The sequence below is a fragment of the Rhinoraja longicauda genome, chromosome 40, assembly GCF_053455715.1.
Source record: "Rhinoraja longicauda isolate Sanriku21f chromosome 40, sRhiLon1.1, whole genome shotgun sequence".
NCBI classification, from domain to species: domain Eukaryota; kingdom Metazoa; phylum Chordata; class Chondrichthyes; order Rajiformes; family Arhynchobatidae; genus Rhinoraja; species Rhinoraja longicauda.
In genome coordinates this window covers 6,183,630-6,254,789 of record NC_135992.1, presented here as the reverse complement: position 1 = coordinate 6,254,789, position 71,160 = coordinate 6,183,630, and the positions used below count along the sequence as shown (strand labels likewise).

General features: G+C 51.4%; 3 protein-coding genes across 4 annotated transcripts in view; 1 reads left to right on the top strand and 2 right to left on the bottom strand.

The window, feature by feature from the left end:
* Positions 1 to 4,897, top strand: part of LOC144611600 (synaptogyrin-1-like) — a 30,621-nt gene extending 25,724 nt beyond the window's left edge. The window contains 1 exon segment of the mRNA XM_078430800.1: positions 4,551 to 4,897. Coding sequence (XP_078286926.1) covers positions 4,551 to 4,757 — 207 coding nt within the window. The 3' untranslated portion in view covers positions 4,758 to 4,897.
* An 8,685-nt stretch (positions 4,898 to 13,582) lies between these two features.
* eif3d (eukaryotic translation initiation factor 3, subunit D) lies at positions 13,583 to 42,430 on the bottom strand. Of its 2 annotated transcripts, none has more exons than XM_078430834.1 (15): positions 41,877 to 42,430; positions 37,517 to 37,653; positions 35,227 to 35,272; positions 33,756 to 33,892; positions 32,299 to 32,387; positions 29,675 to 29,747; positions 28,646 to 28,761; positions 28,062 to 28,194; positions 26,979 to 27,126; positions 26,066 to 26,220; positions 23,151 to 23,236; positions 22,295 to 22,424; positions 19,814 to 19,956; positions 16,582 to 16,774; positions 13,583 to 13,839 (listed from the first exon to the last, which is right to left on the bottom strand). In XM_078430834.1, the coding sequence occupies exons 1-15, from the start codon at positions 42,034 to 42,036 to the stop codon at positions 13,735 to 13,737; spliced, it is 1,851 nt and encodes a 616-aa protein (XP_078286960.1). In that variant the 5' UTR covers positions 42,037 to 42,430; the 3' UTR covers positions 13,583 to 13,734. The 2 variants fall into 2 exon arrangements, with proteins under 2 accessions (XP_078286960.1, XP_078286961.1); XM_078430835.1 differs by having other exon boundaries at positions 37,517 to 37,650.
* Positions 42,431 to 49,523: 7,093 nt separating this feature from the next.
* LOC144611389 (uncharacterized) lies at positions 49,524 to 59,289 on the bottom strand. The gene is made up of 5 exons (XM_078430459.1): positions 59,212 to 59,289; positions 58,199 to 58,366; positions 55,016 to 55,137; positions 50,449 to 51,177; positions 49,524 to 49,611 (listed from the first exon to the last, which is right to left on the bottom strand). Exons 1-5 carry the CDS (start codon positions 59,287 to 59,289, stop codon positions 49,524 to 49,526), a joined length of 1,185 nt encoding a protein of 394 aa, XP_078286585.1.
* Positions 59,290 to 71,160: the final 11,871 nt, after the last annotated feature.

The following is a 71,160-nucleotide window of genomic DNA, read 5'->3' as shown; positions in this document are numbered from 1 at the left end:
TCCCGCGGCCTGCACGTTTCTCTCAGTCGACGTGCAGGTTCTGGTCTGGCGCCTGTGCGGCACTGAGGGAGCGAAGGGTTGTTGGAGAAACTATCTCTGGGATGAGACGTTGAATCTCCCCAGGCTGGGTATAAAAGATCCAATGGCCGCAGGCCCCAGCGCCCCGGTGACAACGTTCAGTTTAGAGATACAGCACGGACACAGGCCCTTCGGCCCACCGAGTCCGCGCCGACCAGCGATCCCCGCACACTAGCGCTATCCCACACACACGCTAGGGACAATTTACACACACACACCAAGCCAATTAACCTACACACCTGTACGTTTTTGAAGCGTGGGAGGAAACTCGGAGAAAGATCTCGGAGAAAATCCACGGGGAGAACGTACAAACTCCGTACAGACGGCGCCCGTAGTCGGGATGGAACCCGGGTCTCCGGCGCTGCAAGCGCTGTGAGGCAGCAACTCTACCGCCGCGCCACCGCGCCCGCCCATTTGTTCTAAAACAAAATCTAGAACGGCAACTGTCTGGCTTTGTCACCGTGCTGTCAGGGGGAACTTGCTGCCCACAAACTGGCTGCCATGTTTCATGCCATCCAGTGGTGGTGGCACCTCGATAACCGTGGAGATTTTTGGTTTTGCCCAAGAGGTGTGTGAGTGTGAGAGAGAGAGAGAGAGAGAGAGAGAGAGAGAGAGACGCTACAGAAATGCAATGCTGCCTTGTTGCCGCCATGAGGCTCTGAGCGCAGATTGCCCAAAACATCGCCTCAGGCAGACTGGGGGGAGAACCCCAGAGGTTTCTCCACCATCTTACCTCCGCCCCATTACCATCTGTCCCCTTTCTCCTTGGGAACAGCACAGGGAATTGTCATCTCCAAGGCAGAGGTGTGGCTGGAAGTTCAGCAGCTTGGAGATAGATGACACTGGTTATAGAGTCATACAGCGTGGAAGCAGGCCCTTCGGCCCAACCTGTCCACTCCGACCAACATGCCCCCATCTACGCTGGACCCACCTGCCTGCGTTTGGCACGTATCCCTCTAAACCAAGGGTTCCCAACCTGGGGTAAATTTTGCCTACCATTATTGTTATTTGAACTTAAAATAATAATGTTTAAAACAGTATTTTAAAATTTCCCCTTTGTCGGTTGCTTTGTTATGGTAGAAGTGTAAACTCAAATCACTGAACGAAACAGGGTGGGGGTTAAATTTACTATCGAAAAGTTGCCTGGGGTAAACGGAACGTAAAAGGTTGGGAACCCCTGCTCTAAACTTGAGACTTTAGAGATACAGTGCGGAAACTGTATTTCGGACCACCCGAGACTGCCCCCACCAGCGGTCTCCCTTACATTCGCACTGTACCAACACACTGCGGACAATCCGCAATCGTACTGAAGCCAATTTACCAATTTACATCTTGTGGTACATCGGTGTGGAATTCTCTGCCTCAGAGGGCAGTGGAGGCCAATTCTCTGAATGCATTCAAGTGAGAGCTAGATAGAGCTCATAAGGATAGCGGAGTCAGGGGGTATGGGGAGAAGGCAGGAACGGGGTACTGATTGAGAATGATCAGCCATGATCACATTGAATGGCGGTGCTGGCTCGAAGGGCCGAATGGCCTTCCTCCTGCACCTATTGTCTATTGTCTTTGGAGAGTGGGAGGAAACCGGAGCACCCGGAGAAAACCCAGGCGGTCACGGGGAGAACGTGCAAACTCCGTACAGACAGCACCCACAATCAGGATCTCCACTGTTGTAGGGCAGCAACTCTACCACTGTGCTGTCCCAAAACCTAACCCTAGGTTGAGGCAGACCACACCCCACCTCTGGGACTATGGATTTAAATTCCCGAATTAAGGGCTGGAATGTATTTATTTTTCAGGCGAGTCTCAGTGACATTGACCATGGTGTCTGGGGATGGGAATCTGCCCTGTTGTGTTGTATGCGATGGGTTAACCACAGTGAGGTTGACTCCAGACTTGCCTCCTCTGATCACGGGCAGCGAGAGCCTGGCATTAACTTCCGGCACTGCCACCGTCATCCGCTGCCGCCCAGAGGGAGCAGGCTGCCGAACGAGTTCTTAGAAACATAGAAACATAGAAAATAGGTGCAGGAGTAGGCCATTCGGCCCTTCGAACCTGTACGCAATGCCATTCAATATGATCATGGCTGATCATCCAGCTCAGTAACCTGTACCTGCCTTCTCTCCATACCCCCTGATCCCTTTAGCCACAAGGGCCACATCTAACTCCCTCTTAAATATAGCCAATGAACTGGCCTCAACTACCTTCTGTGGCAGAGAATTCCACAGATTCACCACTTGCTCCCTTCAAGTGCCTCTTTCAATCCTCCTGCACCTTTTTAACATCCTCTGTGGTTACACCACTCCCGTTAACATGCCAACAAGACACCACGTTTTTTTTTTAAAAGCCGAGGGGTTTCGGTGGAGGAAGGAACTGCAGATGCTGATTTAAACTGAAGGTAGAGACAAAATGCTGGAGTATCTCAGCGGGACAATCGGCATCTCTGGAGAGAAGGAATGGATGATGTTTCGGGTCAATAGGTGCAGGAGGAGGCCATTCGGCCCTTCGAGCCAGCACTGCCATTCAATGTGATCATGGCTGATCATTCTCAATCAGTACCCCGTTCCTGCCTTCTCCCCATACCCCCTGACTCCGCTATCCTAAAGAGCTCTATCTAGCTCTCTCTTGAATGCATTCAGAGAATTGGCCTCCACTGCCTTCTGAGGCAGAGAATTCCACAGATTCACAACTCTCTGACTGAAAAGGTTTTACCTCATCTCCGTTCTAAATGGCCTACCCCTTATTCTTAAACTGTGGCCCCTGGTTCTGGACTCCCGCAACATTGGGAACATGTTTCCTGCCTCTAACGTGTCCAACCCCTTAATAATCTTATATAAGATCCCCTCTCATCCTTCTAAATTCCAGTGTATACAAGCCTAGTCGCTCCAGTCTTGCAACCTACGACAGTTCCGCCATTCCGGGAATTAACCTAGTAAACCTACGCTGCACGCCCTCAATAGCTAGAAGGGTCGAGACCCTTCTTCAGAGTGACGTCTCGGGTCGAGAGTCTGAAGAAGGGTCTCGGCCCGAAACGTCACCCATCCCTTCTCTCCAGAGATGCCGCCTGTCCCGCTGAGTTGCTCCAGCTTTTTGTGCCCATCTGAGGGGTTTAGGGCTGGAACAAGAGCTTGAGGATCCGGCAACCGATACACAGATTATGAAAGGGAATGAGGGGGTTGAATGAATTTGAGGGTGATGAAGAGGCCAAGTTTGGAGGTGTACAGATGGCTTACACTGAGACAAGATGGTGGTGTGATTTGAAAACAGCTGTGTTAGCTTTATCACTACGGGGCGGCACGGTGGCGCAGCGGCAGAGTTGCTGCCTTACAGCACCAGAGATACGGCTTCGAGCCCGACTACGGGCGCCGTCTGTACGGAGTTTGTACGTTCTCCCCGTGACCTGCGTGGGCTTTCTCTGGGATCTCTGGTTTCCTCCCACACTCCAAAGACGTGCGGGTTTGTAGGCCGATTGGCTTTGGTTAATCTGTCTCTCGTGTGTACTGGATGGGGGTTAGTGTGATCCCTGGCCGGTGTGGACTGGGTGGTCCGGAGGGCCTGTTTCCACGCTATATCTCCAAACTAAACGACATCAGTTTGCAATGCTCATTTAGAAAATACTTGTGGACACAGTTTGCAAAGACAACACAAACGTGACCCACATCACACCATCTCCCTCACCTCTCTGCCCCATTGTACAGCGGGTGCATGTTCTGTGTCCTAGTGAGTTGAGACTGTTTTGAGGAGGGTTTAGTAACGTTTGCCAGGTTAATCTCCCTGATGCAGTTACCAGCTGAGGCCCTGCATAAATAACCTCTCTGCCCCTGTGTGTGATCTTCACAGCAAATGCCATAAGACCTCTTGCTGGAGTCTACTGCAACACCTCGTAGCCTGACTTCCCAAATGCTTTTAATATGTTAACTACAAGCTCTGGTCTAACTTGCAATATGCTTTGCTCGCGAGTTATGTTTTAACATTTTGTGCAAATTAACATCACTAACAGCAGTGTCCTCTCTGTCGCACGATCTATCATTCCTGCAATCTCCCCTCTCCGCCCATCCCGTCCTCTCCCCCCCTTCCCCACCACTGTCTCAACCCTCCCCTCCATTCCCCCCTCCCCCCTGTCCTTCTCCCTCCATCTCCCCCCCTGTTCTTCCCCTCTCTTCCCTCCACCGCCTCCCCATTGTTCTCCATCCCTCCACCCCTCCCTGTCTTTCCCCCTCCCTCCATCCCTCCCTCCATCCCTCCCCTCTACCCCTCTGTCCTCCCTCCACCCCTCTCTGTCCCTCCCTCCCTCCCACCCTCCCTCCACCCCTCTCTGTCCCTCCCTCTACCCCCTCCTCTCTATCCAATCCCGCCACCGTCCCTTCTCCCCCATCCCCCCTGCACCTTGCCAACTCTTCTCTTCTCTGCTTCCTCCTCCCTGTCTCCCCCTCCCATCTCTGTCTCTCTCCCCCCCCCCCCCCCTGGCTGAGCAGGCAGGCCAGGCGTTCCTGGGCTACCAGCGGTACCGCCTCGGTGCCGACTCTGCGCTGTTCTCCCAGGACTACACCGACCCGAGCGAGGACACCTCGGTGCCCTACGTCCCCGGCGAGGAGATGGAGCCGCCCGGGTCCTATCAACAGCCGCTGTCGGGCGGCACCTACAGCAGCGGAGCCGATGGCTACCAGTCGCAAGGCTACTGAGCAGGACGGGGGGGGGGCGGAGGCTGAACCCCCCCTCCATCCCCCCAGCGGGGCAGCTACACACTTTACTGGGCAACTCTGCATCCCAGCCTGTGGCCATCAGTGTGTCTCCAGTAGACCCAGGCAGGTAGTCCTCATCTCCATGTGGATCAGTCTTGGACCTCAGAGAGCCAACAACAACAAACCCCTGGCCTCTCGGCCGCCTGATTGTACCTGGGTCCACTGATCGGCAGTGGGTGGGAGACAGATTATATTTATATGTATGTATGAATATGTACACATACATGAACGCATACATACACATATACACGCACACGCACACACATATACATACATATGAATATATATATATACACACACATATATACATACACACACACATACACATACACAAATACATATGAATATATATATATATATACACACACACATATATATACACATATATATATATATATATATACACACACACATATACATATATATATATATACACACACACATATACATATATATATATATACACACACACATATACATATATATATATATATATACACACACACATATACATATATATATATATATACACACACACACATATACATATATATATATATACACACACACACATATACATAAACATATATATATATATATACACACACACACATATACACATGTGTAGGAAGGAACTGCAGATGCTGGTTTAAACCGAAGATAGACACAAAAAGCTGGAGTAACTCAGGGGGACAGGCAGCATCTTTGGAGTAGGAATGGGTGACGTTTCGGGTTGAGTCCCAACTTCGGAAGACAGTAGGAATAAGGGTCTCGACCCGAAACGTCACCCATTCCTTCTCTCCAGAGATGCTGCCCGTCTCACTGAGTTACTCCAGCTTTTTGTGTCTATACACATATACATATATGTATGTGTGTGTATATATTATATATATGTGTGTGTGTGTGTTTGTATATTATATATGTGTGTGTGTATGTATGTGTGTGTGTATATATATTATATGTGTGTGTATATATATATTATATATGTGTGTGTGTGTATATATTATATGTGTGTGTGTGTGTGTATATATATGTGTGTGTGTGTGTATATATATTATATATGTGTGTGTGTGTGTGTGTGCGCGCCGGAAGGAACTGCAGATGCTCCAGTATGTTGTGTTTATCTTATTTGTACGTGTGTTGCTTTGAGCCAGTTAAAGTGGTCCTTCTTTCTCACCTCCCCTCAGTAACTCCCCCGCGACACAGTTTGTCCATCCCCTCTACTTGAGATCCCACATTTCCCCCACTCCCCCCCCCCCCACCCCACACACACACACACACACATACACGCCCACCCACCCACCCATTGCACAGGGCCTGTGTATGTGAAGGGGGTTTCAATTCCTCCTCATTCCTTGCTGCCAGGGGAGATGGGAGTGGGGTTGGTCGGGTGGATCTTCAGGCGGGCGGGAAGATAAATTGGGTTCTAACTACTCGTTAAAATCACAATGAAGCAGTGGGGCGGGGGGGGGGGGGATGGGGAGGGATTGTGGGGGTGGGGGGTGGGGAGGGATTGTGTGGGAGGGGAAAGAGAGACAGATATGGGAGGGGGAGACAGAGGAGGAAGCAGAGAGGGAGCGGAAAGGAAGGAGAATGGGAGGAGGAAGGAGAGAGGGGAGGGGAGGGGAAGGGGGGGAGGATGGAGAGGGGAAGGGGGGGGAGGAGGACTGCCCCCTCAGGGCTTCGTACCCCAAGCCCTGACCTCCCCTAACTCCATCAAGCCTAGGGAACTGGCTAGGCAGGGTGAGGGGTGGGGTGGGTAGAGTTGCCCCCCATGTGGGATTGGGCCCTTGGGATGTGTTGAGAGGGGAGGGAGCTTGGAGTCATTGAAGGAGGAGGTTCTTGGGTTTTGGGGCAAAAGGTCTCCAAGGGGTTAGCACACTCTGACACACGCCCCCCCACACCCCACCCTCGTGACTCAGTCCCACATCATGGAAGGTGGGCTATGGGGGGGGGGCTTTACAGGAACAGTAGCCCCTCTGTAGGTTCTTGATTGGGGGAAGCTCAGAGCTTCATGTCTGCCGGGGGTGGGTTGTGTCAAAGGGGCCGCCCAGACGTTACCTGGGCCGTGTGTGAGGGAGGGTGACCTAGGAACTGCAGGTGCTGGAATCTTGAGGGGAAAAATGCAGTGCTGGAGGAACTCAGCGGGTCGAGCAGCATCTGTGGAGGGAATGGGAAGGCGACGTTTTTAGTTGCGACCCTTCTCCTAAACGTCGTCCGTTCATTCCCTCCACAGATGCTGCCTGACCTGCTGAGTTCCTCGAGCACTGTGTGTTGACACAGATTGGAGGTGGGTTGTAAAGGGTTTGGTCTTGCCACCACATAGAAGCCGCCCTGGCCTTGGGTTTAGTCACAGCTCGGCTCCTCACCATACCCAGGGATGAACTGTTATCTCTCTCCCCTCTCCCCCCCCCCCCCCTCTAAATCCTCCCCAGATCCACCCAACACTTGGCCACTATCTCGATACCTCCTGCGTTGCCATGCAAGGTCAGAGTCCAGCACAGATCTGAGAGTCCACAAGTTCCAGGAGCAGAGCGAGGCCATTCGGCCCGTCACATTGCTCCACCATTCAATCATGGCTGATCTATCTCTCCCTCTCAACACCATTCTCCTGCCTTCTCCCCATAACCGCTGACACCCGTACTAATCAAGAAGACTTCATTTCTTGTCTGTGCTGGAATAAAATTGACCCGCAGATGCCGCCTGACCCTTATTCCATTTCTATTGGAGTTCCTTCAATTGTTTGGTTTTTTTCCATTATTTCGACCCAGACAGTAGAGGCCTTTAGAAGCTCTGGGCTGGAGAGGAAATGGGCCGGGGGTACCGGTCATTCATTGGCACCCGGGACATGGCACCAACGAGCCGGTGGATGGAACCTCACGCCCAGTATCAGGTGGAGAGCAAGATCCCAAGACATCCAGGTTCCGCCACCCTCACCGTGAAAGGGGCCAAGTCACAGTCAGTGAACCAACTAGTCAGCAGTCAGTCACAAAATGCTGGAGTAACTCAGCAGGTCAGGCAGCATCTCGGGAGAGAAGGAATGGGCGACGTTTCGGGTCGAGACCCTCCTTCAGATTGAAGAAGGGTCTCGACCCGAAACGTCGCCCATTCCTTCTCTCCCGAGATGCTGCCTGACCCGCTGACTTACTCCAGCATTTTGTGATACCTTCCATTTGTACCAGCATCTGCAGTTATTCTCCTACACTAGTCAGCAGTCAATGGTACAAGGCAGAGAACCAACTGATGGGTAACTGACAGGCACTGGGACGGTTTGTAGGAAGGAATGCTGGTGTAACTCCAGTGGATCAGGCAGCATCACTGGAGGGAAGGAACGGGCGACGTTTCGGATCGAATCCCCAGTCTGAAGAAGGGTCTCGGCCCGAAACATCGCCTACTCCTTTTCTCCAGAGAGGCTGATTGACCGGCTGGTTACTCCAGCATTCTGTGTCTATCTCCGGTTGGTTTGTTGGGACTTCCGCGGCACACGAGACCGACAGTGGAAGACCATGGCTCGATGACAAGGTCTGAACTGGTTGGGGGGTGGCGGGACTGCCTGTCTACATATGATGTCTTATCAAACCTTGTTCTACGGATTGCCTAGTATTCTGTGTACAGACCGGGAAACAATTGCAACTTTAAACAACAGATCCTTAAAAGTTTAAAAGTGTATAAATCTGTATTTCATATAGTATTTTACTGTTGTATTTAAAAGAAAAGACATTTTTTTGTGTTACTATGTATCCGGGCTAGGCCCAGGCTCTCTGAGGTAACGATGGTGAGTGAGGGCATCATGTTCTGTATATAAAAGGCAACCTATTGAAAACCAGTGCAGATGTAGATGCATCTGACTTAATCCATTGTAGAGACAAAGCTGAGGGGAGATAAGGGGCATCTTGCGGTAGGACTTGGGATCAGTGCTGACGGTGTGGGTGTCAAGTGGGTTTGGAGAGGGGGAAGATTCTTTGTGGTTGGGTCCTCTCTATCGCCAGCCACTGGGGAGTATTGGGGTGAGGTTCTGGGAGTGTGGAGATTGGACAAGAGTGAGAGGCCTTTACTCCAAGGAGGGCAGTTGGTGGAAGATCTTCGGTCTCCCCTTTGCGTCTTCTTATTCCATTTCTATTTAACCTGCACGAACGACAGCGTAGTCTTCTGGCAGTGACCCAGTTCCGTCTCACTCCCATCCCGTCCTCTCCCGAGTGCCAGCTTCCCAGAAGGGAGAGCTGTGGTCGTGGGATGTCACCTGTTGATCCCAGGTCCACCTTCCCTCTTGTCAGGTGTAGAGATGGGCATTTACCTTGAGCAGAAGCAAGTAGCTTCTCCCCAGGTGCAGGGAGGAACTGCAGGTGCTGGTTTAAACTGCAGATACAACATGCTGGAGTAACTCAGCGGGACAGGCAGCATCACTGGAGAGAAGGAGTGGGTGACGTTTCGGGTCGAGACCCTTCTTCGGTCTGAAGGGTCTCGACCCGAAACGTCACCCATTCCTTCCCTCCAGAGATGCTGCCTGTCCCGCTGAGTTACCCCAGCATTTTGTGTCCATCTGAGGTTCTCCCCAGGGCTCTGCTCAACCTCTCTGTTGCCACACACCACCATGGGATGGCGTCCAATCCTTATCTGCCCATCAAGCCCGTGGGAGCTTGCTGTGTGTGGACGGGCTCCTCGGATCCCGACGACACTGAACGCTCTCGATCCCTGCACAGTGTGGGGATGTTCTGAGAGGGAGGTGCTTTTGGAAACGAGTCTGTTTCTTCCAAGAACCAACATGGAGAATTGACCACTGCCATTGCCTGCGGTTACATCAGCCAGCCGGGGGGGGGGGGGGATGGAGGGAGCAGTGGTGGGTATCTAACTCTGTGTGTGTATGTGTGTGTGTCACGCCTTGTCCGTGTGGAATATACCAGTGAGATGTAAAACCTGCCCTTCACCTCAACGCACCCACATCACCCCTGCCAACACCTGGCGCAGAGATCGGAATCTTTTCCGGATGATGCCAGACTTGCCAGCCCTCAGAGAGCGCACTGCACTAGCCACTGACTTATTGCCGAACAAGTGTAGCATTCTGTGTATAGACTTCATGGTGTGTGTGTATATGGGGCCCTCGTGGCTTTAAGTGTCGTTTCCGCCGTCTGCTCCCCTCACGGCGCGGCCTGTGTTTGTGGTACGTTGAGACGATAGCAAATATTTAACTGTAAAATTGTGATTCTCAATAAAGATGTTTGAAGTAGTAAAACTGCTTTCAGTATCACTTTGAACAAAAAATCAATGCAAAGTTTAGTTTAGTTTAGTTCAGATTATGCAGCACAGAAACAGGCCCTTCGGCCCAGAGTCTCTGCCGACCAGCGATCGCCACACACTGGAACAATCCTGCAGACTACGGACAATTTACGATCACACCAAGCCAATTAACCTGCATGTATGTCCTTTGGAGTGTGGGAGGAAACCGGAGCACCTGGAGAAAACCCACAGGGAGAACGTACAAACTCCATACAGACTAGCACCAACGCTCAGGGTGCTGGAATTTAGAAGGATGAGAGGGGATCTTATCGAAACGTATAAAATTATTAAGGGGTTGGACACGTTAGAGGCAGGAAACATGTTCCCAATGTTGGGGGAGTCCAGAACAAGGGGCCACAGTTTAAGAATAAGGGGGTAAGCCATTTGGAACTGAGATGAGGAAAAACTTTTTCAGTCAGAGAGTTGTGAATCTGTGGAATTCTCTGCCTCAGAAGGCAGTGGAGGCCAATTCTCTGAATGCATTCAAGAGAGAGCTGGATAGAGCTCTTAAGGATAGCGGAGTCAGGGGGTATGGGGAGAAGGCAGGAACGGGGTACTGATTGAGAATGATCAGCCATGATCACATTGAATGGTGGTGCTGGCTCGAAGGGCCGAATGGCCTCCTCCTGCACCTATTGTCTCCGGCGATATAAGGCAGCAAATCGACCGCTGTGCCGCTCACAAACGTCTGAGCAGGTGTGAGGTCGAACGTGAAGGGAAAATGTACCTTTAATGGCAAGACCCTTAACAACATTGATGGATCTTGTGGTCCAAGTACAGAACTCCCAGGAAGTGGCAATGCAAATAGATGGGAGTGGTAAAGAAGGACATATGGTGTGTAGACACAAGGAACTGCAGATGCTGGTTTACCAAGTCTAAGGAAAGGTCCCAAACTCGAAACATCACCTGTCCATATTCTCCAGGGATGCTGCCTGACCCGTTGAGTTACTCCAGCATTTTGTCTTTACAAGGGACATGGTATACTTGCCTTCATTGGTCAAATATAAGAGTTAGGAAGTCACGATGCAGCTTTATAGGACATTGGTTGGGCTGCATTTGGAGTATTGTGTGCAGTTCTGGTCACCCCAATACAGGAAAGATGAGAAGACGCAAATAGCCAGAACATTCAGTGCTCATTTATTCACTGAATTCTTGTTCTGGTCAATGTTACATCCTGAAGAATTTCATTCAGACCCATTCCAATTGAAAGTCTGCAAGAATTCGGAACACGCAGTGACTGAGACAGCACTTACCGAGCAGCCAGGAGTTTAAGGGGCCAGAACTGACAAAACCGATCTAATGATGGTGGGAGCAGAATCAACACATTCTGCAAGGAGGTTTTATTTATACTTAAAGTATAATTTAATGTCCTTGCAGAATACATCAGAACACATATCAGTATGTTGGGGAGCTTGTTAAAAGAGCCAGCATGGGTGCAATGTGTTAAATGGCTAACCCGTATTTTTTAATATATGTAACAATGTATGACTAAAACTGAATGTCTTGTGATCTTATGCACATGACAACAAACTTGACTTGTCGGCCATATTAGTTTAGTTTAGAGATACAGCGCGGAAACAGGCCCTTTCGGCCCACCGGGTCCGCGCCGACCAGCGATCCCCGCACACTAACACTATCCTATACCCACTAGGGACAATTTTTACATTCTACCAAGCCAATTAACTTACGTACGTCTTTGGAGTGTGGGAGGAAACTGAAGATCTCGTAGAAAATCCACGCAGGTCACGGGGAGAACGTGCAAACTCCGCACAGATAGCAGCCGTAGTCGGGATCGAACCCGGGTCTCTTGCACTGCATTCGCTGTAAGGCATCAACTCTACCGCTGCGCCACCTTTTGGTTTTTACGTTTAGAGATACACCATGGAAACAGGCCCTCAGTCCACAGAGTCCATGCTGACCCGTTCACATTACCTTTATGTTATCGCACTTTCTCATCCACACCCTGCCCACCAGGGGGCAATTTACAGAGGGCCAATTAACCTACAAATCCGCACGTCTTTGACTTTGGGAACGTGGGAGGAAACCCACACGGTCAAAGGGAGAACGTGCAAACTCCGCACAGTTCCCTCGAGCTCGGGATGGAATGCAGGTCTCTGGTGCTGTGAGGCAGCAGCTCTACCAGATGCACCAGCTGTGCCACCCGTACTTTTATATTGGACACCCATTTATTTCTACCTGGAAGCAGCAAAGCGCAACTGAAGGTCAGTCCACTGGGGGGAGCCAGAAGCCAATTCCCAAATGAACAATGTGATTCGGTCCTTCGATGGTGCCAGTCTCTCATGCGCGTGTCTGCATTACCCGGCTATTTTGGTGTCCATTTTGATGACGCACTAATTTTTACCTAATTCTGATGACTAAAAAAACAGGTATGAATTGAGAGCTGGGCAGCATGGTTCCAATTCACAGCTTTGAATCAAGGTCCTGGGTTAAACCCCTGTTGTTAATGAGGGGCCGCGTGTGGGGGGGGGGGGGGGGGTAGTGGATGGAGGCCAGAGAGTAGAGAGTGGAGATCAGGAGACATTTTACACAGGGGGTTGTGCTCAGGAAGACGGCAGCAACGATCGTACGGTATTCGCCTCTTAGTGCCTAGTTTGAGGGTTTAAGACTATCCTGGGCGTTGTTCAGTTTAATTTAAAGATACAGCACTAGGGAGTTTACAATTTTTTTACAGAAGCCAATAAACCTACACGTCTTTGGAGGGTGGGAGAAAAAAACCAGAGCACCCGGAAAAATGCAGGTCACAGGGAGAACGAACAAACCCCCTGCAGACAGCACCCGTGGTCAGGATCGAACCTGGGTCTCTGGAGCTGTGAGGCAGCCACTCTACCGCCCTGCCACCCTGAACCACCTCCCCGCCACCGGGCAGCGACAGGCCCCGTGCACGGAGACCGTCCTCGCAGCGCCGCCCACCGGAGAATCCCCCCGCCCCGCGAGAAAACCCAGGAACTCGCTGAACTGGCACCTGCTGCTCCTCTCCATCAACGTGACATCTGGGACTACCCTGTGCACTGCCTGGAGCATCGTGGAGTGTGTGTGTACACCGTGGAGTGTGTGTGTGTACACCGTGGAGTGTATACGTGCACCGTGGAATGTGTGTGTACACTGTGGAGTGTGTGTACACCTTGGAGTGTGTGTGTACACCGAGGAGTGTGTGTACACTGTGGATTGTATATGTACACAGTGGAGTGTGTGTACACCGTGGAGTGTATACGTGCAGTGGAGTGTGTGTGTGTACACGGTGGTGTGTAGAGCTACCACGCTCGGGGAAGGGACACAAAGTAACTCCACCCTGGGGAGAAGGCAGGTGAGTGGGGTTAGGAGGGAGAGATATATCAGCCATGGTTGAATGGCAGAGTAGACTCGATGGGCCGAAAGGCCTAATTCTACTCCTATCTCTCATGATGTAGCCGTGGACTGATACATGAACACAGGGCCGTCGGCCACCAATATCAAGAGAAACTCCGTCGTGGAAACTGTAGTTTTATTTGGAGTGAGGGTACACTGAGCATTATTGCTGTCTCCCCGTGTTGGGGGCTGTGTTACCCGTGTGGTCCCGGGGGGAGGGGGGTCCGGCCTCGAGCCCCCTGCAGCAGCCAGGTGCGTGGGCACGCGGCCGAGCCCCTCACTGGGCCCCGTCCTCCTCCTCATCGTCATCGTCATCATCGTCATCGTCGTCCTCCTCGGAGCTGAAGGTGCCGTCGGGGAGGCTGTACACACGGATGACTTGCTGCGGAACGGGAGAGAGAGAGAGAGAGAGAGAGAGAGGGTGAGCCGGGCAGCGAGTGGGCAGCGTGCCCGCCGGAGAGACCCCGAACCAGGAAGCACCCGCGAGAGCGAGGGGAGGTGGTCAGCACGGGGCACAGATTAGAGATACAGCGCGGAAACAGGCCCTTCGGCCCACCGGGTCCGCGCCGACCAGCGATCCCCGCGCGTTAACACCATCCTACACCCACTGGGGACAATTTTTACATTTACCCAGCCAATAAACCTATAAACCTGCACGTCTTTGGAGTGTGGGAGGAAACCAGAGATCCCGGAGAAAACCCACGCAGTTCACGGGGGGAACGTACAAACTCCGTACAGACGGCGCCCGTAGTCGGGATCGAACACGGGTCTCCGGCGCTGCACTCGCTGTAAGGCAGCAACTCTACCGCTGCGCCGCCGTGCCGCCCTTTGATGCCGGTTCGATCCCGACCACGGGCGTTGCCTTTGAGGAGTTTGCACGTTCTCCCTGTGGCCCCCCCCCCCCGGGCTCCGGTTTCCCCCCACGTTCCAAAGACGTGCCCACGCAGTCTTGTGGGTCGATAGGCCCTCTGTAAATTGCCCCCAGTGTGCAGGGAGCGAGTGTGAATGTGAGATAACGTAGTGTGAACAGGGTGATCGATGGTCGGCGTGAGCTCGGGTGGGCCAAAGGGCCCGTTTCCACGCTGTATCTCTAAACTGCTCCAGAAATCTCTGAGAGTTTTTAACACCTCCCTCTGGAATATCTCACCCTGCCCCGTACAAATACACCTCACCTCATCTCTCCCATATATCAATACAAGCACAACTTGCATTTAATCTCCCACATTTGTTTGATATATAGCTCAGTAAATGAAGTCCTGACCCTCCTGGGAATGCAGCTGTCGATTCCCGGCACAGTTTACAGAATTCCCGTGCAAATCCTTAGGGAGTGTAGAAGACAAGGAAGGGCACTGAGAGCTGACAGCAAGTAGGCTACTGATACCACAGGGTGGCGAGTCTGTGGGATTCATCGCCACACCTGTGGAGGCCAAGTCAGTGGATATTTGTACGGCAGAGCTGGATAGATTCTTGATTAGTACGGGTGTCAGGGGTTATGGGGAGAAGGCAGGAGAGAGATAGATCAGCCATGATTGAATGGCGGAGTAGAACTGATGGGCCAAATGGCCTAATTCTGCTCCTATCTCTTATGATGTAGCCATGGAGTGGTACATAGATACAGGGCCTTTGGTCACGTCTGCACCGACCATTCACACTAATCCCACTGTTAATCTCATTTAATTCTCCCCATATTCCCATCAACCCCGATTCAAACACTCCTCCACACACCAGGGGCAATTAACAATTAACATGAAAGCTTTTCACTGTACCTCGGTACACGTGACAATAACCTAAACAGTGGCCAGTTAACCTACCAATCCTCATGCCTTTGGTAAGTGGGATGAAACCGGATTATCCCCGTAGAGGTCAGAGGGAGAACGTGCAAACTCCGCATGGACAGCACCCATAGTCAGGATTGATCCCGGGTCTCTAGCACTGTGAGCAACAGCTCTACTCACTACACCACCGTGACAACCCTACAGACAATCCTGTCCGAATCCCACACAAATGTTTGGTCCTCAAACGCGCAGGTTGTCTAAATCAGATACTGTGAAATATTCAGCAACTTATTGTTATTAATCCAGGGGATTGCACTACAGCAGAGTAACAGGCCATTCGGCCCAACTGCCTCATGCTTCTGTTTAGGAAAGAACTGCAGGCGTTGGTTTAAATCGAAGGTGGACACAAAAAGCCGGAGCAACTCAGCGGGCCAGGCAGCGTCTCTGGAGAGAAGAATCGGGTGACGTTTCGGGTCGAGATCCTTCTTCGGGCGGATCAGTCTGAAGAAGGGCCTCGACCCGAAACGTCACCCGTTCCTTCTCTCCAGAGATGCTGCCTGTCCCGCGGAGTTACCTCAAGCTTCTCGCCAACTATCAGCTCGCAGGGTGCCAGGGGTTACGGGGAGAAGGCAGGAGAGTGGGGTTGGAGAGGGAAAGATAGGCCAGCCAGGATTGAATGGTGGAGCAGGCTCAATGGGGCAAATGGCCTAATTCTGCTCCTCGAACTTAAGAATTCTCTGCCTCAGAAGGCAGTGGAGGCCAATTCTCTGAATGCATTCAAGAGAGAGCTGGATAGAGCTCTTAAGGATAGCGGAGTCAGGGGGTATGGGGAGAAGGCAGGAACGGGGTACTGATTGAGAATGATCAGCCATGATCACATTGAATGGCGGTGCTGGCTCGAAGGGCCGAATGGCCTCCTCCTATTGTCTATTGTCTATAGTCCTTACCTTCCACCCCATCAGCCGTCTCATACAACACTTAATCCTCCGAAATTTCTGCCACCTCCAACGGGATCCCACCACTAGCCACATTTTCCCATCTCCACCTTTTTCCGCCTTCCGCAACTCCCTGGTTAACTCGTCCCTTCCCACCCCCTCCCCAGGTACCTTCCCCTGCAACCGCAGGAGATGCAACACCTGTCCCTATACCTGCGGTGCTGGCTCGAAGGGCCGAATGGCCTCCTCCTGCACCTATTGTCTATGGTCTAACCCAATCAATATTCCCCCCTTTGCCTAGTTCACTTGGTGCTTGAACGTGAAGCAGTGATCACCCCCCCACCCCCACCTCCCCCCGCTCTCACCTCTCCCCCACCCCCTCCTCTCTTCCCCCACCCCCTCACCGCTCCTCACCTTGTTGGGGTCTTTGAGGATGAGGTATTTGCCCTCCTCCAGCTTCATGCAGATGTCAATGACGCAGCGTAGGATGCCCCAGGCGTTCTCCATGCTCAGGTTAATCTGACTGGCAAACTCGTTGGGCTTGAACTGCTGGGTGCCCAGGACCACGTGGCGGGAGGAGTCCTTGATGTGGAATCGCGACACGTACCTTTAAACAGAGACAGTTGAGGCAGGGGATATCGCATCGTTTCAAGAAGCACAGTCAGCCAGGTGCATGGATAGTGGACACAAAATGCCGGAGTAACTCAGCGGGTCAGGCAGCATATCGGGAGAGAAGGAACGGGTGACGTTTCGGGTCTCCTGAAACATCACCCATTCCTTCTCTCCCGAGATGCTGCCTGACCCGCTGAGTTACTCCAGCATTTTGTGTCTACCTTCAATTTATACCAGCATCCGCAGTTTCTTTCCTACAGGTACATGGATAGGACAGGTTTGGAGGAACCTGGCAGGTGGGACTAGTATACATGGGGCACGTTGGCCAGTGTGGGCCGAAGGGCCTGTTTCCTGACTCCATGACACGGGGCAATGGGAGTACCGGGCACTTCACTGTAACAAGGGGCACAGCTACGGGGGCCACGTACGACAGAGGGGGGGGGGGGAAATAGACGAAGGGGGGGTGGCACGGCGACAGAGAGGGGCACAGCAACACGGGCAAGAGAAGTCGGGCTTCATCATGTGCTCAGGACTGCACTCCGGGGGTTTTAAGAGTCTCTGAATTGTATCAGTAAATGAGAACCTCAGAAAGACCAATCTACAACAGAAAGAAAGATAGATAGAGCTCTAGGGGCTAGTGGAGTCAAGGGATATGGGGAGAAGGCAGGCACGGGCAAAGATACTAGAGGAACCAGATGGACCACTCCGTTCAAATCGCCTATACTGAAGTGTAGTACGCAAAGGAGCCATTTTAGTAAGCAAAACCCGCCATTCGTTCTGCCTCTCGCAGTGTAATCAGTGTTTTGGGGGAACAGTATGTGTGATGATACCATTAAAATGCAGAATATATCTCATCTATCAATTCACAGATTTTTGTTATTTTTCTTTAAAAATGTTTCTGCCAGTTTCCGCCCACTAAAATGGCCGCTGTGGCGTACTACGGTTTTTAGGGTCGAGAGGTCCATCTTGCTCCTCTAGTATCTTTGGGCAAGGGGTTACTGATTGCGGATGATCAGCCATGATCGCAATGAATGGCGGTGCTGGCTCGAAGGGCCGAATGGCCTCCTCCTGCACCTATGTTTCTATGTTTCTAAAACCCTGAGGAAGGAAAGGGAGAGGTTGGAATCGGGCATTTGTAACTTAAAGGAAACAAGGAAGGTGAACCAAAACACAGAGCAAAAGGGAAGAGAAAGACAATTGGTGGAGAGGATAATCTAGTTTTAATAGATAAACAAGGAATGGCACTTGGTGGTTTACACAGAAACAATGACACGAAGTCAGGCAGTATCTCTGGAGATCGTGGATAATAATAATAATAATAATAATGCATTTTATTTATATAGCGCTTTTCATATACTCAAAGACGCTTTACAGAGATTTAGAGAACATAGGGAAATGAATAAATAGATAAATAAGTAAATAAATAAACGAACAGAGAAAGGAGACAGAAGGTGAGGTGACCTTCAGTGGTTGAAGGCAGTACTGAACAGGTGAGACTTCAGCGATGTTTTGAATGTGGTGAGTGTGGAGGAGTCTCTAACGGTTTGGGGTAGTGAGTTCCATAGGGTGGGAGCAGCGATGGAGAAAGCCCTGTCCCCCCAGGATCTGAGTTTGGTCCGGATGTGGGGGGATAGGAGATTGGCAGCGGCAGAGCGGAGGGTGCAGGTGGGAGTGTGCCTGTGGAGGAGGTCGGTCAGGTAGGATGGGGCCAGGTTATGGAGGGCTTTGTAGGTTATGAGGAGGATTTTGTACTGGATTCTCTGGGGGATGGGGAGCCAGTGGAGTTTATAAAGGACGGGGGTGATATGGTCACGGATCGGGGTGTGGGTGAGTAGACGGGCAGCGGAGTTTTGAATGTATTGAAGTTTATTCCAGCACTTTTGTGTCTTTTCTAGGATTGTGGAGAAATGTGGTGGTGGCAATTGTGGTGACCTTGCATTTGTGGGTCGTGCAAAACAATTTCTCTGTGCCGTGACAGCGGGCAATAATAGACCAGTTAGCCGTACATCGGTAGTGGGGAAGATGCTTGAGTCGATTGTTGAAGATGTTAAAGCAGTGCATTTGGAAAGCAGTGACAGGATCGGTCAAAGTCAGCATGGATTTATGATGAGGAAATCATGCTGGACTCATCTTTTGGAATTTTTTGAGGGTGTAACAAGTAGAATGGATAAGGGAGAGCCAGTGGATTTGGCGTAGCTGGACTTTCAAAAGGTCCCACACAAGAGATTAGTGTGCAAAATTAGAGCACACGGTATTGGGGGCAGGGTATAGACACGGAGAGAGAACTGGTTGGCAGACGGGAAGCAAAGAGTAGGAAGTAAGCACGCAGGTACAGCAGGCAGTGAAGAAAGCGAATGGCATGTTGGCCTTCATTGCGAGAGGATTTGAGTTTAGGAGCAAGGGGGTCCTACTGCAGTTGTACAGGGCCCTGGTGAGACCGCACCTGGAGTATTGTATGCAATTTTGGTCTCCCAATTTGAAGGACATTATTGCTATTGAGGGAGTGCAGCCTAGGTTCGCCAGGTTAATTCCCGGGATGGCGGGACTGACATATGATGAAAGAAAGGGTCGACCGGGATTGTATTCGCAAAATGTTCCCGATGTTGGGGGAGTCCAGAACCAGGGGACCACAGATTAAGAATAAGAGGTAGGCCATTTAGGACTGAGATGAGGAAAAACAACTTCACCCAGAGAGTTGTGCATCTGTGTGGAATTCTCTGCCACAGAAGGCAGTGGAGGCCAATTCGCTGGATGTTTTCAAGAGGGAGTTAGATTTAGCTCTTCAGGCTAAGGGAACCAAGGGATGTGGGGAGAAAGTAGGAAGTGGGGAACTGATTTTGGATGATCAGCCCTGATCATATTGAATGGTGGTACTGGCTCGAAGGGCCGAATGGCCTCCTCCTGCACCTATTTTCAATGTTGCTGTGTGACAATGACAAACCATTGAACACTCAGCTCCTTAAGATGCCGCAGACTCTCTCTCCCCTCAGATTCTCTCTCCCCTCTGAGTTTCCCCCTCGCCTGGCGTTCTTACCCGAGTTTGAGATACTCTGATCCAGCCAGCAGTGCACAGCAGGTCCACCGAGCCAGCTTGTAGCTGTTGTTCTTCAGCTCGGTGGCGAGCACGGCTCCTCTCTGCGAGTCCAGCTTCTGTCGCCAGTCCACGCCGTTGCAGAACTGTGTAGAGAAGGAAACGTTCAATACACACAGCAGTCCCTGTCTCCCCAATTTAACCCACCCCCAACAAAGCTCCCATCGAACTCAGTCAGGCTCCGAGATACGGCGCGGAGACAGGCCCATCAGCCCACCGAGTCCGCGCCACTATGCTACACACCAGGGACAATTTACAATCTTTTAAACTGAAGCCAATCAACCTACAAACCTGGACGTCTTTGGAGAAAACCCGCGTGGTCACAGGGAGAACATACAGGCGGAGCATTCTGGCCATTTCTTACCCTCCCCTCTACTTTCAGTCTGAAGAAGGGTCCCGACCCGAAACATCACCCATCCTTTTTCTCCAGAGATGCTGCCTGACCCGCTGAGTTACTCCAGCACGTCGTGTCTATGCTTGGTTCCTTTCTTCACAATGAGCACCCCCTTCCATTTCAATTCTAAGCTGCCTCAAACTCCACCGGATTACTGGAGTGGGGCTGGTGTTCATTACAATGTCAGACAGCACCCTGGGTCAGGATCGAACCTGGGTCTCTGGCGTTGCATGCAGTGGGCGGCACGGTGGCGCGGTGGTAGAGTTGCTGCCTTACAGCGAATGCAGCGCCGGAGACTCAGGTTCGATCCTGACTACGGGTGCTGTACTGTAAGGAGTTTGTACGCTCTCCCCGTGACCTGCGTGGGTTTTCTCCGAGATCTTCTGTTTCCTCCCACACTCCAAAGACGTACAGGTATGTAGGTTAATTGGCTGGGCAAATGTAAAAATTGTCCCTAGTGGGTGTAGGATAGTGTTAGTGTGCGGGGATCGCTGGGCGGCGCGGACCCGGTGGGTCGAAGGGCCTATTTCCGCGCTGTATCTCTAAATCTAAATCTAAATCTAAAAAACTCGACCGCTGCTCCACTGTTTCCTTCTATGTTGAGAGGAAGCATGAAATCCCCAGAGCAGATTCAGTCATGGCAGTGACAGGTGTACAGAGGCAGTCACCCAGAGTTACTGTACAGAGGCAGTCACCCAGAGTTACTGTACAGAGGCAGTCACCCAGAGTTACTGTACAGAGGCAGTCACCCAGAGTAACTGAGGGAAGAGAACCGGCACTGCGGCAGAGGGGGCAAAGGCTTGGACCTCTCAACCACTGGGGCCAGTTCCTGTCCGAAGAAAGGGTCCCGACCCAAAACGCCGCCAGTCCATTCCCTCCACAGATGCCGCCTGATCCTCTGAGTTCCTCCAGCTTTGTTTGCGTTTTGTCCGCTGCTGGGATCAGTTCCGACATCAGTCAGGGTCACGGTGGCGCAGCGGTAGAGTTGCTGCCTCACAGCGCCAGAGACTCGGGTTCAATCCTGACTACTGGCGCTGACTGCACCAGGTTTGTACAACCTCCCCACGACAGCATGGATTTCCACCGGGCGCTCCGGTTTCCTCCACACGCCAAAGACGTACAGGTTTGTAGGTTAATTGCCTTCTGCAGTATTGTCTCCGTGTGGGGATGGTGCTGGTTTAGGGGGCGATTGTTGGTCAACACGCACTCGGTGGGGCTCGATGGGCCGAAGGGCCTGTTTTCCACGCTGTATCTCTAAAGTCTAAAACTCCGTTCTGAGGCCCTCCCCGGGAGCCAGACTGATCACCGCGCCGGTCATAGACACAAAAAGCTGGAGTAACTCAGCGGGTCAGGCAGCATCTCGGGAGAGAAGGAATGGGTGACGTTTCGGGTCGAGACCCTTCTTCAGACTGATGTCAGGGGAGTGGGCGCTACAGAGATAAAAATGTAGTCGGAGACAGTAAGACCGGTCGGAGAACTGGGAAGGGGGAGGGGATGGAGAGAGGGAAAGCGAGGGCTACTTGAAGTTAAAGAAGTCAATGTTGTCAGGCTCGGCGATCGTTTCGCTGAACACCTCCGCTCACTCCGTCTCAACCAACCTGATCTCCCGGTGGCACAGCACTTCAACTCCCACTCCCACTCCCAATCTGACCTTTTTGTCCTGGGCCTCCTCCAGTGTCAGGGTGAGGCCCAGCGCAAATTGGAGGAACAGCACCTCGTATTTCGCTTGGGCAGCTTACACCCCAGCAGTATGAACATTGACGTCTCCCACTTCAGATAGTCTCTGCTTCCCCTCTCTATCCCCTCACCCTTCCCAGTTCTCCCACTAGTCTTCCTGTCTCCGTCTACATCCTATCTTTGTCCCGCCCCCTCCCCTGACATCAGTCTGAAGAGACGTCACCCATTCCCTCTCTCCTGAGATGCTGCCTGACCCGCTGAACTACTCCAGCATTTCATGTCAACCAATGTTCATACCGCTGGGGTGTAAGCTGCCCAAGCCAAATACCCAGTGTGGTTTATCGATGACTTACCCGCGAGTCCCACTCGTTCAGCGTCTTGATGTTGATGAAGGACACTTCACCGTTGGCCCCGGTCATGACGCCGTCGTGTTCGCAGCGTACGATCAGGTCGATGTCTTCCCCCAGCTTCCACCGCCGGTACCTGCAGGTTAAGTCGAAGCAACCCAGGGTGAGGCCGGGGGAGAGGGGAACAGAACCCGAAAACAACACGGTCTGTCTGAACACGTCTCGTGGGGAGGCAGCTCTGGACAGGGAGGTGTACTGATCACACACGGGACAAACTAGGTTAATTCCGGGAATGGCGGGACTGTCCTGGAATTCAATGTGATCATGGCTGATCATTCTCAATCAGTACCCTGACCCCCTGACTCCGCTATCCTTAAGAGCTCTATCTAGCTCCCTCTTGAATGCATTCAGAGAATTGGCCTCCACTGCCTTCTGAGGCAGAGAATTCCACAGATTCACAACTCTCTGACTGAAAAAGTTTTTCCTCATCTCAGTTCTAAATGGCCTACCCCTTATTCTTAAACTGTGGCCCCTGGTTCTGGACTCCCCCCCAACATTGGGAACATGTTTTCTGTCTCTAACGCGTCCAACCCCTTAATAATCTTATATGTTTCGATAACATCCTTCTCATCCGTCTAAATTCCAGTGTATACAAGCCTAGTCGCTCCAGTCCTTCAACATACGACAGTCTTAATGGGCCGAATGGCCTAATTCTGCTCCTATCGCATATGACCTTATAAAGCAGGACTTGTGAAGATGGGGAAAAAGGGGAGAGTATGGAGGTGGTCGGCCGAAGGGCCCGTTTCTGTGATTGTGATGGACAACCTGGTCTAGGCCTCCTCCTGGTCCTCGCGTCCCCTACCTGTATCCGACCGAGGCCACCTCATTCTTGTCCACGTCGTCCTCCACAAAGGGGTTTGGATTCGGGAACTTGTACTTCTCGATGCCCTGGAGCAAACGGAGAGAGGAGGGAAGCGTGAGATCTCCCGGCGCGGCACACACAGCAGCTGCAAGACAACCACCCACGGCACAGGGCGCCGACCAAACAACTCATCAGCTGGCTGCAGCGGGAGGGTGAGATCTCCCGGCGCGGCACACACAGCAGCTGCAAGACAACCACCCACGGCACAGGGCACCGACCAAACGACTCATCAGCTGGCTGCAGCGGGGACCAGCAATGCCGTTTATCTAATTAAACACATGGATTCCCCCGCCACCGCGGTGGGATTTAAACCCAGGGTCATGAATCCCGACTTTGTGCAGTACCTTAATTTAACTGCAGCGCAAGCATTTTCAGCGATATCCCTGCTTTTCCATGAAAGAAAGCACCAGCCAACAGGCACACAAACTAACTTGCCGAACACCCCACCTGGCCTCCCAAATAAGGCGGCTAGGCAGATGCTGAGGGGGGGGGGGGGGTGGTTCTGGGACGCCGTGCCTACTGGAGACGTCGTGGGCCCAGTCAGCGAAACGTCGATGAAAGTAGGTGCCCACTTGATAACCCCAGTGACGTGTCTGCCCAGCCTTTCTCAACATCGGAGGAGCACAGGTGAGCGCAGAGGCCTCCCATCACCGCCGGAGCAAGTTGACATTTGGCACTTTGGATTTTAACATCACGTCCTGCGTATTTGAAAACAGGATCATGAATCCCGACTTTGTGAAGGCCAACACCTTAGTTTAACTGCAGTGCGAGCATTTTCAACAATATCCCCGCTTTCCCATGAAAGAAAGCACCAGCCAACAGTCACACAAATTGACTCACCAAACAGAGGAATGAACACCGTTGATATTTACACATAAATATCAACGGCACGGTGGCGCAGCGGTAGAGTTGCCGCCTTACAGCGAATGCAGTGCCGGAGACTCTGGTTCGATCCTGACTAAGGGGGCTGTACTGTACGGAGTTTGTACGTTCTCCCCGTGACCTGCGTGGGTTTTCCCCGAGATCTTCGTTTTCCTCCCACACTCCAAAGACGTACAGGTTTGTAGGTTAATTGGCTGGGCAAATGTAAAAATTGTCCCTAGCGGGTGTAGTGTGTTAGTGTGTGCGGGGATCGCTGGGCGGCGCGGACCCGGTGAGCCGAAGGGCCTGTTTCTGCGCTGTATCTCTAAATCTAAAAAATCTAAATGCATCATGCATTACACGTTCAATTATTTTCGGCCAACTATGAGAGCAAAGTAGGCCTTACAGAGATATCCAAGGAGCACTGTCTTCAAAACGACAGGACCTCAGACAATACAGCACTCCATAAACAGACCATCAAGATTTGGAATAGTGCGTTCAGTTCTGGGCACCATGTTATAGAAAAGACGTTGTCAAGCTGGAAAGGGTGCAGAGAAGATTTACGAGAAAGTTGCCTGGACTCGAGGGCCTGAGCTATCAGGAGAGGTTGAGCAGGCTGGGACTGCTATCCTTGGAGTAGCCACCTATTGCCGGGAAACCAGTGGTAGGCCAGTATTGAATTGCTTTTGACAATTATTACTGAATCATAAGATTGAAGCAGAATTAGGCCATTCAGCCCATCGGGGCTGCTCCGCCATTCGATCATGGCTGATCTATTTTTCCCTCTCAACCCCATTCTCCTGCCTTCTCCCCTTATGCTTTGACAAGCTCACCAATCAAAAACCTACCATTCTCCGCTTTTAAAATACCCAATGACTTGGCCTCCGTGGCTATCTGTGGGAATGGATTCTGCAGATTCGCCACCTTCTGGCTAGCGAAATTCCTCCACATCTCCATTCTAAAGTACATCCTTTTATTCTGAGGCTGTGCCCTCTGGTCCTAGACTCTCCCACTTGTGGAAATATCCTCTCCACACCCACTCTATCTCGGCCTTTCATTATTCGGTCGGTTTCAATGAGATCCTCTCCTCATCCTGAATCTGCCTTCGACGCGATTTCAGTGTTGTTCCAGACCACAACTCAACATGTAAAAAGTTGCGACTGATTACCTTTATCCTCTTCTAGAGTATTACCAATTCTTCTGCAATTGGATATACTGTAGGTTTATATTGTACTCTCATAAGCATGACAGCTTAAAAACCCATATCAAATCTCCCCATCACCTACAAGTTCATAAACCATCGGAGCAGAAGCAGGTCATTCGGCCCATCGCGCCATTCAATCATGGATGATCTACCTTTCCCTCTCAGCCCCATTCTTCTGCCTTCTCCCCACAACCCGTGACACCGTTACTATTCAAGAATCTGTCAATCTACACCGACCAGCCAAAACATTACGACCACCTGCTGAATATGCTGTTGGTCCTCCGTGTGCCGCCAAAACCGCGCCGACCCGCCGACTGTACAAGACCCCTGAAGGTGGCCTGTGGTATCTGGCACCAAACCATTAGCAGCAGGTTCTTTAGCAGCAGCCCACAGGCCTTGCCGTTTCAGAGATGCTCTGACCCAGGCGTTTGGCCAGAACAATTTGGCCCTTGTCAAAGTCGCTCAGGTCTTTACTCCTGCCCATTTCTCCTGCGTCCAACACGTCAACTTCAAGAACTGACTGTTCACTTGCTGCCTAATATATCCCACCCCTTGACAGGTGCCATTGTAATGCCAAGATAATCAATGTTATTCACTTCACCTGTCAGTGGTTCCCCCACCCCATATAATTTGTCCCTCATTCCTGGAATAATTTTTTTTTTAATTCTGCAACCATTCCAAGGTCTCTGCACGGTTTCCAAGAATGGAACTGAAACACCACTGTCCAGCTGGGATCGGAACAGAGTTTTAGCGACTCTCTAAGTGAGTTTTAAGGGGGGAAGTCACTCACCTCGCTGGACGCGCCTTTCCTCGCCATCTTCAGGCACTGCTGGGAGAAGTTGTGGTTGATGTAGGTGGCCTCCATGGCCAGGTTCCGGGGAGAGTTGAAGGAGTTCCCTTCATCTTGTGGGGGCTCGTTGGCCGTCTCGCTGACCGTTAGCAGATCTGAATGATTGAAAGAGCAGATGTAGCCGGCAGCTTTAATTCTGACCATCGCATCCGATCAGCGCACAGCCCTCGTAAGGTGGTTTCTTTAGGTCAGAAGGAACTGCAGAGGCTGGTTTAAATCGAAGTTAGACACAAAATGCTGGAGTAACTCAGCGGGACAGGCAGCATCTCTGGAGTGAAGGTATGGGTGGCGTTTCGGGTCGAGACCCTTCTTCAGCCCGACCCGCAACGTCACCCATTCCTTCTCTCCAGAGATGCTGCCTGTCCCGCTGAGTTACTCCAGCATCTTCAGTCTGAAGAAGGGTCTCGACCCGAAACGTCACCCATTCCTTCTCTCCAGAGATGCTGCCTGTCCCGCTGAGTTACTCCAGCATTTTGTATCTACCAGGTGATTTATTTAGTTTAGTTTAGAGATACAGTGTGGAAACAGGCCCTTCCATTCACCGCGTCCGAACTGACCAGCGATCCCCGTACACAAGCACTACCCTACACACACTGGGGACGATTTACAATTTACTGAAGCCAAATAACCTGCATGCCTGTACGTTTTTGGAGTTGTGGGAGGAAACTGGAGCACCCGGAGAAAAATTACGCAGGTCACGGGGAGAACGTACAAACTCCATGCAGACAGCACCCGTGGTCAGGATCGAACCCGGGTCTCCGGCGCTGTGAGGCAGCCCAAGTATTGAGCAAAGGTTTTTCAGTGTGGGTCGCGGTGAGTGTGAGGGGTGCAATGCCTAGCGGGTAGGCCTTACCGAAGTCCGAGTGGTCCCGTTTGTCGAAGAAGAGCTTGGAGCCGACTCTCTGCACGATGATGTCCCAGGAATACACGGACCTGGTACAGCACATCAGCGTGGCCAGGATGGCATCCGTGGCAAACACGTTGCCCTGAGTCTTGGCCAGCTGCAATCATTGAGTTTAGATTTATGGTCACATGCACCGAGGTACAGTGAAAAGCCCTTGTCGCGCGCTAACCAGTCCGCGCAAAGACAATACAGGTGCTCCTCAACTTACAACGGGGCTACCTTCCGATAAACCCATCGTTAATCGAACATATCGCACGTCGAAATGCATTTAATAGACCTGGTCACGTGGCCGGAAGCCAGCTGCGGGTCGCTAACGTTGCCCAGTGTTTGCACCAGCGTAAAGACGAAATATCGGAAATCGAAGCATCGTTAGTCGGGGAGCACCTGTACATGATTACAATCAAGCCATTCACAGCGGACAGATACAGGATAAGATGATGAGGGAATCACATTATGTGCTGTGGGAGTAGAGGTTTTAGAGTGTGGAGTGATTACAGTGTGTGGTTGCAGACACTTTTGTGGCAAGCACACAAATAGTCGCCTGTGTTGCCCCCCTCCCTCCCTCCCTCCCTCCCTATGCTGCAAACTAGGGACAATTTACAGGCGGGATATTCTCAAAACTACAGCAGACTCTCGTAACCAAACTTGCAGCAATCACAGTGGGCAAGGTTGTGGAAGAGACACTGGGTATACCCATCCATTTGCATTCTGTCCGACACCTAGCAACCTAGCAATTTGTACCCTTCATCTCACAAACGTGTTAGATTATGTGGGGAAAAAACGACAGATGCTGGTTAAAATCGAAGGTAGACTCAAAATGAGGGAGTAACCCAGCGGGTCAGGCAGCATCTCGGGAGAGAAGGAATGGGTCTCGAAGGAGAGTCTCGACCCGAAAAGTCACCCATTCCTTCTCTCCAGAGGTGCTGCCTGAGCCGCTGAGTTACTCCAGCATTTTGTGTCTCCATGTGTTAAGTTTGTGGCACGTTCCTGCCCCCCCAGAAATAGTGAGCAACGTTTGATGTGCGCGCCCACCTTGCGAATCACAGGGTCATCAGTGGTGGTAACGGTGTGGAAAATCCTCTTGATACTCCTCAGCTGCTTCTCATTCCTCGTGGTGATTCGGTCGAAAGCCTTGTCATAGTACTCCAGTGTGCCACAGCACTCTCTGGGGGAGGCAAAGGAACCATACAAGTTTAGAGATATAGTATGGAAGCAGGCCCTTCGGCCCACCGAGTCCACGACCAACCGTTCACACTAGTCCTACGATATCCCACTTCCCCCATCCACTCCCTCCCCACTCGGGGGGGAAATTTACAGAGGGCCAATTAATCGACCTACAAACCTGCACGTCCGGAATGTGGGAGGAAACCAGAGCACCAGGAGGAAACCCACGCGGTCAAATGGAGAACGTACGGACAGCACCCGCAGTCAGGATTGAACCCGGGTCTCTGGCGCTGTGAGGCGGCAACTCTATCGCTGCGCCCCATACTCTCAGCAGTAAGAGGTTACAATGGCAATGGATGTTACCCGGCGGCTTTGTTTAATCAGGGCCGAGGTGGAGTGGGCAATTCTGGAGGGGTTCGGAAGGGGACAATATTTATGTTGAACGCACTCACATGTCTCCGGGATCGGCCACTTCCATGTATCGCATCTTGATCAGCCGCGGGAAGTCCATCTCCTCCTTCACCTCCCAATCACTCCGCACTTCCACTGATGAGTCTCTTGGCTTCAGCTACGTCGGTGGCAAACAAGGAATGTGTTAACAAACCCAGGCAACAATATCCATGGATCCGTTACAGTGACAGAAGTGTCACACGGTTCAAGGAATATTGGCAAATACTCAAAGAATAAACTGACCCATTGGGCCGGGTGACTGAAGATTTAGACACGGGTATCACAAAATGCTGGAGTAACTCAGCGGGTCAGGCAGCATCTCTGGAGAGAAGGATTGGGTGACGTTTCGGGTCTCGACCCAAAACGTCACCCATTCCTTCTCTCCAGAGATGTTGCCTGACCCGCTGAGTTACTCCAGCGTTTTGTGATACCTTCGATTTGTACAAGCATCTGCAGTTAATTTCCTAAGATTTAGTCACAGGTCGGCTTTAAGGATTGTTTGAAAGGGGGAAAGATTATATGAGGGGATCATGGAGGAAGTTTAAGAGCCGGTGAGTTGCAGCCTGGGAAGTGGGGGAGCCATCAAGCCCGGTCCCTGCTCCCCACCCCCGGAGACCGGAGAACATGAGAGGGAGGGGGGAAGGCTGATTGGAAAGTGAACTGGGGTTCACGCGCCTCCCGCGCCCTCAAGGTTGGCAGTGGGAAGAGGTGCACCCGGGGCACAAAGGTGGCTGGGCGAGGGAAATCAGTTCACTGAACGATCCAGGGGGAGGTGACGCTTGGAGGCCCTGCAGTAGCCTGGGGCTCGCCTGGATCGGGCTCTGCTCCGGAAGACAGAACACGGACTTTGGTAAACGGCGCCAAATCGGGCCACTCGGAAAAGAATGTCAGTGTGTTTCGCACCGAGTGACAACAAAGCTCCATTGAACTATTGAACGGAGGATCGTCACAGCAGTGGGGCGGTGATTACTTTTGGCAATGAGCAAAGCACCAAGCTTTACGAAACGTTGCGCCTGCAGTTTGAATCTGACCTGGTTTCTCTGGTCCCACTTTTGCCGCACACCAAACTGCTTCTGGAATTTCTTCTGCAGTCGCAAGCGATCTCTGCAAAGACATCAGGGCGGGAAATGCATTGAGACGTTTTTACATGACAAGGGAACGAGTCTGGTTGACTAAAAACTACATCCAAGGGCGTCACCACGCCATCAACCCTCTTGAATCGTGGAGCCCCCACGCGTCGAACGGCTGGCTACTCATCTCAGCAAGGCATCAAAGTCCTAGACAGAGTGGACATGGAAAGGACATTTCCACCAAGGGGAGAGTGCAGGACCAGAGGGCACAGCCTCAGAAATAAAAGGACGTACCTTCAAAATGGAGATGAGGAGGAATTTCTTTAGCTAGAGGGCGGCGAATCTGTGGAATTCATTGCCTCAGACGGTGGTGGAGGGCAAGTCATTGGGCATTTTTAAGGCAGAGATCGATAGATTCTTGATTCGTAAGGGCATCAAAGGTTACGGGGAGATGGCATAAGAATGGGATTGAGAGGGAAAAATGGATCAGGTGTGACTGAATGGCGGAGTAGACCCGATGGGCTGAATGGCCCACTTTCGCTCTTATGCCATGTGGCATCAAGAAGGGTCTCGACCTGGAGTACTGTGTACACCTGGAGTACTGTGCGCAGTTTTGGTCTCCAAATTTGAGGAAGGATATTCTTGCTATTGAGGGCGTGTAGCGTAGGTTCACTAGGCGGGACTGTCATATGTTGAAAGACTGGAGCGGCTAGGCTTGTATACACTGGAATTTAGAAGGATGAGAGGGGATCTTATCGAAACGTATAAGATTATTAAGGGGTTGGACACGTTAGAGGCAGGAAACATGTTCCCAATGTTGGGGGAGTCCAGAACCAGGGGCCACAGTTTAAGAATAAGGGGTAGGCCATTTAGAACGGAGAATAGGAAAAACTTTTTCAGTCAGAGAGTTGTGAATCAGTGGAATTCTCTGCCTCAGAAGGCAGTGGAGGCCAATTCTCTGAATGCATTCGAGAGAGAGCTAGATCGAGCTCTTAAGGATAGTGGAGTCAAGGGGTATGGGGAGAAGGCAGGAACGGGGCACTGATTGAGAATGTTCAGCCATGATCACATTGAATGGCGGTGCTGGCTCGAAGGGCCGAATGGCCTACTCCTGCACCTATTGTCTATTGACTCGAAACGTCACCCATTCCTTCTCTCCTGAGATGCTGCCTGACCCAGAGTTACTCCAGCATTTTGTGTCTACCTTCGATTTAAACCAGCATCTGCAGTTGTTTTCCCCTTCCATCGCAACCCAACCTTGCAGACGGCTGCCCTAGCTCCAGCACAGGGAGGGATAGCGTGGGACCACCAGAGCCGGTGAAAACCACAAACTAGCAAGCTTTAACGTCAGCAGGAAGGAGGCACCTTGAGCAAGATAACTTTACACCAAGAGCCAACTTCAAGCAGAAGGCCGTAATTATTTCCACCTCTATATCTTCCTCCGGCAGCTCATTGCAGAGGGAATACTCTGAGCAAAAAAAGATCCTTGTCACCAGATAAACCTCACATGCCAATGGTAATGGGAATTGGATTCCTTCTAACTGGAGAAAAGATTAATATTTTTATATGTTGGAAAAGACAGACCTCTCTTCTTGACCTGCACATGTGAAGTCCTACTTTATCACAATCTCTTTCTAATGAAACGGATGTAAATGTTGGACAGATCGAGTGGAATGAATTTAGTCCTCTATGTACCAGCTCTTTCCAAAATCAATCCTTTTTCTCCCCACTCCTGCCCCATATTCCTGTAGCCCATCCATTTATCTTGTTCCCTTCTGAACGCCAAGATTCAATTGGTTTTCACCACTGATTAGGCAACTCCAAATCCTGCCCTTTCATCACAGAAGCATCATCGCATCGAGTGACCAAAAAGGCTTTCGGCACAATGGCCTTCAGTCAGGCTATCGAATATAAAAGTTGGGATCACAAAATGCTGGAGTAACTCAGCGGGTCAGGAGGCATCTCTGGAGAGAAGGAATGGGTGACGTTTCGGGTTGAGACCTTTCCTCAGACTCTTCGATTTGTACCAACATATGCAGTTATTTTTCTAAATAAAGGTTGGGATGTTATGCTACAACTGTACAACACACGGGATGAGGCCGCATTTGGAGAATTGCGCCCAGTTTTGGTCACACTACTGCAAGAAGGAAGCAAGAACTAGAGGATGTAGGTTCAAGGTGGAAAGATTTAACAGGAACCTGAGGGGCAACTTTTTCCACACTGTGGGCAGTGGGCACATGGAAGGAGCTGCCCGAGGAGATAGTTGAGGCAGTTACAGTAACACCATTTAAAAAATATTTGAACAGGTACATGGATAGGAAAGGTTTACGATCTGGCCAAACGTGGGCAAGTGCGACTAGTGTAGATGGGGCATCTTGGTCAGCTTATGCAAGTTGGGCAAAAAAGGGCCTGTTTCCGGGCTGTGTGACTCTATAACCAGGGCACCGAGGACTCCTGCAGTCAAAGGGCCGGCCAAACTATGCAGGGAACAGTCACGGGAACAGGAGAATGAATCCTAGTGAGCGGGGTTTAAACATTCCCGATGGTTGACTAGAGGACGATGGCAGGAGAAACAATAAGCTCACCTCTCCTTCTGCTTGGCACTCTTGGGAAGAGTTTGCATGTTGAACTGCAACATCTGACGGCGATCCTTCTCACGCCTCATGTTCCTTTGCTGCAAATTTAAAAACCAAGGTCAGTTGTCACGATAATCAGAAAGTTTCATGGCCAACTCATTTGTTTTGACCAGATACTCCTGCTGCCTTGTCGGGCTTTGAACTCGTGTTCAACAGTGTGAAGATACGACACACAATGCCGGAGTAACTCAGCGGGACAGGCGGCATCTCTGGAGAGAAGGAATGGGTGACGTTTCGGGCCGAGACCCTTCTTCTCACTGATAGTGCGATCCTCTTGACAATAGTCTGGTTTCCCCAACCACTGTGCCATTGCACCTCTGTGAATTGTCTTATAAGTCTGACATCCTTGTACCCGTCACCAGTACAAGAATGTGGAAACAAATGGCGGTTGCAGACCGGTTATACCAAAAATAGACACGAAGTGCTGGAGTAACTCAGCGGGTCAGGCAGCATCTCTGGAGAGAAAGGATGGGAGACATTTTGGGTCGGACCCGAATATACACCCATCCTTTTTCCCCCCAGAGCTGCTGCCTGACCTGCTGAGTTATTCTACTCTAACACTTTGTGTCTATCACCAGTGCAAGGGTTGTGCATTTCCAGTAACGGGAGAGTCTAGGACCAGAATAAAAGGACATACTGTTAGAATGGAGATGTGGAGAAATTTCTTTAGACAGAGGGTGATGAATCTGCGGGATTCATTGCCACCAGACGGCTGTGGAGGCCAAGACATTTGGGTAGTTTTAAAGCAGAGATTGATCGGCTTTTGATGAGGAAGGGCACCTACGGCTTGATTGTAATTACGTATAGACTCTCCGTTGGCTGGACAGTACGCATCAAAAAAGCTTTTCGCCCTACCTCGCTCGGTACACGTGACAATAAACTAAACTGAAAATAATAAGGGGAGAAGGGAGGAAAATGGGGTTGAGGGGGAAAGGTAGATCAGCCGTGATCAAATGGCAGAGCAGTCTTGATGGGTGGAATGGGGCTAATTCTGCTCCTATGGGTTTTTTTTAGATTTAGATTTAGAGATACAGTGAGGAAACAGGCCCTTCGGCCCACCGGGTCCGCGCCGCCCAGCGATCCCCGCACACTAACACTATCCTACACACTAGGGACAATTTTTTTACATTTGCCCAGCCAATTAACCTACATACCTGCACGTCTTTGGAGTGTGGGAGGAAACCAAAAAATCTCGGAGAAAACCCACACAGGTCACGGGGAGAACGTACAGACGGCGCCCGTAGTCAGGATCGAACCTGAGTCTTGCATTCGCAGCAACTCTACCGCTGCGCCACCGTGCCGCCCGATGGTCTTACGAGGCTCTCCTGATTTGACCATCTTTCACTGCTGGACTCCTCCCCCGCACCACCAAAACGTGCAGAGAGCTCCAAAGAAGATTTTTTTACCTGAGCGAATCTCATGCGGTTCCTCTGGTACGCAGTCTTCTGGGTACGAGCAGTGTCAACGAGCTGGAAGCTGGTCTCATCTTCCTCATGGAAATAGGCATACTGACTGCCACCACCGAACTGGGAGGAGTACTTATCTATGGGGGAGAGAGAGAGAGAGAGAGAGAGAGAGGAAGCACACCGGCAGCTGAGTCACCTTTGGAAGCTGGACAGAACTTGCATTTCCACAATGTTATTTCACTCCAAATGCCCCACAGACAATTAAACACTTTAGGAGGGTAATCACTGGTGTCACATGGGAGGTTCAGCAGTGAATATAGACACTGCAAGCTTCTCACTCATTGCAATGAGATTTCGGCCAGATAGCCTGCTACTTACGGGCCCAAACGCTGGTTCTGGTCATAAGCCTAACACTTCATTCATGCTGCATTCAACTCAAATGCACTCGCCACCAAGTCCCGTGGTTATCGGCAGCAGGACTCGGATGCAAGCGTTAGTCATTGAGATACAAGGAAATTAGAGAAACAACTCTTTCAGGCGATGACCTCGAAATCTCTCTTACACCAGTGATGGAAGCAGTTTTTACTTTAAACTGTAGAGATACAGCGTGCAAATAGGCCCTTCGGCCTACTGAGACCGTGCCGACCAGCAATCACCCACACACGAGCACTATCCTACACATTACAGATAATTTACAAAACCTGGACATCTTTGGAGTGTGGGAGGAACCCAGAGAAAACCCGCAGGGTCACAAACTCGACACAGACAAGCACCTTTAGTGAGGATCAAACCCAGCGTGAACAGGTCAATCCTTAGTGAGGATCGAACCCGGGTCTCTGGCGTTGCCAGGCAGCAACTCTACCATTTTTTATTATTATTTTAGATTTTTACAGATACAGCGCAGAAATAGGCCCTTCGGCCCACCGGGTCCGCGCCGCCCAGCGATCCCCGCACACTAACACTATCCTACACCCACTAGGGGCAATTTTTACATTTGCCCAGCCAATTAACCTACATACCTGTACGTCTTTGGAGTGTGGGAGGAAACCGAAGATCTCGTAGTAAACCCACGCAGGTCACGGGGAGAACGTACAAACTCCGTACAGACGGCGCCCGTAGTCAGGATCGAACCTGAGTCTCCGGCGCTGCATTCGCTGTAAGGCAGCAACTCTACCGCTGCGCCACCGTGCCGCACACAGTGCCACCCCAATGCCACTGTGCTGCCCCTGATTGTGTTCAGTATGGCTGGCCACCGAACCATTTCAATAACCAAGTGCAAGTGGAAGGCTGGTATGGTCAGATACCTTCTCAATATCCCCAGTGTCTGGGCTCACATAACTGGCTGTAGGTAGGCAGCAGATATAAAGTGTAAGCCAGTATCTGTGCTACCAAAAAGGACAAGAAACTCTCGGCAGCAGAAAAATAAAATAAGCCAAAAACGTCACTGATGCTTCAGTACACCGGTACTTACTGGTGTATCTCTTATCCTGATAGGTGGCTCCTGTCCAATCAGCGACCTGCAGAAATATATAGTTATGCCTGTGTCAAAATAAGTCAAATCAAAATAAAAACCAGAACACCCAAATTACACCGAGTATAGCTTTGAATTGTCCGAGGAAAGGTCGCGCCCTAACCGTCGCCCGTTCATCCCCTCCACAGATGCTGCCTGACCTGCCGAGCTCCTCCATCAGTTTGTTTTTGCTCACAGCTTTCAATTATTTAACTATCCAAGTGCCTGTGCACAGTGAAACTTGTACAGGACGGTATACAAAAGTGAATTTCACGGCATCTCGGTACGAGATAACGGACCATTGAACGGTATTTGACAGGCGAGTAAAAGACCCTGTTTGGCCTTTACTGCAGAGCAGACTGTGTTCAATGTGGAAAACTCTTGGTACAAATGCGTATGACTTTGGAGAGACCATGTCCGGCAGAAGAAGGTACCTTTAACAAAGGTGTGAACTGGTTGGGCTCATGCTCATTGAAGGTTGGGCCCACGCTCATTGAAGGTTGGGCCCACGCTCATTGAAGGTTGGGCCCACGCTCATTGAAGGTTGGGCCCACGCTCATTGAAGGTTGGGCCCACGCTCATTGAAGGTTGGGCCCACGCTCATTGAAGGTTGGGCCCACGCTCATTGAAGGTTGGGCCCATGCTCATTGAAGGTTGGGCCCATGCTCATTGAAGGTTGGGCCCATGCTCATTGAAGGTTGGGCCCATGCTCATTGAAGGTTGGGCCCATGCTCATTGAAGGTTGGGCCCATGCTCATTGAAGGTTGGGCCCATGCTCATTGAAGGTTGGGCCCATGCTCATTGAAGGTTGGGCCCATGCTCATTGAAGGTTGGGCCCATGCTCATTGAAGGTTGGGCCCATGCTCATTGAAGGTTGGGCCCATGCTCATTGAAGGTTGGGCCCATGCTCATTGAAGGTTGGGCCCATGCTCATTGAAGGTTGGGCCCATGCTCATTGAAGGTTGGGCCCATGCTCATTGAAGGTTGGGCCCATGCTCATTGAAGGTTGGGCCCATGCTCATTGAAGGTTGGGCCCATGCTCATTGAAGGTTGGGCCCATGCTCATTGAAGGTTGGGCCCATGCTCATTGAAGGTTGGGCCCATGCTCATTGAAGGTTGGGCCCATACTCATTGAAGGTGGCCCCATTGAAACACATAAGATTTGAAGGGGCTTCTGAAGCAGATGCTGCATAAATCACAGGCAGAGGATTAGGCCATTCTGCCCATCAAGTCCACTGCCATTCAATCATGGCTGATCTATCTTTCCCTCTCAACCCCATTCTCCTGCCTTCTCCCTACAACCCCTGACACCCGCACTAATCAAGAATCTGTCAATATCTGCCGTAATTATTCCAACACTCGGCAGGTCAGGAAGAAACTGTGGAAAGTAAAACAGTATTCACTTTTCAGGAGGAAAAGTGAGAATGTAAGTTAGTTTCAAACTGTAGAGAGGGTGGTGGGCAAAGGGAATAGTGTGAGGTCATGGAGATACTCTATTGAAACAATAATCTTTTTTTTTTCCAAAGAGATATACAGCACGGAAACAGGCCCTTCAGCCCACCAGGTCCGCGCTGACCAGCGATCACCATACACTAGTTCTATCCTGCACATTAGACACCAATAAAATATTTTAATTTACAATTTTTAACGAAGCCAATTAACCTACAAACCTGTAGGTCTTGGAACGTGGGGTGAAACCGAAACACATGGAGAAACCCACACGGGTCACGGGGAGAACGTGCAAACTCCGTGCCACACCACCCGTGGTCAGGATTGAAGCCAGGTCTCTGGTGCTGTGAGGCAGCAACTCTACCGCTGCGCCACCGCGACGCCCAGTCGTGATCAATGATTCAAAAGGACATGATATTCAAGGCGTGTAGGAAAATAACTGCAGATGCTGGTACAAATCGAAGGTATCACAAAATGCTGGAGTAACTCAGCAGGTCAGGCAGCATCTAGGAGAGAGGGAATGGGTGACGTTTCGGGTCGAGACCCTTCAGTCTGAAGAAGGGTCTCGGCCTGAAACGTCACCCATTCCCTCTCTCCGAGATGCTGCCTGACCTGCTGAGTTACTCCAGCATTTTGTGATATTCAAGGCGGGTTATTGTGCCGGGTATGTGAGTGGAATGGGAGGAAGGGGAATGATTGGATTGGTTTACACGAAGCGGGCACAGACCAAATGGCCTCCTTCCAACCCAGTCAACTCTTGGCAGCCGAGACACTCCACATTGTGGCCCGGGGAAGCACTCACCTTTCCCAGTCGGTCACCTTTACTGAAGGGCTGATATGGCATGTCCTTGAACTGGTCTGGCATTGCGCACGGTCCCCATCCGAACGGGTTGTCCTGGATCACCGGAGTCAGGAATCGCGCCATCTTCCACGACTCTGCTGCAAAGAGACGGCAAAGCAACACTCAATGAAGTGGGGAGTGAGAAGGCGAGCACCACAGAAACCTGGTCACTGACTGCAGATTAACTTGAAGCCGCTAGTCCAGTTCCCGAACACAATTGCTCCAATTTAACAGAGGGGCACTGTTAGAAGGGCACAGGTGAAGGGGAGATGGGTGGGCAGAGAGGGCATAAGGTCATAGGAGCAGAATTAGGGCATTCGGCCCATCAAGTCTGCTCCGCCATTCAATCATGGCTGATCTATCTCTCTCTCCACACCCCATTCTCCTGCCTTCTCCCAATAACCCGACACCCGTACTAATCAAGAATCTATCTATCTCTGCCTTAACAACATCTATTGACAGGCACCACAACCTTCTGTGGTAAAGAATTCCACAGATTTGCCACCCTCTGACTAAAGAAATTCCTCCTCGTCTTCCTAAAGGAATGTCCTTTAATCTTGAGGGCTGAAGGTGGAAGGGAAAGGGGACAAAGGGGGCAGAGTTATTTTTACCGAGATTAAACGCAAATATAGGATTGAACAGCATGTATTTTGTATTAGACATTAGTGTTTTTCAAGAACTTAAGAAAGCAAACGCAATGCTAGCATTTATTTTGAGTGGGCTTGTATATAAAAACAGGGATGTAATGCTGAGGCTCTATAAGGCACTGGTCAGGCCACACTTAGAGTATTGCGAGCAATTTCGGGCACCATATCTGAGGAAGGATGTGCTGGCTCTGGAGAGGGTCCAGAGAAGGTTTACAAGAATGATCCCAAGAATGAGTAGGTTAGCATATGTTGAGTGTTTGACGGCACTGGGCCTGTACTTGCTGAAGTTTAGAAAAATGTGGGAGAACCTCATTGAAAAGTACAGAATAGTGAAAGGCTTAGATAGAATGTATGTGGAGAGGATGTTTCCACTAGTGGGAGAGTCTAGGACTAGAGGTCACAGCCTCAGAATAAAAGGACGTCCTTTTAGAAAGGAGATGAGGAGTAATTTCTTTCACCAGAGGGTGGTGAATCTGTGGAATTCTTTGCCACAGAAGGCTGCGGAGGCCAAGTCAGTGGATATATTTAAGGCAGAGACAGATAGATTCTTGATTAGTAGGTTTTGGGGAGAAGGCAGGAGAATGAGGTTAGGAGGGAGAGATAGATCAGCCATGATTGAATGGCAGAGTAGACTTCATGGGCCTAAAGGCCTAATTCTGCTCCTATCACTTATGATCTTATGATTGGTGATAATGAATTAGAGTGTGCGAGATTTCAATTGATCAAACCCTGCATAAACGTTGACACTTCTGAGCAGAATTTTAGAGTAGTGCGGTAACTGGGACTGTGCTGTTCTCCTTGTGCACAAGTAAATAAAGTGTGTCTGGAACGCAAATGCAGGTTATCAGAGTCCAGTTGATCAGAGGACAAGGGGGAAAGAGGCAGTAGAAAAGAAAGTGGATAGGAGATTCTTCAAACCCTAGAGCAGTGTAACTCTCCATGATTATATCTGTCTAGAAGTTCCTGTCAGTCTATTTATTTTTTACTCCACATCTAAATCCGAACACAAAATAAAAACAGAACAATAGCTGCAAGAGTATGCCATTCGGCCCTTTGAGCCAGCACCACCATTCAATATGATCATGGCTGATCATCTAAAATCAGTACCCCATTCCTGCTTTTCCCCCATGTCCCTTGATTCCGTTAGCCCCAAGAGCTAAATCTAACTCTCTCTTGAAAACATCCAGTGAATTGGCCTCCACTGCCTTCTGTGGCAGAGAATTCCACAGATTCACAACTTTCTGGGTAAAGAAGTTTTTCCTCATCTGTCCAAAATGCCCTACCCCTTTTTCTTGATTCTCTGAACATGTCCCGCAGGACGGTGTTCCAATACGTATTGAAGACAGACATAAAATGCTGGAGTAACTCAGCGGAACATGCTGCATCTCTGGAGAGAAGGAATGGGTGACGTTTCAGGTCGACACCCTTCATCAGTCTGAAGTAGTCCAGAGATGCTGCCTGTCCCTGGCAGTGTGAACTGTGAGGAAGATGCTATGAGGTTGCAGGGTGACTTGGACAGGTTGTGTGAGTGGGTGGATGCATGGCAGATGCAGTTTAATGTGGATAAGTGTGAGGTTATCCACTTTGGTGGTAAGAATAGGAAGGCAGATTATTATTTGAATGGTGTCAAGTTAGGAAAAGGGGATGTACAACGTGATCTGGGTGTCTTAGTGCATCAGTCACTGAAAGGAAGCATGCAGGTACAGCAGGCTGTGAAGAAAGCCAATGGAATGTTGGTATTCATAACAAGAGGAGTTGAGTATAGGAGCAAAGAGGTCCTTCTGCAGTTGTACAGGGCCCTAGTGAGACCGCACCTGGAGTACTGTGTGCAGTTTTGGTCTCCAAATTTGAGGAAGGATATTCTTGCTATTGAGGGCGTGCAGCGTAGGTTTACTAGGTTAATTCCCGGAATGGCGGGACTGTCATATGTTGAAAGACTGGAGCGACTAGGTTTGTATACACTGGAATTTAGAAGGATGAGAGGGGATCTTATCGAAACGTATAAGATTATTAAGGGGTTGGACATGTTAGAGGCAGGAAACATGTTCCCAATGTTGGGGGAGTCCAGAACCAGGGGCCACAGTTTAAGAATAAGGGGTAGGCCATTTAGAACAGAGATGAGGAAAAACTTTTTTAGTCAGAGAGTTGTGAATCTGTGGAATTCTCTGCCTCAGAAGGCAGTGGAGGTCAATTCTCTGAATACATTCAAGAGAGAGCTAGATAGAGCTCTTAAGGATAGCGGAGTCAGGGGGTATGGAGAGAAAGCAGGAACGGGGTACTGATTGAGAATGATCAGCCATGATCACATTGAATGGCGGTGCTGGCTCGAAGGGCCGAATGGCCTACTCCTGCACCTATTGTCTAGTCTATTGATACTCCAGCATTTTGTGTCTATCTTTGGTTTAAACCAGCATCTGCAGTTTCTACACATGCCAATACATACCGATGAACAAGAACCTCACAATTGCACAATTATCTCATATTCACACACCCCAAATGTTTTATCTCATTTTGATGCATGGACAATAATGGTTCACAGTAAGACCCGGGAAAAAGTAAGCCAAAGTGTTCATGGAACCGCACAAGTCTGAAAGAAGTAGAGCAGCTGGTCAATATTTGAACACTGGCAGGGTTATGATGGATGGTTCACTGCTCACCAGGAGGGATACACTGGGTGGTCACTGTGTAACACTGGGATATAACAATGGGAGGAATACACTGGGTGGTCACCATAACACTGGGAGGTCACTGTATAACACTGGGGAAGATACATTGGGTGATCACTGTGTAACACTGAGAGGGAGACTGGGTGGCACTAGGTCATCACTGTATAAGCTGGGTGACCACTGTATAACACTGGAGGGATACACTGGACAAGACTGGGGGGATACACTGACAACACTGCAAGGATACACTGGACAACACTGCAAGGATACACTGGACAACACTGCAAGGATACACTGGACAACACTGCAAGGATACACTGGACAACACTGGAAGGATACACTGGACAACACTGGAAGGATGCACTGTATATCACTGGGGCAGTCAGTGTATATCACTGGGGCGGTCACTGTATATCACTGGGGCGGTCACTGTATATCACTGGGGCGGTCACTGTATATCACTGGGGCGGTCACTGTATATCACTGGGGTGGTCACTGTATATCACTGGGAGGGAGACTCGATGGCACTGGGGTGGGTACACTGGGTGGTCACTGTATAGACGGGGAGGATATACTGGGCAGTCACTGTATAACACTAGGGTGGTCACTGGACTACACTGCCTGGGGTGGTCACTGTATAACAGGGGTGTAGTCATTAAGCTACACTGGGGTTGGCACTGAACTGCACTGAGATGGTGACTGTGTAACACTGGGCCACGCTAGGGCGGTCACTGCATAACTGGACTACACTGGGTGGGATACAATGGGTGGCCAGTGTACGGCCCAGTCTACAAGCTGCTCACTGGTATTAACTACAGCCTCAGAGAGCAGGAGCCGGCCCCTCTCCCTCGCTACCCAGCGCCAGCTGGAGGCCGCCCTACCCGGGGGCGGGGAGGGGGGGGGGCGCGGCAATCCCGCTCCATCCACCCTTCAATCCCACCCCCCGGGGGCCGCACCCCTCTCCCCGGGGTCCAGAGGAGCCCCGGCCGCCCGCGTCGCCGTCCTCACCCGCTCTCTGTTCTCTCTCCGGCCCGATGGCGGCGGATTCGGATCCGGATCGTGAGGGAGATCGGCGGCCGCGGGGAGCCGACTGCCGTAATCCGGAAACGCCAGCGGAACGGGGCGGCGCGACACTGTCGCAAAAACCAGCAGCTTCTAAACCAAACATTTGCCCTTTGCCCCTCAGACGGTGCAAACCTCACGCGTGTGTTTGTTGGGGCTGGAAAATCCCCAGCTAGTTGAACTAAAATGAATTAATTCGCCCGAAATCAGGATTTTATCTCCGTCGCGCACACTTTACGGTCGCGTGCCACGCTGCCGTAAATCGGGTCGGCGCCCTCACAGGACACTGTCGTAAAGTGCTCGGATCCCTTCCGTTAAACAGGTTGGGTGAGGCGACCCGTCGAATTTATTCTCATTAAACTGTCACTAAACCCCGCGTCTTGCATCGGACTGAACCCTTTGTTGTAAATGTCGGTTTTTTAAAGGTTAATTTGCCGGTGTTTTGCGGACCCGGAGCTCCCCGTGGAGACGGAGCCGAGACAAGATGCCACGGAGAGGGCTGGGGCTGGGGGTGGGGGTGGGGGTGGGGCTGCCCGCCGCCGACAGCGACACCTAGTGCACTGGCGAGGCATCGCAGCGCTTCATCCACCCATCACTGAGTAGAGATTAGACAATAGGTGCAGGAGGAGGCCATTCGGCCCTTCGAGCCTGTACGCACCGCCATTCTATCTGATCATGGCTGATCATTCTCAATCACTACCCCGTTCCTGCCTTCTCCCCATACCTGACGTGAGAGGACGCTGGCGTTGAGTATTCGCCGCTTTTCCGTCAGGATAGTTTGTCTGTTTGTCTCTATGTTAAATGTATTTGTAAAGCGCTTTGAGCATGTGATAAGGCGCTATATAAAATAAATATATTATTATTATTATTATTATACCCTCTGACTCCGCTATCCTTAAGAGCTCTATCCAGCTCTCTCTTGAATGCATTCAGAGAATTGGCCTCCACTGCCTTCTGAGGCAGAGAATTCCACAGATTCACAACTCTCTGACTGAAAAGGTTTTTCCTCATCTCAGTTCTAAATGGCCTACCCCTTATTCTTAAACTGTGGCCCCTGGTTCTGGACTCCCCCAACATTGGGAACATGTTTCCTGCCTCTAACGTGTCCAACCCTTTAATAATCTTATACGTTTCGATAAGATCCCCTCACATCCTTCTAAATTCCAGTGTATACAAGCCTCGTCGCTCCAGTCTTTCAACATATGACAGTCCCGCCATTCCGGGAATCAACCTAGTAAACGCCCTCAATAGCAAGAATATCCTTCCTCAAATTTGGAGACCAAAACTGCACACAGTACTCCAGGTGCGGTCTCACCAGGGCCCTGTACAACTGCAGAAGGACCTCTTTGCTCCTATACTCAACTCCTCTTGTTATGAAGGCCAACATTCCATTGGCTTTCTTCACTGCCTGCTGTACCTGCATGCTTCCTTTCAGTGACTGATGCACTAGGACACCCAGATCTCGTTGTACGTCCCCTTTTCCTAACTTGTCACCATTCAGATAATAATCTGCCTTCCTATTCTTACCACCAAAGTGGATAACCTCACACTTATCCACATTAAACTGCATCTGCCATGCATCCGTCCACTCACACAACCTGTCCAAGTCTCCCTGCAACCTCGTAGCATCTTCCTCACAGTTCACACTACCACCCAGCTTTGTATCATCTGCAAATTTGCTAATGGTATTTTTAATCCCTTCATCCAAGTCATTAATGTATATTGTAAATTGCTGCGGTCCCACCACCGAGCCTTGCGGTACCCCACTAGTCACTGCCTGCCATTCTGAAAGGGACCCATTTATCCCCACACTTTCTGTCTGTCAACCAATTTTCTATCCATGTCAGTACCCTACCTCCAATACCATGTACTCTTATTTTGCCCACTAATCTCCTATGTGGGACCTTGTCGAAGGCTTTCTGAAAGTCGAGGGACACCACATCCACCGGCTCTCCCCTGTCAATTTTCCTAGTTACATCCTCAAAAAATTCCAGAAGATTAGTCAAGCATGATTTCCTCTTTGTAAATCCATGCTGACTCGGAATGATCCTGTTACTGCTATCCAAATGCTCCGCAATTTCGTTGACTCCGTAATTGACTCCAGCATCTTCCCCACCACAGATGTCAGACTAACTGGTCTATAATTTCTCGTTTTCTCTCTCCCTCCTTTCTTAAAAAGTGGGATAACATTAGTTACCCTCCAGTCCACAGGAACTGATCCTGAATCTATAGAACATTGGAAAATGATCACCAATGGGTCCACAATTTCTAGAGCCACCTCTTTAAGTACCCTGGGATGCAGACCATCAGGCCCTGGGGATTTATCAGCATTCAGTCCCATCAGTCTACCCAACACCATTTCCTGTCTAATGTGGATTTCCTTCAGTTCCACCGTCACTCTAGGATCTCTTGCCACTAGAACATCTGGGAGATTGTTTGTATCTTCCTTACAGATCCAAAGTACCGGTTCAACTTGTCTGCCATTTTCTTGTTCCCCATAATAAATTCCCCTGCTTCTGTCTTCAAGGGACCCACATTTGCCTTGACTATTTTTTTCCTCTTCACATACCTAAAAAAGCTTTTACTATCCTCCTTTATATTATTGGCTAGCTTACCCTCATACCTCATCTTTTCTCCCCGTATTGCCTTTTTAGTTATCGTCTGTTGCTCTTTAAAAGAGTCCCAATCCTCTGGCTTCCCACTCTTTGCTATGTCTATTTTGCAAATTTTGTGTCTATCTTTGGTGTCAGGACAAAGCCTAGCAAGTGCTAAGTGGAGATAAATGCTGGAGTAACTCAGCGGGTCAGGCAGCATCTCTGGAGAGAAGGAACGGGTGATGTTTTGGGTCAAGACCCTTCGTCGAGTCAGGGAGGGGAAAACTAGAGGTAGGGGAAGGTGCAGAACAAAGCAGAGCTGCCATCGATGATGCAGGAAAGGTTGGAGCCCACAATGGTCCATTGTTGGCTGGAGACGAGGTGAATACGAAGGGATAAAACCGGTGAAATTAGCAAGAGCTTGCAAGAACTGCAGATGCTGGTTTATGCCAAAAGATAGACAGAGAGTGCTGGAGTAACTCAGTGGTGAGGATTCGGGTCAGGACCATCCTTCAGTCTGATTGTCAGGGGAGGGGGGGGGAGAAAGTTGGAATAGAGGTGTGGGCAGGACAAAGCTTAGCAAGTGATACAGGTGAGGGGGGGCAGGGGGAGAGTGTTGCAATGGTTGGACAAAGATCAGAGATGATTGTCAGATAAGGAGAGAAAAGGCGTGAAATTTGAAGCCAGAGGGGAGGGAATTTTTGTTTTTAGATTTAGATTTAGAGATACAGCGCGGAAACAGGCCCTTCGGCCCACCAAGTCCACGCCGCCCAGCGATCCCCGCACATTAACACTATCCTACACACACTAGGGACAATTGCTTTTACATTTTACCCAGTCAATTAACCTACAAACCTGTAGGTCTTTGGAGTGTGGGAGGAAACCGAAGATCTCGGTGAAAACCCATGCAGAACGTACAAACTCCGTTGACTGCGCCTGTAGTCAGGATCGAACCTGAGTCTCCGGCGCTGCATTCGCTGTAAGGCAGCAACTCTACCGCTGCGCCACCGTGCCATCGAATATATCGATGGAAGGGGATGGAGGGAAGGGGAAAAAGGAGAATTGGGTTCGCATCTAGATGGAACACAGGAAAGAGGGGAGGAAAAAAAGGAGAGGGGTTGTTTGAAGGTTAGCCACCTAAAATAGGAGACATAAAAATGTTTGCTTTCCAGCTGTGAATCTGCTGTACTTATTTCCAATTTTTGGAATATTCCTTCTAATGGTTCAGAATTTGCTCCCCGAAACAGCCACCCACCATTAAACCATTTGGGCCAAATATCTTTAAAATAAACTTTATTAAACATAATTACAGAAATGTACAAAATATTTGCATTTGATATTCCGTGTAAAGTTGATGGAACGTGTGCATTTTTATTTTGAAGCACGTCCACCGATGTTTTCCTGGCAACCGTTGGTCCTTTAATCCGGACAAAATTAGGAGAGCGCACTTGGAATCTCCCCCCCCCCCCATGGAAGTCCCCCCCGAAAATGTGGCACGCAAGCCGGGTGAGGCGGCCGATCTCGACCTCACCGGGACTTCCGCGGCCGATCGGCGGGTGGAATTTGCCCCCACTGCGGCCTAGGCGGAACGTTCCGGTACCGTTGGACACCTCTCAGGAGGCCGTGACCTCTGTAGGCCCGGCACAACATGGATAATCCAACAAGCCTCTGGAACCAAGGGAGCCCGGAAATCGGTGGTGGACCCTTATAATATAATGTGACCATACACATACTTCATGCAACAGTCCTGGGTCGCGTTTAATCTTTGCTGAATGGGTCATTTTCATCCTGTGTCAGACCCAACTCCAAGACCCATGTAGAAAAATACCAAAGCTTCAAGCAATTATTCCCACTATGGTGGGGGGTGATCTATGATTTTGAAAGGCACTGAATGCGGAACAACTTAAAATACTGACAGTAATTCTAGGATTTGAAGCAGGTGCAACACGTTTGGGTTCTGCTCGAGTCAGTGCCAGCTCCATCTTTAACTCGGGTTCCATGGGTGTTCACTGTGGTCTGTAGGTGATGGGTCTTACCCAGTAACCCTCCAATGGGCGCTGGCACCATCTCTACTTGCGCCGTGTCCTTGCTAGCTCTTTTTTGGGTCCCAGCTCCGTAAGGAGCCCAAGAAATAGAAGCACAAAGGTCGTTGTCAATCCTTGCGCCTTCTCCCCCAAGAAAGAACGGCGATGACTTCTTAGACTTTAGAGATTCAGCGCTTACCGAGTCCGCGCCGACCAGCGATCAAGCCGTACACCAGCACCATCCTGCACGCTAGGGGCAACTTACAATTTTACCCAAGCCAATTAACCAACAAACTCGCACGTCTTTGGAGGGTGGGAGGAAACCGGAGCGCCCGGAGAAAACCCAGGCGGTCACGGGGAGAACGTGCAAACTCCGTACAGACAGCGCCCGTAGTCGGGATCAAACCGGGGTCTCTGGCGCTGTGAGGCGGTAAGTCTACTGTTGCGCCACCGTGCCGCCCTAAACTCTTGACCTGTGGAACTGCACATGCTGGTTTACAAAAAAAAGAAGACACAAAGTACTGGAGTAACTCAATGGGTCAGGCAGCATCTGTGGAGAACGCGGGTGGGGCCCTTTTTCAGATTGAATGTCGTAGGTGGGAGAGAGCTGGAAGAGAGGTGAGAGTGGAACAAGGCATGGGGAGTGATAGGTGGATACAGGTGAGGGGGGTGTTTTGATAGGCAGATGGTTGGACAAAGGCCAGAGATGAACAGATAAAAATTGTGAGACACGGAGGGAAGAGGTGCAAATCGTGAGGGGTTTTGTCCAACCATCTGCCTATCAAAACATCCCCTGTATCCACCTATCACTCGCCAGGCTCCGTCCACCTATCACTCGCCAGGCTTCGTCCTGCAGTTGACCACAGAGGCCCGTTGCAGCCGTTGCCACCATTCTGGTGGTCCCGTGAACCGTCGTCCCTCTCCTCGCACGGCCCTCTCTTCAGCCCTTGTTCCCCATGGGGGCCGCCTCCAGCAACCGACCTAGAGGGCGCGGAAGGTTAGTCCCCACCCCCCGATTTGTCCCACCATCCCCCCTCTCCGTGGCTCCCTCTCTGGGGGGAATGATGGGAGACAGCCGCGATGCTGCCTGACCCGCTGAGTTACTCCAGCACTGCGCTTCTTCTCTTTCGGTAAGCCGGCACCTGCGGTTCCAGGCGCCTGCAGTTCCTCACTTTGCCACGGCGGGGTGCTGTTATCCAACGTACAGAGTGGATGTGGAGAGGACGTTTCCACCAGTGGGAGAGTCTAGGACCAGAGGGCACAGCCTCAGAATTAAAGGACGTTCCTTTAGGAAGGAGATGAGGAGGAATTTATTTAGTCAGAGGGTGGTGAATCTGTGGAATTCTTTGCCACAGAAGGCTGTGGAGGCCAAGTCAGTGGATGTTTTTAAGGCAGAGACAGATAGATTCTTGATTAATGCGGGTGTCAGGGGTTACGGGGAAAAGGCGGGAGAAAGGGGTTAGGAGGGAGGGATAGATCAGCCACGATTGAATGGCGGTGCAGACTGGATGGGCCGAATGGCCTAATTCTGCTCCTATCACCAATGACCTTCTAACACCAGTGTTGAGCATCTCAGGTAGGTCACAACTGATCGATGTTGACAACAAGACCAGGAAGGAAACAGGTACACCAGCTGAAAGAAGCAAACCCCTCAGTAACCAGTCACCAAATTTGTGCCCTTCCCCACCTCGACCACAGTGTGGCGCGACGGTAGAGTTGCTGCCTCACAGCGCCAGAGACCCCAGTTCGATCCTGACCATTTTTTTTTTTATTTATTTTTTTTTATATAAAAGTTTTATTCCAAAGAAAAACATACAAACATACTGTGCAAAATGTGATCAAACAAAAGCCGCCTGTATCGGCAGTTTACAAATTAAACAATTATCACATTAAAATCCCACCATCTCTGTCAACAATACATTCAACCCCCCGCGGCGACCAGCGTTCACGGAAGGCCTCCAGAGTCCCCGTGGACACCGCGTGTTCCCTCTCCAGGGACACGCGGGCACGGACGTAAGCCCGGAACAGGGGTAGGCAGCCGACTTCTGTGAGGCCGTCGACTGCCCGCTGCCTGGACCCGCGGATGGCCATCTTGGCCAGGCCCAGGAGCAGACCGACAGGGAGACCCCCTCCTCCCTCCTGACCCTCCCCCCTCTGTACCGGGTACCCAAAAATTAAAAGCGTAGGGCTAAAATGGAGCCAGAACTTGAGGAGCAGCCCCTTCAGATACTGGAACAGGGGCTGTAACCTCACGCACTCTGTATACAAATGGTACACGGTCTCCTCCTCACCGCAGAAGTGACAAGCGGCAGACGAGACCGTGAACCGGCTCAAGTATCTGTTACAGGCTATAGCCTTATGCAACACTCTCCACCCCAGGTCCCCGATGTAAAGCGGGAGGACCCCCTTATAGAGAGACCTCCACTGGGGACCGCTCCCGCCGTCAGGTGGTAACACGGACCGCCAGGTCGATCCTGACCATGGGTGGTGTCCGTGTGGAGTTTGTCCGTCCTCCCCGTGACCTCGTGGGTTTTCTCCGGGTGCTCCGGGTTCCTCATCCCACAGACGAGCGGGTTTGTAGGTTAATTGCCCCCTGGTGTGTAGGGAGGGTGTGAGGACGCGGGATAGCACGGAACTAGCGTGCGAACGGATGGTCGGCGTGGGCTCGATGGGCCGAAGGGCCAGTTTCCACGCTGCCTCCCTGAACTGAAACTAAACTAAACCTGGTCGGGCTCCAGCGATCCAGGTTCAATCCCCACCTCGGGCGCAGTGCGTACGGGCTTTGCACCTTCTCCCCGTGACCGCATTGTCCTCCAAAACGCACGGGCGTTGGTGGGAGAATCCAGGGGTTGGCTGAAGTGCAGATGATAGGGATGAGGGGAGAATAAAGAGAGATCGGTGTAAACGGGTGGTCAAAGCAGTCTCGACGGGCCGAAGGGCCTGACTCCGTGCGGCACGACTCTGCCCTCCATTCCTCACGAAACCCGGCACTTGTCCCGCTTGCTTTTGGTGGTGACGGTGCTGACTTGCCTTTCTAGGAACGAGGAACTTGGCTTCACTGGAAAATACGAGAGAAACAAGTCTTAGCTGGAGCGGCACTGACCCGAACCCACCTTTAGTTACAGGCCCACCACCGAATGTCTGGCAACCGGTGGTCCTGCACCCCCTTCAATCCGGACAAAATTACCAGAGCGCACTTGAAATCTCCCCCCCACCCCGAAAATGTGGCACCCAGGCCGGATCTCTACCTCATCGGGACTTCCGAATATTTTCTCTCACTCTAAATCTCTTTCTATCTCTCTTTCTCTCCATCTCTCCATCTCTCCCTCTCTCTCCCTCTCTCCTTCCCTCCCTTTCCCCCTCTCCCCCTCTCCCCCTCTCCCCCTCTCCCCCTCTCCCCCTCTCCCCCTCTCCCCTCTCTCCCTCTCCCCCCTCTCCCTCTCCCCCCTCTCCCTCTCCCCCCTCTCCCCCCCTCTCCTCTCTCTCTCTCTCTCTCTCTCTCTCTCTCTCTCTCTCTCTCTCTCTCTCTCTCTCTCTCTCTCTCTCTCTCTCTCTCTCTCTCTCTCTCCCCCTTCTCCCTCTCGATCTCTCCCCCATCTCTCTCCCCATCTCCCCATCTCTCTCTCCCCCTTCTCCCTCTCTATCTCTCTCCCCATCTTTCTCCCCATCTCTCTCCCTCTCTCTATCTCTCTCTCCCCCCTTCTCCCTCTCTATCTCTCTCCCCATCTCTCTCTCCCTTCCCATCTCTTCTCTCTCCTCCTCTGTCTCCCCATCTCTCTCTCTCCCCATCTCTCCCTCTCCCCATCTCTCCCTCTCCCCATCTCTCCCTCTCCCCATCTCTCTCTCTCCCTCTCTCTCTCACTCCCCCCCTTCCTCTCTATCTCTCCCCCATCTCTCTCCTTGGCCTTGTCCTGACCTTCAACCTCAGGGCTCAGCCTGGAGCCTTTGGCCGCCTCTTCTTTCTTCCTCTTGCCTTTGGTGCTTTTCCTGGAGACCTCCTCGGGCGGCTCGGCCTTGTCCTTGCCGGAGGCCTTGGCGCCGAAGGCCCTGGCGAAGCTGGGCAGCCTGACCTTGGAGCTCAGGTCCTTGGCCCTGTTGGGCATGTTGGGCATATTGGGCATCCTGCTGGCTGGGACCAGGTCATCCAAGGGCTCCGGGATCTCCAGTCCCTTCACGTCGTTGTTCAGGAGCCAGTCTCGCACGGCCTGGCCACTCTCCCCATCGCCCTCCTTCTTGCTGTCCTTCATGGTGCCCCGGCGGGAGTCTCGGCGGCTTAGGCTGTGCTCCAAGGCCTTCTCCTTGCTCTCGGCCTTTTCGCCGGCCAGCTGGTTGTCGGAGGCCGCCCGCCGCAGCCCGTCCATCACCAGCAGGTACTTGGGGTGGTGGAACTTGGTCCGCAGCTCGTTGGAGCGGGGCGGCTGGAGCTGGCTGGCGGCGGCCGCGTAGGCCGAGGCGGAGGCGGAGGAGGTCAGCTGCGGCATCGAGCGCTCGATGCCCAGGCGGCCGTGCAGGTCGACGGCCTCGGAGCACGCGAACAGCTCGCGGAACTCGGTGTCGAAGGCCTCCAGCACCTGGCCCGTGAAATGGGCCAGCGAGCTACGGTGCAGGCGGGCACTGCTCCACGTGAAGCTGCCGCGTGGAGGGTGGAGGGCAGAGGGTGGAGGAGGGGGAGGAGGGGGAGAAAGAAGGGTGGAGGGGGAGGGAAGGGTGGAAATGGGGAGGAGGAGAGAAAGATGGAGGGGAGGAGAGAAAGGTGGAGGGAGGAGGAGAGAAAGAAAGGTGGAGGTGGAGAGGAGGAGAGAAAGAAGGTGGAAGTGGAGGGGAGGAGAGAAAGGGAGGGGGAGGAGAGAAAGAAGAGAGGAAGTGGAGAGGAGGAGAGAAAGAAAGGTGGAGGGGGAGGGGGAGGAGAGAAAGGTGGAGGAGAGAAAGAAGGGTGGAGGGAAAGAGAGAAAAGAAGGGTAGAGGGGAGGAGAGAAAGGTGGAGGGGGGGGGGGAAGGTGGAGGGTGGAGGAGAGAAAGGAGGGTGGAAGTGGAGAGGAGGAAGAAGGGTGGAAGTGGAGGGGAGGAGAGGAAGAAGGGTGGAAGTGGAGGGGAGGAGAGGAAGAAGGGTGGAGGGGAGGAGGAGGAGAGGAAGAAGGGTGGAGGGGAGGAGGAGGAGGGGATAGAGGAGAGGAAAGTCATTTTTTTTGTTATTTGTTAGTATTTTTTACACAGAGGGTATTGTGTGCCTGGAACGTATTACCAAGAGCGTTGATGGAGGCAGATATAGATTCATAGAGTGATACAGTGTGGAAACAGGCCCTTCGGCCCAACTTGCCCACACCGGCCAACAATGTCCCAGCTACACTGGTCCCACCTGCCTGAACTTGGTCCATATCCCTCCAAATTTGTCCTATCCATGTACCTGTGTCCAACTGTTTCTGAAATGATGGGATAGCCCCTGCCTCGACTACCTCCTCTGGCAGCTTGTTCCACACACCCACCACCCTCTGTGTGAAAATGTTGCCCCTCGGATTCCTATTACATTTTTACCCTTCACCTTGAACCTATGTCCTCTGGTCCTCGATTCCCCTGCTTTGCCCTTCACTCTAACGGGTACGTACATATCCTGAGCTCTCTTCAGTACACTTTTAAAAACATCCCACTTGGCCGATGTTCCTTTCCCCTCTAATAACCTGCTCCAGTCAACTTGGGCGTGACCTTATCTCGTACCCTCAAGGTTGGCCTGACCCCAGTTGAGCATTTTAACACATGGACCCTCTCCGTCCTAATCCATAACTATCTTAAACCTAATCGAACAGTGGTGAATGGTCATAGAAACATAGAAACATAGAAAATAGGTGCAGGAGTAGGCCATTCGGCCCTTCGAGCCTGCACCGCCATTCAATGTGATCATGGCTGCTCATCCAACTCAGTATCCCGTACCTGCCTTCTCTCCATACCCACTGATCCCTTTAGCCACAAAGGCCACATCTAACTCCCTCTTAAATATAGCCAATGAACTGGCCTCAACTACCTTCTGTGGCAGAGAATTCCACAGATTCACCACTCTCTGTGTGAAAAAAAACTTTCTCATCTCGGTCCTAAAAGACTACCCCCTTATCCTTAAACTGTGACCCCTTGTTCTGGACTTCCCCAACATCGGGAACAATCTTCCTGCATCTAGCCTGTCCAACCCCTTAAGAATTTTGTAAGCCCAAAAGGCCCCTCCACCTACACTTCATTGACTTGCCCTTCCCAATTTCCCAATACTAGATCCAGCGTTGCCCTCTCATGTGTGGGGGCCTCCACATACTGTTGAAGATCACTCTCCTGAACATATTTGAGGAATTGCACCCCATTTAAACCCTTCACACTATGATGTTCCCAGTCCCAGTCTATATTGGGAAAGTTGAGATCCCCCACAACAAGTCCATTATCATCCACCAACATTTCCGTCACCTACAACAGGACCCCACCACTGGCCATATCTTCCATCCCCTCCCCTCTCTGCGTTCCGCAGAGACCGTTCCCTCCGCAACTCCCTGGTCCACTCGTCCCTTCCTACCCAAACCACCCTAACCCCGGGCACTTTCCCTTGCAACCGCACGAGATATAACACCTGTCCCTTTACCTCCCCCCTCAACTCCATCAAAGGACCCAAACAGTCTTTCCAGGTGAGACAGAGGTTCACCTGCACCTCCTCCAACCTCATCTATTGCATCCGCTGCTCTAGATGTCAACTTATTTATATCGGCGAAACCAAGCGCAGGCTCGGCGATCGCTTCGCTGAACACCTGCGCTCGGTCCGCATTAACGCAACTGATCTCCCGGTGGCCCAGCACTTTAACTCCCCCTCCCATTCCCAGTCTGACCTCTCTGTCATGGGCCTCCTCCAGTGCCATAGTGAGGCCCGCCGGAAATTGGAGGAGCAGCACCTCATATTTCGCCTGGGCCGTTTGCGGCCCGGTGGTATGAACGTCGACTTCTCCAACTTCAGATAGCTCCTCTGTCCCTCCCTTCCCCTCCTCCTTCCCAGATCTCCCTCTATCTTCCTGTCTCCACCTATATCCTTCCTTTGTCCCACCCCCGACATCAGTCTGAAGAAGGGTCTCGACCCGAAACGTCACCCATTCCTTCTCTCCCGAGATGCTGCCTGACCTGCTGAGTTACTCCAGCATTTTGTGAATAAATCTTATTTGCCCTGCAGCTGTCTGCAATCTCCCGGCACATTACTCTTCTAATTCCCGTTGACTATTTGGGGGACTGTAGTATCCCCCCAACAAGGTGACCATGGCTTTCTTGTTCCTCAGCTCCAACCGTACAGCCTCAATAGCCGAACCATCCGTAATGTCACCTCTGACCACAGCCGTGACATCCGCCTTAACCAACGATACAAACCCCACCACCTCCTCTTTTTCCCTCACCCCCATCTCTCCTGAAGCTCCTGAACCCCAGAACATTGAGCTGCCAGTCCTCCTCCTCCTCCCCTTAACCAGTTTTCAGTCGTGGCTACAACTTCCCAGTCGCTCGTACCCACCCACGGCACGAGTAGGCGGGAGGAGAGAAGAGAAACAGCGGAACAAGAGGGGAAGGGGAGGGGAGGATGGTGGGTCCCTCAGTGCCCACACACATACACACACACACACACACACACACTCACACACACGCCCACACACACACGCCCACACACACACACCCACACATACACACAGTGCCCATGCTCACGCCCACACACACACACACAGTGCCCATGCTCACACCCACACATACACACACAGGCCCATACACACACACAGTGCCCATGCTCACACCCACACACGCCCACATACACCCACACACACACACACACACTCCTACACACACCCACACATACACACAGTGCCCATGCCCACACCCACACAAGCCCACACACACGCCCACACACACACCCACCCACATGCCCACACATAAACAGTGCCCACGCCCACACAAGCCCACCCACACACACACACATACACCCACACACACCCACACGCCCACACACACCCACATGCCCACACATAAACAGTGCCCACGCCCACACACACGCACCCACACACATACACACGCACCCACACACACACACACGCCCCCGCACACACACATGCCCACACACACACACGGCTGCACACACAGTGCCCACACACACATACACATACACACACACACGCCCACACACACACACACACACGCCCACACACACACACACACACACACGCCCACACACACACAGACACACACACAGTGCCCACACACACACACACACACATGCTCACACACGCCCACACACACACCCACACCCACATGCCCACACATAAACAGTGCCCACGCCCACACACATGCACCCACACACACACCTAGTCTGGTGTGCCTCCCTTTGTTCTCTGTGTCGACCTGCTTGCTCCAAGGGTTAGCAGGGTGGGCGAGTGTGCGTGGGGTGGGATGGGGCCCAGGCTCAGCCACTCACCTGTATGACCCCGAGAAGGCTTTGTCACCATCCACGATCATAAACTTCTGGTTCAAGGTGCCCTTCAGGCGTCCGGCCGTCAGGTAGAACCCAGTGCCGCCGATGCAGCGCACCCGTACGTTCTGTAGTGGAAGCAGAGGCGCTGGGGCAGCAGATAGTCCTTCTCCACCTCACCACCACCTCCACCCCCCCCCCCTCCACCCCCCCCCCCCCCACCCACCCACACACCAGCAGCCCCTCTGTCCTCCCGACAAACGGACAAAGGGTCTTCTTCAGAGTGTCTGGGGGGATGAACGGCCGTACGACCGGATCCCCGGAGAGCGGGGGATGGGTGAGGAAGGCGAGATAGACAATAGACAACAGGTGCAGGAGGAGGCCATTCGGCCCTTCGAGCCAGCACCGCCATTCAATGTGATCACGGCTGATCATTGTCAATCAGTACCCCGTTCCTGCCTTCTCCCCATACCCCCTGACTCCGCTATCCTTAAGAGCTCTATCCAGCTCTCTCTTGAATGCATTCAGAGAATTGGCCTCCACTGCCTTCTGAGGCAGAGAATTCCACAGATTCACAACTCTCTGACTGAAAAAGTTTTTCCTCATCTCTGTTCTAAATGACCTACCCCTTATTCTTAAACTGTGGCCCCTGGTTCTGGACTCCCCCAACATTGGGAACGTGTTTCCTGCCCCTAACGTGTCCAACCCCTTAATAATCTTATACGTTTCGAAAAGATCCCCTCTCATCCTTCTAAATTCCAGTGTATACAAGCCTAGTCGCTCCAATCTTTCAACATATGACAGTCCCGCCATTCCGGGAATTAACCTAGTAAACCTACGCTGCACTCCCTCAATAGCAAGAATATCCTTCCTCAAATTTGGAGACCAAAACTGCACACAGTACTCCAGGTGCGGTCTCACTAGAGATTGGAGGGAGGGATGGAGTGTATGGTGGGAGGGGGCAGGGGAGGGCGAGGTGGAGGGTGGTTGGTAGTGAGGCGCTGGGGCTGGAGTGTCTGGAGTTGGGTGGGCGAGGGATGGAGGGCTTAGGAAGGCAAGGCGGGCAGGAGGAGCGGAGGGCAGGGAGATAGGGGGGTGGGAAAGACAAGGTGGAGGGACTGAGGGAGGGGCGAGATGGAGGGCGGTGGATGGTGAGGCAAGACTGGAGCTCAGTTTAGTTTTAGTTTAGAGATACAGCGCGGAAACAGGCCCTTCGGCCCATCAGGTCCGCGCCGCCCAGCGATCCCCGCACACTAACACTATCCTACATCCACTAGGGACAATTTGCACATTTGCCCAGCCAATTAACCTACAAACCTGCACGTCTTTGGAGTGTGGGAGGAAACCGAAGATCTCGGAGAAAACCCACGCAGATCACGGGGAGAACGGACAAACTCCGTACAGACGGCGCCCATAGTCGGGATCGAACCCGGGTCTCCGGCTCTGCATTCGCTGTAAGGCAGCAACTCTACCGCTGCGCCACCGTGACCGCCATAGGGAGGTTGAGGGATGGAGGGCTGTGGAAGGCGAGTTGGGAGCGAGGATCGGAGGGTAGGGTGGGCAGGGCGAGGTAGAGGGGTTGGCGGTGGATGGTGAGGCGAGAGGACTGGAGTGTAGAGAATTGGGAGGGAGAGTGATGGAGGGTTGTGGAGGGGAGGTGGGAGGGAGGGTTGGTGCAAGGAGGCAGCAGGGTTGGAAGGACGGGATGGAGGGATTGGGGTTAGGTGGAGGGTGGTGGATTGTGATTAGGGTTGCCAACTGTCCTGTATTAGCCGGGACATCCCGTATTTTGGGTTGAATTGGTTTGTCCCGTATTAGGCCCGGACGACGCTGTAGGCCCGGACACTGTAGGCCTGGACACTGTAGGCCTGGACACTGTAGGCCCGGACACTGTAGGCCCGGACACTGTAGGCCCGGACACTGTAGGCCCGGACACTGTAGGCCTGGACACTGTAGGCCCAGACACTACAGGCCCGGACACTGTAGGCCCGGACACTGTAGGCCCGGACATTGTAGGCCCGGACACTACAGGCCCGGACACTGTAGGCCCGGACACTGTAGGCCCGGACACTGTAGGCCCGGACACTGTAGGCCTGGGCACTGCCTAAAGGAGGTTGCGTAGCAACCCGCCTCCCGGCCCGGGCAGCCACCATTGGTGGAGCGGGAGCACATGGCCGCTGGCTGGGTGAGGTCACGTGGGGTGCGGGGCGGTGACATCACCTCTTGTCCCTTATTTGTGAGTGAGAAAGTTGGCAACCCCAGCTGGAGTGTAGTGAATTGGGAGGGAGAGTGATGGAGGGTTGTGGAGGGGTGGTGGGAGGGAGGGTTGGTGCAGGGAGGCAGCGGGATTGGAAGGACGAGATGGAGGGATTGGGAGGGTGGTGGACTGTGACGCATGAGGGCTGGACTGTAGGGAGTTTGGAAGGATGGAGGGTAGGAGGGTAGGTAGGATGAGGTGGAGGTGTTGGGGGAGGGTCGTGGAAGGTGAGGTTGTGTGGAGGGTTGGAGTGTAGGGAGGATGAGGTGGTTGGGGATGGCAGGGAGGGAGTTGGAAGGGATGGGGTTGGAAGGGAGGGGTGGAACATGCATTTGGAGTACTGTGAGCAATTTTGGGCACCATGTCTGAGGAAGGATGTGCTGGCTCTGGAGAGGATCCAGAGGACGTTTAAGAGAACGATCCCGGGGATGAGTGGGTTAACATACGGTGAGCGTTTGTCCGCACTGGGCCTGTACTCGCTGGGGTTTAAAAGGATGAGGGGGGACCTCATTGAAACTTACCAAATAGTGAGCGGCCTGGATAGAGTGGATGTGGAGAGGATGTTTCCACCAGTGGGAGAGTTAGGACTAGAGGTCACAGCCTCAGAATTAAAGGACGTTCCTTTAGGAAGGAGATGAGGAGGAATTTCTTCAGTCAGAGGGTGGTGAATCTGTGGGATTCTTTGCCACACACGGCTGTGGAGGCCAAGTCAGTGGATATATTTAAGGCAGAGATAGATAGATCCTTGATCAGTGCGGGTGTCAGGGGTTATGGGGAGAATGCAGGAAAATGGGGTTAGGAGGGAGAGATAGATTAGCCATGATTGAATGGCGGAGTAGACTTGATGGGCCGAATGGCCTAATTCTGCTCCTATCACATGACCTCTCTGGCATCCCCTCCCCTCACCCCCTCACCCCCCTACGGCCACTCACTCTGATCTTCAGATAGTTCAGCTCCAGGGTACCACACATCTCCAGGAAGTTGTCCAAGTTGTCCTGGTCCAGCACGATGTAGACGGCCACCCTGCGCCGGTTACCCGCCTCCAGCAGGTCTTCCAGAATGTTCCGGTCCGTGAAGTCGTCCATCACCACCGCCACCACCTGTACACACACACAGGGGGGGGGTCATATGGTCAAAGACGCCCATCATCTCAGCCACCCAACCTCACCCCACGACCTCTGCAGCCCATCGCCCAACCCTCCGCAACCTCCCCTCCCCCAAAACCCCCCTCACTATCTGCCCGAGACCCTCACAACAACACTCCAGTGATCGCCGCGGCGCAGCGGTAGAGTTGCCGCATTTGGTGGAGCGGGGAGCACGTGGCCGCTGGCTGGGTGACGTCACCTTGTCCCGTATTTGGGAGTGAAGAAGTCGGCACCCCTAAACCCCACCCCACCCCACCCCACCCCACCCCACCCCACCAGGAGAGCCGGCGAAGAGGAGGAATGGGTGAAAGTTGGGGCAAGAAAGAATGGAGGAGAAACTGATTGATTGGAAAGACACGGCGCCGAAACAGGCCCTTCGGCCCCACCGAGTCCTTGTCGACCATCGATCACCCATTCACACTAGTTCCACGGTGTTATCCCAATTTTCTTATCCACTCCCTGCACATTTACAGAACCTACAAAGCCGCTCGTCTTTGTGATGTGGGATACGGAGGGAAGGGTAGCAATGGGTGGGGGGGGGGGGGAAGGGGAGGGGAGAAGAAGGGTACCACCACCGGGTGGCGCCAGCAATGGCTGCCTCGCCAACAATCTGTCTGTGCCTCCCTTCTTTATGTTTTCATAGTAGGTGTTAAATGTATGTTTTTAGTGTTATTGAGCTTGTTTATGTGGGGGGCGGGGGGGGGAAACTTTTCTAATCTCTTACCTCGACGGTGATGCGTGTTTTTTCTGTATCATATCTCCGTCCGCCGTCGAGGAGTTGGCGGCCTCTTGCTGGAGACCGACTTCGGGAGCTCCACCACGCAGCTCCACCGCGGAGCCTGCGATCCCTTTGCCAGGGATCGACCGCGGAGCTCCATCGGGGAGCCCGCGGTCTCTGGTCAGAGACCGACTTCGGGAACTCCAAGCCGCAAGAGCTTCGACCGCCCCGGCGCGGGAGCTACGACCGCCCTGATGGATGGTTCGACTGCTCCGACCACAGGACAATAAAGAGGAAAGAAGCTTGGACTTTCTTGCCTTCCATCGCAGTGAGGAATGTGGGGAATCCGCTGTGGTGGATGTTTACGATTTTTAGATTTTAGATTTAGAGATACAGCGCAGAAACAGGCCCTTCGGCCCACCGCCGCGGTCCGCGCCGCCCAGCAATCCCCGCACACTAACACTATCCTACACCCACTAGGGACAATTTTTAAAAAAACATTTGCCCAGCCAACTAACCTACAAACCTGTACGTCTTTGGAGTGTGGGAGGAAACCGAAGATCTCGGAGAAAACCCACGCAGGTCACGGGGAGAACGTACAAACTCCGTACAGTACAGCACCCATAGTCAGGATCGAACCTGAGTCTCCGGCGCTGCATTCGCTGTAAGGCGGCAACTCTACCGCTGCGCCACCGTGCCGCACTACGTTAACGCTTATGTAGCTGTGTGTCTTGTTGCTGTTCTGTTCGTATGGCTGTACGGTGATTCGTATATCACCGAACCTTAATTAATACACATGGCAATAAAAGACCTTTGAAGGCTTTGAAGAGACCAGAAGATAAGGAATGGAAGGGAGTGCGGCCATTAGTGGAGGCAAAGCGAGTGGAGGAAAGTAGACGGGCGAGGGATACAGATGGAGAGCACCAGGGAATGGAGGGAAGGGAACGACAGAGAGTCGAGGGAGAGAGGGAAAGAAGAAAGGGATGGGGTAGGAAATGGGCGAGGGGAAAGGGAGGGAGAAGATAGAGAGGGAGTGAAAAGAATGGGAGGGTTGGGGGAGAAAGAGAGGAGGGAGGGAGAGCAGAGGAAGGAAGGTTATTTCTGTCACTGCGTGGTGTGTCGGCGAGGTCTAGGTTCAGATAAGAATCATATTTCAGGGTGTTTTGTACAGACCGCACCTCCCCTGCAAAACAGTGCTTGTTCCGCTGAGGAGTTTGGCAAAATTCCACCAGCGTCTGCTCCAACTGGTGATGTGGGCTCCAACGCTTGCGGCAGGTTACGGCACGGGCAGGTGGATTTAGCCGGAAGCTCGGCTCAGCGGGTGCAACGGGTAGAGCCGCTGCCTCACGGCGCCAGAGACCCGGCTTCGATCCCGACCTCGGGCGCTGCCTGTATGGAGTTTGTACCGTGACCTGCTTGGGGTTTCTCCGGGCCGCCCCGTGTTTCCACCCCACATCCCAAAGACGTGCGGGTTTGTAGGTTCATTGGCCTGTAAATCCGTAAATTGCCTCCAGTGTAGAGAGTGAATGAGAAAGGGGGATAACATAGAACTAGTGTGAGCGGGCGATCGCTGGTGGGCATTGACTCGCTGGGCCGAAGGGCCTGTTTCCATGTTGTATCTTTCAATCAATCAAATTCTCCCCCCCATTGTTGTGATATTGCTGGGACTACTTTGTTGGTCACAAGGACTACTTTGTATGCCTGTGTATATAAGTGATTGGTGTGATTAGGTAGCCATTCTGGATCCAGATGACCACGGAATAAACAGCCTGGAGTTGAGCTCCAGCAATGTAACCTTTTACACAAGTGTACTTGTGGTCCTTCCAGAGTCACTAAAGGTACAACAGGTACCGGACCACGAAGTACAACATGGTGGCAGCGGCTTGGTGTTTCGCCTAGGGAGGCCAGCAGTGGGAGCCCAGCAGTGTCAGCCCAGCAGTGGGAGTCCAGCAGTGGGAGCCCAGCAGTGCCAACCCAGCGGTGGGATCCCAGCAGTGGGAGCCCAGCAGTGCCAACCCAGCAGTGGGAATCCAGCAGTGCCAGCCCAGCAGTGGGAGCCCAGCAGTGGCAGCCAAATCATGGTGGTGGAGCATCTAGAGCCTACACTACGTTTGATCTACACAGCAAGTCTTCTTGAGGGGAAGATATGGAACAAAATGAATATTTTGTGTTTAATGATCTGTGTACTGAAAGCTTAATGTATTATATTTGATGCTTTTGCATATATATATATGTATATATCTGTGGAGTGACCCGGAGATGAGTGACCACCCAGAGATGAGTGACCACACGGAGTGAGTGACCACACGGAGTGAGTGACCACCCAGAGATGAGTGACCACACGGAGTGAGTGACCACACGGAGTGAGTGACCACACGGAGTGAGTGACCACACGGAGTGAGTGACCACACGGAGTGAGTGACCACACGGAGTGAGTGACCACACGGAGTGAATGAACTACCGCAGAGGAGTGACCACCATGATGGCGAAAAAAAGCGATTGTGTTTAATTGTGTTTAGTTGTGTTATTGGTTTTGTTTACAAAAAGCAATGGTGTTTTGGTATTGTTTGTTAAATATATTTTAGCCCTCGAATGGTAAAGAAAACAATTTTATATAAGACAAGGAGGATGTTGTGATATTGCTGGGACTACTTTGTTGGTCACAAGGACTACTTTGTATGCCTGTGTATATAAGTGATTGGTGTGATTAGGTGGCCACTCTGGATCCAGATGGCCACGGAATAAACAGCCTGGAGTTGAGCTCCAGCAATGTAACCTTTTACCCAAGTGTACTTGTGGTCCGTCCAGAGTCACTAAAGGTACAACAGGTACCGGACCACGAAGTACAACACCCACCTCTCTCCATTCTTCCTTGCCTCAACTTTTACCCATCACTGAACCTCCTCCCCACCCCTCCCCCACCACCCCCATATCCTCCCTCACTCCTCCCCTCCTTTCTTCTGCCATCCCTCTCCTCAGTTCACGTCTCTTCTTCTGCTGCCATCTTCCTGTAAACTAGACGTGCAGCGGTAGAGTTGCTGCCTCACAGTGCCGGAGGTTTCCTCCGGGTGCTCCGGTTTCCTCCAACACTCCAAAGATATGAATGAAACGCTTTGGAGGTTAATTGGCTTCTGTAAATGGTCGCTGGTGTGTAGGATAGAACTGATGCTAGGTGATCGCTGGTCAACATGGACTCGGTGGGCTGAAGGGCCTGTTTCTGCGCTGTATTTCTACATCCCATTTAATTGTTCCGGTAACCTAATCTCCTCAATTTCCAATCCACAATCCTATCTCAACAACGATCTACTATCGACTTTACCTTTGTACTATGTACCTCAGGTTTTACGATCAGATTATTCAGTATTACTGTTAATAATTCATTAAATTATTGATTATTTGTATATTGATTTAGAAGTGATACAGTTGATTCAGTGTGAAAACAGAACTTTGGCCCAACTTGCCCACACCGGCCAACATGTCCCAGCTACACTAGTCCCACCAGCCTGTGTTTGGTCCATATCCCTCCAAACCTGACCATTCCATGTGTCTGTCTAACTGCTTCTTAAATGTTGGGATTGTCCCTGCCTCAACCACCTCCTCCGGCAGCTCGTTCCACACACCCACCACCCTATCTGTGAAAAAGTTACCCCTGAGAATCCTATTAAATCTTTTCCCCTTCACCTGAAAACCTATGTCCTCTGGTCCCTGATTCCTCCTACTCTGAACAAGAGACTCTGTGCATCTACCCGATCTATTCCTCTCATGATCTTATACACCTCTATAAGATCAGCCTTCATCCTCCTGTGCTCCATGGAATAGAGAACCAGCCTACTCAACCTCTCCCTATAGCTCACACCCTCGAGTCCTGGCAACATCCTCTTAAATCTTCTCTGTACCCTTTCTAGCTTGACAATACCTTTCCTGTATCACGGTGCCCAGAATTGTGCCAGAGTTTTTTTAATTATGTGATGGCATTGATGTGCGACCAACAGGGATCCCAACTATCTCACTCCCAAATAATGAACAAGGTCACCGCCCCACACCCCACGTGACCTCACCCGGCCAGCGGCCACGTGCTCCCGCCCCACCAATGGCGGCCGCCCAGGCCGGGAGGCAGGTAGCTATGCAACCTCCATTAGGCGGTGCCCGGACCTACACTGTCCGGGCCTACACCATCCGGGCCTAAAGCGTTCGGGCCTAAAGCGTCCGGGCCTAAAGCGTCCGGGCCTACACCGTCTGGGCCTAAAGCGTCCGGGCCTAAAGCGTTCGGGCCTAAAGCGTCCGGGCCTAAAGCGTCCGGGCCTAAAGCGTCCGGGCCTAAAGCGTCCGGGCCTAAAGCGTCTGGGCCTACAGCTTCCCCCGAGCCCAATACGGGACAAGGGCGGTCCCATTCGGGGCAAACCAATTTAGCCCGAAATACGGGATGTCCCGGCTAATACAGTTGGTAACCCCTAGCTACCAAAGTTTCAGCAAGTAAGAATTTCGTTGCTCCTTTTCCCGAGCATATGACAATTAAATATTTTTGACTCTCTTGCACTCAGGGATGGGTGGGTGAAGGTGGAAAATCAAATGTGTGATGTTTGCCTCGTATTTCAGGGAAATTTAAGGAAATTCCTTCCCGATTCCCCAGGCAAAACAAATTCCACGGGTTAAGACACAGAGTGCTGCAGTAACTCTTGCGGGAGGCACGGTGGCGCAGCGGTAGAGTTGCTGCCTCACACGCCAGAGACCCGGGTTCGATCCTGATTGCGTGTGCTGTCGGTACGGAGGTTGTACGTTCTTCCCTGTGACCGTGAGGGGGATTTCTCCGGGTGCTCCGGTTTCCTCCCACTTTCCAAAAATGTGCAAGTTTGTCGGTTAATTGGCTTGGTTAAAATTGTAATTGACCCCTGGTGTGTTTGTCGGATAGTGCTAGTGTACGGGGTGATTGCTGGGTGGTACAGGCCCAGTGGGCCGAAGGGCCTGTTTCCACGCTGTATCTCTGAAGTTTCCTGTATCTCAAGCAGCGTCCCTGGAGAACGTGGATAGGTGACATTTCCAGTCGGAAGGGCTTCTTCTGACTTGAAACGTCACCTGTCCATGATCCCCAGAGACGCCTAGTGTAAGATGGAACTGCAGATGCTGGTTTAAAACGAAGATAGACACAAAAAGCTGGAATAACTCAGCGGGTCAGGCAGCATCTCTGGAGAGAAGGAATGGGTGACGTTTCGGGTCGAGACCCTTCCTCCGATTGTTAGGGAGAAGGGAAACGAAGGACAGAGACGGTGATGTGGGGAGATAAAGAACAATGAATGAAAGATACGCAAAAAAGTAACGACGATAAAGGAAACGGGCTGATGTTACCTGTTTGTTGGGTGAAAACGAGAAGCTGGTGCGACTTGGATGGGGGAGGGAGAGAGAGAGAGGGGGAATGCCGGGGCTACCTGAAGTGAGAGAAATCAATATTCATACCCAAGTGCCCAAGTGAAATATGAGATGCTGTTCCTCCAATTTGTGTTTAGCCTCACTCTGACAATGGAGGTGACCAAGGACAGAAAGGTCTGTGTAGGAATGGGAAGGAGAATCAAAGTGTCCAGCAACCGGCACCCAAGATGAGGTGGTCCATACTAGAACATCTGAGATGTCCCCTCTCCCATCACAGATGAGGCCCTCACTCGTGTTTCCTCAGTACCCCACAGCTCCACCCTTGCTCCCCCTCCCCCTGGTCGCAACAGAGACAGAGCCCCCCTAGTTTTGGTCTCCAAATTTGAGGAAGGACATTCTTGCTATTGAGCGCGTGCAGCGTAGGTTTACTAGGTTAATTCCCGGAATGGCGGGACTGTCGTATGTTGAAAAACTGGAGCGGCTAGGCTTGTATTCACTGGAATTTAGAAGGATGAGAGGGGATCTTATCGAAACATATAAGATTATTAAGGGGTTGGACACGCTAGAGGCAGGAAACGTGTTCCCAATGTTGGGGCAGTCCAGAACCAGGGGCCACAGTTTAAGAATAAGGGGTAGGCCATTTAGAACGGAGATGAGGGAAAAACTTTTTCAGTCAGAGAGCTGTAAATCTGTGGAATTCACTGCCTCAGAAGGCAGTGGAGGCCAATTCTCTGAATGCATTCAAGAGAGAGCTAGATAGAGCTCTTAAGGATAGCGGAGTCAGGGGGTATGGGGAGAAGGCAGGAACGGGGTACTGATTGAGAATGATCAGCCATGATCACTTTGAATGGTGGTGCGTACAGGCTCGAAGGGCCGAATGGTCTACTCCTGCACCTATTGTCTATAGTCCTTACCTTCCACCCCATCAGCCGTCGCATACAACACTTAATCCTCCAAAATTTCTGCCACCTCCAACGGGATCCCACCACTAGCCACATTTTCCCATCTCCACCCTTTTCCGCCTTCCGCAACTCCCTGGTTAACTCGTCCCTTCCCACCCTTCCCACCCCCTCCCCAGGTACCTTCCCCTGCAACCGCAGGAGATGCAACACCTGTCCCTATAGCTGTTCCCTCGGCTCTGTCCAGGGACCCCGACAGTCCTTTCAGGCGAGGCAGAGGTTCACTTGCACCTCCTCCAACCTCATCTACTGTATCCGTTGGTCAAGATGTGGACTTTTATACATCGGCGAGACCAAACGCAGACTGGGCGATCGTTTCGCGGAACACCTTCGCTCAGCCCGCCTGAACCAATCTGATCTCCCGGTTGCTGGACACTTTGATTCTCTTTCCCATTCCTACACAGACCTTTCTGTCCTTGGTCTCCTCCATTGTCAGAGTGAGGCTAAACGCAAAGTGGAGGAACAGCATCTCATATTTCGCTTGGGCAGCTTACAGCCCAGTCAAGTCAAGTCCATTTGTCACATACACATACAAGATGTGCAGTGAAATGAAAGTTCACCCGCAGTCCAGCAATAGAGCAATAAAAATAAGCACTAACACACACAATCACAACCAACACAAAACAACAACAAAAAAGAAACATCCATCACAGTGAGTCTCCTCCAGTCCCCTCCTCACTGTGATGGAAGGCCAGAATGTTTTTTCTCTTCCCCTGCCGTCTTCTCCCGCGGTCAGGCTGTTGAAGTTGCCACGTTCCAGGCCGCGCCGGATGGTGAAAGGTCCACAGCGGGCCGACCCAAGTCCCGCGATCCGGGGCGGGCGAAGACGCTGCCGCTGCACGTCGGGCGGTTGGGGCTCCCGGCATTGAAGCCCCCGCCGGGCAGAGAAAAATCCCGCGGCCTATGTTAGGCCGCGCCGGACGGTGAAAGGTCCGCGGCGGGACGACCCGAGCCCCGCGATTCGGGGCGGGCGAAGACGCTGCCGGAGCTCCCGATGTCAGCCCCCACCCAGGGCAGGGCCTGCGAGCTTCCGACATCCACGTGGCCCGCGGCCGAAGCCCCCGGAGCCTCCGAAGGCGAGTCGCAGCGCCTACACAGCCTCCGAAGGCAGCCAGCTCCGCAGATGGTGAGTCCGGTCCGCAGGCTCTGCAAACCAGAGCCCCAGGTAGTCCCGGGTGGAGGCCGCCAGCTCCAGGTGTTTGGCCGACGGTAGGCCGCAGCAGGAACGGAGACACCACCCAGAAACAAAGGTCGCTTCTCCGTTTGGAAGAGACAATTTTACAGTTCCCCCCCCCCTCCATAGTACACAACCACAAAAAACTACATCACATTTAAACACTACAATCAAGACAAAAAAAGCAACATAAAACACAAAGACAGACGGACTGCAGGTAAGCCGCAGCTGCTAAGGCATAGAAACATAGACACATAGAAACATAGACACATAGACACATAGACACATAGACACATAGACACATAGACACATAGACACATAGACACATAGACACATAGAAACATAGACACATAGAAACATAGACACATAGAAACATAGACACATAGACACATAGACACATAGAAACATAGACACATAGACACATAGACACATAGACACATAGAAACATAGACACATAGACACATAGAAACATAGAAACATAGAAACATAGACACATAGACACATAGACACATAGACACATAGACACATAGAAACATAGACACATAGAAACATAGAGATAGAAACATAGAGACATAGAAACATAGAAACATAGAAACATAGACACATAGACACATAGACACATAGAAACATAGACACATAGACACATAGACACATAGACACATAGACACATAGACACATAGACACATAGAAACAGAAACATAGACACATAGACACATAGACACATAGACACATAGAAACAGAAACATAGACACATAGACACATAGAAACATAGACACAGAAACAGAAACATAGACACATAGAAACATAGACACATAGACACATAGAAACATAGACACATAGACACAGACACATAGACACATAGACACATAGACACATAGACACATAGACACATAGACACATAGAAACATAGACACATAGACACATAGAAACATAGACACATAGACACATAGACACATAGACACATAGACACATAGACACATAGACACATAGACACATAGAAACATAGACACATAGACACATAGAAACATAGACACATAGACACATAGACACATAGAAACAGAAACATAGACACATAGAAACATAGAAACATAGACACATAGAAACATAGAAACATAGACACATAGACACATAGACACATAGAAACATAGAAACATAGAAAATAGGTGCAGGAGTAGGCCATTCGGCCCTTCGAGCCTGCACCACCATTCAATATGATCAAGGCAGCTTCAGGTAACCCCGGCATTCCCCCTCTCTCTCTCTATCCCTCTCTCCCCCACCCCAGTCGCACCAGTTTCTCATTTCCACCCTACAAACAGCCTACAATGGCCTGTTTCCAGCCTCATTGTTCTTTATCTCTCCACATCACCGTCTATATCTCTCGTTTCCCTTATCCCTAACCACGATAAGGGAAACTTATCCCTTATAAAGTGACCCGAAACGTCACCCATTCCTTCACTCCAGAGATGCTGCCTGTCCCGCTGAGTTACTCCAGCACTTTGTGCCCATCCCCAGAGATGCTGCTTGGCTTGCTGCGGGTTACTCCAGCACATTGTCTCTTTTTTTGTTGGTAAACCAACATCTGCTGTTCCACGTTACCAGGTACCGTGGGCCAATCAGGAGGTTAGGCCACAAGAAGTGTTTAAGGCCCTGGATTTTCCCCAACTCTGGTTACCATGACGACTTCAGCCAGCACTGGAATGGAGCGTAATCATATTTTACAATGAACCAACGATGATTATTCATACAGCTCTGAGAAAGCCACCTGATTGTTTTAAACAGACTTCCTTGTTTAAAGGGAAAGTCTGGAAACTTAACCCGTCTTAGTTTCAGGACATGGGCGTCACTTTGAGGTAGGCCGAGGTTCGGTGCCCAGTCACGGGTGAGGATCACAAAGTCACAAGTGATAGAAGGAGAGTTAGGCCATTCGGCCCGTCAAGTCTACACCATTCATTCATGGTTGATCTATCTCTCCTTCCTAACCCCATTTTCCTGCCTTCTACCCATAACCCCTGATACCTGTACTAATCATGAATTTTAGATTTAGATTTTAGATTTAGAGATACAGCACGGAAACAGGCCCTTCGGCCCACTGGGTCCACGCCGCCCAGCGATCCCCGCACACTAACACTATCCTACACACACTAGGGACAATTTTTGTTTTACATTTGCCCAGCCAATTAACCTACATACATATCTATACGTCTTTGGAGTGTGGGAGGAAACAGAAGATCTCGGAGAAAACCCACGCAGGTCACGGGGAGAACGTACAAACTCCATACAGACGGCGCCCGTAGACAGGATCGAACCCGAGCCTCCGGCGCTGCATTCGCTGTAAGGCAGCAACTCTACCGCTGCGCCACCGTGCCGCTGATCTATCTCAGAGATTTATCTATCTCTGCCTTAAAAATGTCCATTGACTTGGCCCTCCATAGCCTCTCAGATTCACCACCCTCTGACTAAAGAAATTCCTCCTCAACTCCTTCCTAAAGGAACGTCCTTTAACTCTGAGGCTGTGCCTTTTGGTCCTGGACTCTCCCACTAGTGGAAACATCCTCCCCACACCGACTCCATCCAAACCTTTCACTATTCGGTAAGTGTCAATGAGGTCCCGCCTCACCCTTCTAAACTCCAGCGAGTACAGGCCCAGTGCCGACAAACGCTCATCGTAGGTTAACCCACTCATTCCTGGGATCATTCTTGTAAACCTCCTCTGGACCCTCTCCAGAGCCAGCACATCCTTCCTCAGATATGGGGCCCAAAATTGATCACAATGCTCCAAAGGTGGACCGACCAGCGCCTTTTCGAGCCTCAGCATTACATCCCTGTTTTTGTATTCTAGCCCTCTTGAAATAAATGCTAGCATTGCGTTTGCCTTCCTTACTACCGATTCGACTTGCAGATTAACTTGCAATTTAACTTCCCTTTTGTGAGATGCAAATGTGAGTGCTCGCAATCACGATGCTCGAGACAATCTGGAGAAACAAGTATCGTTTATTTGCAAGTCTGCAGAGTTGGGTGCCTCCCCTGTCGAGACACACCGAGGTCGGGAAAATCCCTTCTTTTTATTCACTTCATTTTACAATTGTTACACCTTTAATTCCTCCCCTTCGGGCCCCTTCCAATCGGCCCCTATGTCTTTCCGAGGTGCCGTTCGGATTCTTAACAAGGCTATCGGAAGGCACTTAGTCCAGGGGAGTCTCGTTTCCTCTACTAACTTGGTGATTTGGGTCTTCAAGGTGCCATTCATTTTTTCCACCTTTCCGGAACTCTGGGGATGCCATGGTGTATGCAATTTCCATTCAATTCCCAATGCTTCACATATCATTTTATGTGTTTTGGAGGCAAAATGGGTCCCTCTATCCGAGCCTATTGTTTCCACAATCCCATATCTGGGTATAATTTGCTCCAATAATACCTTGGCTACCGACTGTGAGGTGGCAGTTGCTGTAGGGAATGCCTCTACCGATCTAGTGAAATGGTCCACTACCACTAAAAGGTATTTCCATCTCTGTATTTGGGGCAACTCGGTGAAGTCTATCTGTATTCTTCCCAGAGAATCCAGTACAAAATCCTCCTCATGACCTACAAAGCCCTCCATAACCTGGCCCCATCCTACCTGACCGACCTCCTCCACAGGCACACTCCCACCTGCACCCTCCGCTCTGCCGCTGCCAATCTCCTATCCCCCCACATCCGGACTAAACTCAGATCCTGGGGGGACAGGGCTTTCTCCATCGCTGCTCCCACCCTATGGAACTCACTACCCCAAACCGTTAGAGACTCCCCCACACTCACCACATTCAAAACATCGCTGAAGTCTCACCTGTTCAGCACTGCCTTCAACCACTGAAGGTCACCTCACCTTCTGTCTCCTTTCTCTGTTCATTTATTTATTTACTTATTTATCTATTTATTCATTTCCCTATGTTCTCAAAATCTCTGTAAAGCGTCTTTGAGTATATGAAAAGCGCTATATAAATAAAATGTATTATTATTATTATTATTATTATTCTTTGGAAGGGCCTTATTGCCAATGGTTGTCCTCCTCCTGGGACTGCTCTCATGAATTTCTTGTTGATTCGCTGACATATTACACAACCCCCTATGCCTTGTTTGAACATGGTATACATCCCACGGCAAGCGTAGGTCCTGAGGAGGGTATCACAGAGGGCTTGGGTTCCCCAATGGCTTTGCCCATGCAGCCTCCCTAATAACTCCCTTATAATTTCTTTGTTCAATAGCTGCTTTCCATCCGGTGTCCACCATTTCCCATTTGGGGTACGCCCGGGCTCCCATTTCTCTCATGTGTTCCTGCTCTTTTTCACCAAAGATAGGTATCTTTTCCTCTGGTTCCCTTAAAGGTATCAGTGACATCATTTCTACCGTCTGATCTGTGGCTGCTCTCTTTGCCACCTCATCCGCTGCCCTATTTCCTCGGGCTTCCAGGGCGTTACCCTTCTGATGCCCTGACACATGTGCTATGGCTACCCGTTCTGGTTTCTGCAAGGCCTCCAGTGTCTGTCCTATCAATTGC

What these genes read in the sequence shown, in the direction of transcription:
- LOC144611389 (XM_078430459.1), bottom strand. Translation starts at nt 59,289, where the DNA reads ATGGAGCTCCGCGGTCGATCCCTGGCAAAGGGATCGCAGGCTCCGCGG. An exon ending in TGAACTATCTGAAGATCAGA is followed by an intron (nt 55,138 to 58,198) that starts GTGAGTGGCCGT and finishes CTTCCACTACAG; the next exon opens with AACGTACGGGTGCGCTGCAT. An exon ending in GCCTTCTCGGGGTCATACAG is followed by an intron (nt 51,178 to 55,015) that starts GTGAGTGGCTGA and finishes TCCACGCGGCAG; the next exon opens with CTTCACGTGGAGCAGTGCCC.
- eif3d (XM_078430834.1), bottom strand. Translation starts at nt 42,036, where the DNA reads ATGTTTGGTTTAGAAGCTGCTGGTTTTTGCGACAGTGTCGCGCCGCCC. An exon ending in GGAGAGAGAACAGAGAGCGG is followed by an intron (nt 37,654 to 41,876) that starts GTGAGGACGGCG and finishes GTCTCTTTGCAG; the next exon opens with CAGAGTCGTGGAAGATGGCG. An exon ending in ACGGGACCACTCGGACTTCG is followed by an intron (nt 26,221 to 26,978) that starts GTAAGGCCTACC and finishes TCAATCATTCAG; the next exon opens with ATCTGCTAACGGTCAGCGAG.